This window comes from Pipistrellus kuhlii, unplaced genomic scaffold (genome assembly GCF_014108245.1).
Source record: "Pipistrellus kuhlii isolate mPipKuh1 unplaced genomic scaffold, mPipKuh1.p scaffold_m20_p_2, whole genome shotgun sequence".
Taxonomy (NCBI): Eukaryota; Metazoa; Chordata; class Mammalia; order Chiroptera; family Vespertilionidae; genus Pipistrellus; species Pipistrellus kuhlii.
In genome coordinates, this window is record NW_023425515.1 from 144,396,600 (window position 1) to 144,468,688 (window position 72,089).

The 72,089-nt window shown below is 38.8% G+C and overlaps 2 protein-coding genes across 6 annotated transcripts; one reads left to right on the top strand and one right to left on the bottom strand.

The window, feature by feature from the left end:
• Positions 1-20,224: 20,224 nt before the first annotated feature.
• Positions 20,225-37,480, bottom strand: TYW3 (tRNA-yW synthesizing protein 3 homolog). 2 transcript variants are annotated; one of them, XM_036445627.2, is made up of 6 exons: positions 37,222-37,479; positions 35,888-35,968; positions 34,334-34,432; positions 34,060-34,131; positions 31,276-31,409; positions 20,225-20,856 (listed from the first exon to the last, which is right to left on the bottom strand). In XM_036445627.2, the coding sequence occupies exons 1-6, from the start codon at positions 37,393-37,395 to the stop codon at positions 20,640-20,642; spliced, it is 777 nt and encodes a 258-aa protein (XP_036301520.1). In that variant the 5' UTR covers positions 37,396-37,479; the 3' UTR covers positions 20,225-20,639. The 2 variants fall into 2 exon arrangements, with proteins under 2 accessions (XP_036301520.1, XP_036301521.1); XM_036445628.2 differs by lacking the exon at positions 34,060-34,131 and having other exon boundaries at positions 37,222-37,480.
• Positions 37,481-37,498: 18 nt separating this feature from the next.
• On the top strand, positions 37,499-59,167 carry CRYZ (crystallin zeta). Of its 4 annotated transcripts, none has more exons than XM_036445624.2 (9): positions 37,499-37,603; positions 43,014-43,137; positions 44,711-44,863; positions 49,035-49,198; positions 51,683-51,734; positions 56,262-56,411; positions 57,413-57,514; positions 57,768-57,863; positions 58,309-59,167. In XM_036445624.2, exons 2-9 carry the CDS (start codon positions 43,027-43,029, stop codon positions 58,468-58,470), a joined length of 990 nt encoding a protein of 329 aa, XP_036301517.1. In that variant the 5' UTR covers positions 37,499-37,603; positions 43,014-43,026; the 3' UTR covers positions 58,471-59,167. The 4 variants fall into 4 exon arrangements, with proteins under 4 accessions (XP_036301517.1, XP_045440419.1, XP_045440418.1 ...); XM_045584463.1 differs by lacking the exon at positions 58,309-59,167 and adding an exon at positions 58,037-58,269; XM_045584462.1 differs by lacking the exon at positions 37,499-37,603 and adding an exon at positions 37,728-37,746.
• The last annotated feature ends 12,922 nt before the right edge of the window (positions 59,168-72,089 follow it).

A 72,089-nucleotide genomic window follows, 5' to 3' on the forward strand; every position in this document is an offset into this window, starting at 1 on the left:
TACAAGAGATTATGATGGTTTGGAGCAGGATGGCAGCTTTGGTAGACAGAAAGGTTATTAAATTCTGGGTATAATTTGAAGGTGGAGTCAAGTATAATCCCAAATTCTTTTGGTGTGAAGAACTAAAATTATGGAATTTTCATTAATTGAGTTAGGGTAAATTGTAGGAGAGTTTGTTTAGGTACGGTAGGTGGGAGAGATTAGGAGCCTAGTTTTGGACAGGTTTTGTTTAAAATATCTATTAGACATTTAGGTGGAGATGTCAAGTAGCAGTTGGATATATAAGTGTAAGAGTTTGAGAATTCTGAGCTAGAGACATAAATTTGAGAAGTATCAGAATATACGTATGTGTGTATATATACTTGAATATAATTTAATGTGTGTATCATGAGACTGAATTTCTTATGAATTCAAAGAAAATGGAAAAACAGAGGCACTGAATACTGTAGAAAACAAATTGATAATTAAAACATTATAAAACTAGGGGCCCCTTGCATGAAATTCATGCACTGGGGGGGGGGGGGGGGGGGGGTTGGCTCAGCCCAGCCTGCCTCCTCTCACAGACCAGGAGCCGTCAGGGCATGTCCTACTGACAGCTTATGGAGCGGGCCTAAGCCAAAGTCTGGCCTCCCTCTGCAGAAGGCAACTGGGCTGATTGGGGAAGGCACCAGCCCCATCACCCTGCCGTTGCTCACCAAGGTGTTTTCATCAACACAGACTCCAATTCCTTCATCACAAAAAGCAACAACTTTCTTTAGGCATTTTCAAGATGTGTCTTTCATAGGATGTGACATTTCTTTTTTTTTTTTTTTTTAATCCTCACCTGATGATATGTTTCCATTGATTTTTAGAGAGCATGGGAGAGAGAGGGAAAGACAGAGAGTAACATCAATGTGAGAGGGACACTTTGATTGATTACCTCCTGCATGTGTCCTGACCTGGGCCCCAGCAAGGGAGGAACATGCAACCTAGGTACATGTCCTTGATCAGAATCAAACCCTGACCCTATGGTCTGCAGGCTCTATCCACTGAGCCAAACTGGCTAGGGCAGGATATGACATTTCTTAATCCCTCCAGCAATGGACCTTCTATTTTTTTTTCTCTAGAAGTGAGGTGGAAAAAACCCTAGATCACCTTCTTGGATTCTTACTAGGCAAGTTACCAAGAACACTGCAAATGGTGTACAGGGAGCTTAGCCAATGAGCAGTCAGAAAAGGTGTTTCCTCTGCAGCTCATGCACAGACGCGGGATTGCTGGCAAGCCCCCACCCTCCACCCCTCATCTCTGGGCCTGCTCAGGCCTCTGCTGTGGCTTGGACCGGACCCCCCTGGCTCTGCTTCTGGCCTGCTCAAGCCTTCACTGAGACTTGGGCAGACCACCCCGCCCCCCGGCTCCACTCTGGGCCTACTCAAGACTCTCTCACGGTTTGGGCAGGGCCCCCCCAGCTCTGCTCAAGCCTCTGCCGTGGCTTGGGCAGGGCCTCCAAGCAAGCATTCCACCTGGCCACTCATACTGCCCACTCTTAGCAGCTGCCCCCCACCCCCCTTCTGGGGCTGGGGGATTCTGGCGGGGCTGAGAGAGGACTGGGAGCCACCATCTTGTGGCTATGGGCACTGCCCTCTTTGTGATGGAGTGACAGTTAATTCGCATATTACTCTTTTATTAGATAGGATTAGATGATAAATTATCAACAACAGTGAGCAGAATAGTCATTGCTGAAAAAGAATTGATCAAGTAATAGAACTGTTTAAGATTTTTAAAAAAGAGATTAAAGCAGTTAGCAGGTGCTAGTTAACAGGTATGCAAAACAGAGAAAGATAGTCCGACATATAGCTAATCAATGTCCTTACAGTAGAGAGTCCAAACAGAATGAGTCAGGAATATAGAAAGAATAAAATATTTGCTGAATAAACTGAATTTGAGTTGCATGAGCCAAGTGTTTATACCTGTTTGTTAGTTTGAGTTGTATACATAATTAGCACTCCTAATGGAGAGTTTTAATTTATTTAAAGTGCTACTTTTATGTCTGTGTTATACAGGATCTAATTTGTTACAGGGAACACAGAATATGTTGGGCCTTGTTTTCTTTGTTGTTGATGGTTTTTGTGTGTATGTGGTTTTTTTGTTTTTTTGTTTTTTTTTCATTGTTTGAGAGACTCCATAACCCAAAATATATTTACTGCCCCCCATGCCATAAATACTTGGGGTTAATAGTGCATTGGCTTTTTTTTTTTTTTCTATCAGTTAAGCACCATGTTTACCCAAATTCAATGTTGTTTGTCCCCAAGCTGATCATGACAGCGATAAGTTGAGCAATCACCTAAGTTAACGGAATATTATATAAGCCTATGAAATGTGAAAGTGAAAAAACACTCATTTAAAATCTGCTAACCAATTTGGGGATACTTCTGGTTAGGATGTAAAAAGTTTTAAGAAACCATTGCTCTCTACCTAATTACCAAAACAGACTGGATGAGTCCTTTGCAGGGAGGGCTCTGAGGTCTTACAGGACATGTACGAGCAGAAAACAATGAAGCCTGGGTGGATACTGTTACCCTTCCAGCTATAAAATAGGCTGATGAGGCCTGCTTACCCTCGGGTTTTGATAAATTATCACAAATCTATCTTCATTTCCCCAGAACTTTCATGATTTTTCCTATGTAAAGTTGCTTCTTGACCTAACACAGTCTCTTAAGAGATCAAAGAATATTCACCTTGTTTTATAATAAATCTTATTGATCTAAACCACAGGTGTGATTCTACTAAGGTTCCATTTGTTTCTAGGAGAAATCAAAAGTATTTCTCTTCTTTATTTGGTATTTTTTTTCTCTCCAGAGCACAGCTTATTGTGTGGGGCTATGCCTTTTGTATTTTCATTTTATGAATGGTACTGGGTACTGCTTTAGTGACTGACATTTATCTAGAGTCCTAGGGGTGTCGAACTCAATCAGAGAAGGGGCCAAAATCTAAAATCCAGCCTAAATCGCGGGCCGAATGGTTTACTGAACAGTCATAAACTGTCATTGTGATGGAAACGCAGCGGAGTGCAGTGATGACAGCGCGGTGTGGGCCACATTGCAAGGCCTGGCGGGACGGATTTGGCCCGCGGGCCTTGTGTTTGACACATGTGATTCTAGACAATGTCTTGTTCTCAACTCACCTATTTTTATTCCTGGTGAAACTTGACTATACTTAATAGGTCTTTCTATTTTTTTTTCTAATTAATTACTTAATAGCACTGCATTTCAACTTCACTAGGTTGATTGCAATCACTAGCCTTAACTTCACCATCCTTCAGTTCAGTTTCAGTGTTAATTTGAACAAACAGGAAACTCTGTAAAAAATAGATTACCTGCTCTTAGAACTCAGTTATATTTGTAGAGGAGATTCAACTGAAAGTCCCTTTTTAAACAAGAATTCCAGGTGACACATAGCACTAAATTAAGTGTAAAAATAATCCAGGTAATGACTTCTTACTTATGTGCAAGAGAATTTGATGAAAACGTTTAGGCCACACAACATTTACCATTGCTAACACTATATTTGCAACAACATTTGCATCTGTAAGATAAAATGTAACAAGGATTGTTACTGAATTATTAATTATATCCAGGTTTTTGTTTAAAAAACAAAAACAAACATCTGAAGTTTAATATAGAGTCAAATGGGAATACTCTTCAATATTTTTGCAATTAGATGTGCTTTTTGGATATTGATAGTTAAGTTCATAATGGTACACGGTGGGAAAGAAGAAAGATGCATTATGGGCATATCTTGTTTATGATGCTCAACAAATGCCAGATGAAAATCCGGACTTGCAGAGTAAACTTAACAGTTAATTATTTAATTTTCAGAAAGTTGCATTGCTGGGTGCTTTGAAATTATAGACTCAAATGCTTGCCATTTTATTGCTAAAAGCATGGTACATACACCGCTTGCTGCACAGAGCCTGAACCTTGGGCATTACAAACAAGTTCTAGGTCTGCCTCAAAGTAGGTTTCTTTTTTCTTCCTCTTTTCCCCTAGAGGAACTTCTAAACAGATGTCATTTATTGCTAGTAGTTTATCTATATCTCCACCAAATTTGTCCAGAAAACTTGGCATTCAGCAATGGTTGTAAAGTTGCTGCTGTTACTAATCACTTATGTGGGTGGACCTAAGGAAAAGGCATTTCACAAATAAGGTAAAGCTGTGGTCCAAGGAGGGCAAAGTTCTGGGATTGCTGTCTGAGAATAAGCCTCTTTGCATCCTGATTTTTTTCTTCAGCCATTTACCGTCACTCAGAGGTGGGTGCACAAGGATATTGTTTGTGGCTTTGGGTTCATTTAGATATGACCATTGTTCAAAACCATTTGTCACCTGGGCAAGGCTAAATTTTGAATTTCTCAACCCTAGTTAGGATAAGATCCAAACAACCCACATAAAGTTAGCAATATGAGTTGAAAAACCATACAAAACTTTTTCTCTTGGTGAAAGCTTTTAGATTATTTTAAAGGCAATTGGATTAGCAAGACAATTTATTCCTTTTCTCACACTGATCCAAATACAATTATTGATTTTTTATTTTTTTATTTATTTTTCTCTCTGAATCTTTAAAGAATTACAATCAGAATTAATGCAATGTTGTGCTCTATTAAGAGTTAAAAATTGGATTGCTTAAAATTAAAAATTTTCATGGTCCAAATACAGTAGCAAGAAAGTGAAAACTTAACACACAGACTTGAAGGAAAATATTTGAAAAATCATAAATCCAATAAGGCACTTGTATCCAGAATATATAAAGAGTTTCTTATGGGTCAATAATAAGAAAACAACCTGTTTTAAAATAGACAGAAGATTTGAATAGACATGTCTCAAAAGAAAAATATAAATAGCAAATAAGCCCATGAAAAGATTGGGAAATACAAGTAGCCACTAGGAAAATACAAATCAAAACCACAACGAGGTAAATTTTTCACCCACTAGAATCGTTATAATAAAAACGATGGACAGTAACAAGTGTTGGCAAGAACATGGTGAAATTGGAACTCTCATACCTGGCCGGTGGGAATAAAAAATGATGCAGTCATTTTGCAAAAACAGTTTGGCAGTTCTTAAGCTAAACATAAGTTTACCACATGACTCAGCAATACTATTCCTAGGTATCTTAAGACTCATTTATATCCTAATAGTGCTTAGAGACCTTAAGTTTGGTGTGAGACTTATGGAATGCCCTCCAAAACAGAAGCAAAGAAAAAAAGCCCTTGTTTTTGTATCCTTTCCCAGAGAACAAAGACTATGCTAGTGCAAAGCTAATGCATTGGTGTCAGCTTTGTTTCACATACATGTTTTGTTTGTTTGTTTGTTTTTGGTGGGATAAATAAGGAAATGGAAAATAAACTCTAACAAGCTTCAAGTCTCCATCCAAACTTATTTATTGAGTGTAGAAGTCGAAGTTCCAACATGATTGTTCTTGAGTGAAAAAGTTCTCTCTGAAAATATAAAATAGGTACATCAAGAAGTCAAATGTACATTAGTTACCTGCTCCCATCCCCCATCCTTTTTAAGGAATATATTCTGCATGATGGAGGCTAAAAGGTGGCAGCTGTGCCAAAGTAGTGGACCCTAAATCGCTAAGCAAAAAACGAGAGGAGGGAGGCTCTGATTGCTCACAGTACAGGAGTGAATGTTCGCTCTCAACCACAAATCAAGCCAGCTGAAAAAAAAAAAAAAAAAAAAAAAGGCCCAATCAAGGCAGTAATGGCCTCCACTTCACAATCAGACAAGTGCTTCTTACTTGAAAAATCCTACCATTTATAGCTGATTGCTAACCCTGGCCTCATTTCTAATCTAAAGGGCGAGTAATAATTTGGAAAAGGAATTATAACAACTTCCCAACAATTTAGCAAATTGTTATTATTTCGGGGGAGGGAGGAGGACGGAAAGGAGTTGCTCTGGTGATGTGTTTCTCGTGGGGGCTACCATTTTTATGAGACCAAATCTTGTTGCTGCCATTCAAGAATAGCAACTAATAGATATTGGAAATATGTTTGTTTTGTTTTTTAATGGTGATATTTCATGCCATGTCACCTGTTCCAATAAGGTCAGAGTTACCAGTCTCCAAAGAAAAAGGGAAAAAGAGGAATTGTCATTTAAAAAAAAAATACACATTTACAAATAAGTTTGAGTGAATATCCATGAGTATCACTGTTTTGGAAAGGACTGTGACCTTTTAGAGAATTTGACTTTTATAAAAAAATAATACTGTTAACGGCTCCATTGGGTTTTTCCTGCAGGGCTGCAGTGTTGATGGATTTGGCTCCAGTGAGGCTTCTGTTACTGGAAATATAGTAATGTACAGCTCTCTTCTGCGCTCTTATTTCAGAACTTCTACGTTAGAAGACTATATATGTGCTAATCCCTTCATTAACATGTTACGTCCCTAAATGTGAGGTACCTTTTACATAGGTACTGTTTTGAAGATTAATGAAGACACACATTGTGTATACACGGCATTCTCGTTACAAAGCAGCTGAGCATGTTTATCTAGTACTGTACAAAAGAGGGTAGGGCCAGGCTGCCTTCTAAGAAAGAAAATTAGTTGTTAAGAGTAAAGGCCAGGCATATATATATATACAATATATTGAATCATCTACACAGGAAACATAGTGGAGACCACAATTTTTGGCCTCTTCATTATTATGTAAGTGAAGGAAGGAACGCTGGGGAAGGATAGTATCTTCCTAAAGGTCACACCGCTGGCAAAAGACAGAGATGAAGTTAAAACCTAGCTAAGCTAAAACTCCCAGCACCAAACCTTTTGCATTATATCCTATTCTTTCAGCATCCTTCTTCCAAATGACTTTAAGTTATGGACTTGTTAGGAATGTGGCACGTCAGCCTCCTATAGAACAGACGTCCTTGAATTTTGCAATAGGATATGCTAACCATCAGCGTGCAACTGGAAGCCTGTAGTGTGAGCACTGACATTGTCTCTGCGTGTTCTGCCATTTTGCACGAAGCTTGTAATTAAACTTCCCTGCAATTTAGAACCCGTTAGTCCTTAGGTATGAGAACACGAAAACTTTATCTCCTAAAAATATACTTCAGTCCCTTTTATTTTCCCCAGGGAGGCCAGCTACTTGAAACAGAATGGACAATTAGGAGCGGAACCAAAACACAGTATTGCTCTTTCCTTTTCCTTTTCCTTTTCCTTTTCAGGTGGGCAGTTCTGTGAGCAGAACACAGGCCCGTGCAGCCGTAGCTCTGAACAGAGTCACTGGCATGTCTGGAAATTCAGGCCGTAATTCTGAGAAAAAGTGGAACTCCCTATCATATCCATGTAAGCTCAGTGGACATTTTTATTATACACTCATTTTTAGTAGAAAACATAACTTTCTCTTGGTATATTCCACAGGTCTAAAAAACACTAGAAATAGAGAAAATATCTAGTTTTTGAATCAAAGGAAATACTTTGATTTTCAATTGAAAATGTTAAACAGAATACACTAACGCTTTCTGAAGTACAACAGATTTTAAGCAGATTTTTAAAACTGGATTTAGAAAAACAAATACAACTATCTTTATTTATGTGTGTAACTGGAGTAGGAAGGCTGAATTTTTCAGATACCCAGAAATGATTTATAGCTTGCAATTACACACTCCATTCAATATAAACAAAATCATAATTCATATTATATAATCTATAGTGCATTCTAAAATACATAACGCTACTCTGAAAAAGAACACGACGTTTCCTCCGATCATCTTTCACATCCAGTACAATGGTCTTAAAGTGAATTTTTACACAAAAAAATAAGGGATTGCAATATTATTAAGTGCCAAAGAGAGAACACAAAGTACTTTCAGGAAGGAGCTTGAAACTCTAAAAACTTTTCAGAGTAGGGAAATCTGAGATATAGTAATGGAAAATATTCATTTTGTTATGTGTCGGGGGGGGGGGGGGGGGAACAATCTCCATTCTAATGGATGCTATTTGCTATCCTTCACAGCATTTTGAAAGTCAGTGAACAGTATGGAAGACTTTCACTGAGGCTCAGGAGGATGGGGATGTGGTTCTGAAGAAAAGGATCAAGCAAACCCAAAAGCTGACAAAATATTAAATAGCAAACAAAAACAGGATCTGAACCTCAAAGGCAGCCTGAACATTTTAGTAGAAGTAACAAAAATGAGCTTTAGATAAGGAACTCAAAGCACACTTTGTTTGACATTTTAAAAATTAGACCAAGTAACGGAATCTCTTCATAGTCCAACTAGGGGAAAATTTAGGGATCTGAGCCCAGGAAAATGTTTTTCCAGGACAGCACTTTTCTAGGAAATATCATATTCCTGACCTTCTCTTTCATTAAAACTAAATATCTTACAATATTACCACAAGCTAAAATGACCCCTAGTGTTAGGAAATAGATTTCTTAAAGTAAATCACAAGCTCCAAATATTGTTTATAAATATAGTAACATCAGTACACACGTTTTGTCACTGCTTGTAATGCAATGAACTGCTTTATCCAACACAAAAAGACACAAAGTGAATGATAAAAGCAATCTCTTTTATTTTTCCCATTCAATAAAATATCTAATCCTCACACCCACTCAAGCAATATTAGATTTTTGTCATTCGGAAAGGAATTTTCTCTCATTACAAAATACACATATCTATAGCTATGAGTTACAACAAATATTCCTACAAGGGGGAAAAGACAGGGTTTTTTAATAAAAATCCTGGTAGCATCATCAAGGGCAGTGTGTGTGGAACAATTTCAAGGCAGACTTCTTGAGTAGTAAAGTTACCTGCATATAGGAAATCCTAGCTTTTATGGACTAAATGGAAAAGCGCTCAAGTTGTTTTAACTGTGTAATTCATTAGGCACATTATAAGGAGACTTTAAAATTCATAAGTATTCAAAAAAGAATTTGTATCATTAAATCTGCACAAATGAATTTGGTAGCTATTGAACAGTTAAATTTTGGGGAGGAATGTAATACTAAGAAATACAGTCCCCACAGGTATCAAAGAAGTGCAACACATACCTTGTAAAGGAATCTCTTTACTAAGAATAAAGCTCCTGAAAGAGGGCTGCATGGAGACTCAAAAGTGAGTACCTAAACTCTGCTATACCTTTCTTGCGTTTGTGCCAAGTAAATAAAACGAGTAAGCACCAGTCGGTGTGGCTTACAGAAGCAAGGAGGGATTAGAGCAAAAAGCAAGTAAAAAACCGAACTCATTGTAATAAGTGCAAAATCAAACACTAAAATACCAAATCTTGGTGTCTGTTTAAGCTTTTTAGAAACTATTGATTGTAAACAATAGATAATTATATTAAGAGATTCAATTTGCACTGCATTATTATTAGTGAAAATTAGAAAGAAGTGAAAGAGTTAATAAAAATACAGATGTCTGATATAAGTTAAAAAATAAAAATTACTTATCTAATATCCAATCACAATGTAATATCAGAAAAAAATTACCACTATGTATTTTATGTGTGTGTGTGTGTGTGTGTGATAAAAATACACAACACCACTTTCAGATATGTATTCTGAATTCTACTCTGTGCTTAATCTAAAAGCTTTCCTGGGAGAAAAAAACAAAACAGCATGCTTATTTCTGTGTGCTTATTGCCACCAGAGTAATTATCTAAGAATATGCCATGATAATAAACTGCACTACTCAATAACATTAGTAAACATTAAAATAGTTAAAGAATACTGTGCTGCATTATGGTTTATTCTATTTAAGTATCACAATTATAACAGTCTTTTCTTCTTGCATTTCTCTAAGGAGGCATTGCTAGGATTTGATAATCTGCTGCTAATGCAAGCTGATATTACAGTCATATGACCTAATTAAACATCAGGATTCATATTTAAAATATATAATTACCAGAGTGTCATTTAAAAAATGTAATTACTAGTTTCTACTTTAATAGGAAAAAATAATGTTCATGTCAACAGATGACGGAAAGTTTTCTGAAAAACGTGTTTTTTTCCCCCCTCTGATTGTAAAGAAACAATGAAAAATCTCTGTATCAAACCCCGCTATTAATATTGTTTTCATGGAATAAATTCCCTTGTCTGTCACCATGTGGAAATGTCTCTTTCTAGAGGTATATTATGTGTCATTTCTTATTGTCACTTGTAATCTATTCATCTTTCTTTACAGGAGCATATTTTCATTTTTGGATATGAGATATCCATGCACAACACTAGTGTGAAAGGGAAGTAAAGCAACAAACTCCCATTATTTTAAAACAAAATAGACTCATAGAGTTGGGGCTTTGGGGAGGAATTTTTCACTTTTGAATTGCACAAAATCATTCATAATTACCTCTTAGTGATTTCAATATCACAAACCCCTCCTGATTAGCCCTCGTTAAAAAAAAAGACAAAGACAAACCTGCTTCAGAATTGTTTGCCCTGTTGGAAGCCCTGTCTAAGAGAACGGCAGATTGTGTAATTAAATCAAATCATGCATTTTCCATAGAAACAAGGCATGATACTGGAACTGATGCAAGCTGTATGCTCATTTCCGTGTTTAGATTGCTCAGCATCAACAGGGTAGCAGCCCGTTGACTGGCCAGCCAAGGGTTAAGGCATCAGAGGGAGCTTTCCAGCTTTAAAAATACGGAAAGAGAGAAAAGAAGGGACTATCAATACAGCTTGTGCAATGCAACCCTTTTAGAAAACCATTCTTCATTCCTTCAGGAGAAGAATGTCCCCACAAATAATATTTCCTCATTTAGAGGACGGATCCGCTTAGAGTGCATTATAGAGCAGTCTGGGGAGACAGTTAAGTTTAGGATCCAAAAAGGAGATCCAAGCAAGAAAGAAAAATGTAAGTTCATGGAGGAACACATGCCAAGTACCTCCAGAAGTTTGTAAGGGAAAATGCAAATGGGATAGTTAAGGAGAAAAAAAAAATGCCCCTTTGTTTTTCAATTGCAAAGTGCAAACTAGAGAATACAGGGATAAACCGGAAGTTACTGCCACTGCCTCTAACACACACAAGCAGTAGCAGGAAAAAAAATTGCTAAAATTTCTCAGCATTTGATTATCTTTATCTTTGTATTAAGGGACACTGTTTCCTACTCGCCTTCACTTCCAGATTCTCTTAAATTCACCTCTACTTTTTCACCGCCAAACCACAATTGTTGTGTTAAGTACACAGCTGTGCTGTATTTTGAAATCCTCAGCATGGCTCTCTAAATTGAAAGTGTACTATTTCCATTTTACATACATGATCCTAAAGAAAATTCACTGTCATAAAAGTCCCTCAAAATCAAGGGATTCAAAATAATCTGTCAACAGTTGCATAAAATGAAGAATACGTTGTCATCTGAATCAGTGAACATCAGTGTCAGAATGATTGTTTTAAGCCAACAGCAGTGAATTAAATATTACAGAATTGGTGATTGAATGTAGATATTTAAATTTTATAATGTCTTATCTAAATATTGAACATTATATTTAACATAAAGAACAAACATAACAGCATGAGGAATAGCAACATTCACAATTCTAAAAAAAAATATTTGATGGAACTCTATAATCCTGATCAATTTAACTACAATTGCTCACTCTTTTTCTAGGACACCTGTAGATTTCATACACATGTACAGAGTGAGGTAGCAATTTCCTTAGAGGCTTGTACACAATCAACGTATAGATTCATCTTTTGAATTTTTTTTTTTAAAAAGTGATGTTTGTTATGAATTCTGTATACATACATTTTATTTACGTTTGAAATACTTAGATATGACAATTATAATTACATATAGATTTTAAACTCAAACTTACTAAAATTTGAAGTAAAGCTTGTTCCAAATATTTCTTTTATTTTATACTGTAATTAGATAAACTATAATTTTTCTGGCATACTAGAACAACAAAGGTGAAAACTTCCGGATATGTGGGTTTTAGTAAAATGCCAAGTGAAAATATAATTTGACATAACATGACTTCATTTTTTAGAAGAATAAGTGAAAGAAATCTTTTTTTTTCTAAATAGCAATTTTTTCTAAAAATTGAAATGTTAAAGTATTCTGGAATTGGTTTTATAAAGAAAATAAATCAAACTAAAGCCTACACTTACCATCTCAATCTCAAATGAGGCTCTGGCTGCTCTGTCAGGTCCACTGTGTGTAGTGCTCTGCCACCTGGTGGGCGCTTGTGAGAAAGCTAGACCATGTGTTTAGGAATTCTCTTTCTTCACCCTTTATAGAACTAATAACTTAATCTTCAATTTGACTACATGCCTGTTGCCGTGGGAAACATTGGCTAGCTCACGTGACTTACTAATTTGCTTTTGCCTCATTTTAAACTATGAGCACAAATTAACTGCAACGATAACAGACCGTTGGAGTAAGTTATTGGCAATTGTTAAGTAAAATGAAATGAGCCAGAATTTTGTGCTTTTCTCCAAGGGTTTTTTAAGAAGAGTTTATTTAAGTCTCACCATATCCTGGAAAATAGGTAGTATGGAGTCCTGTAAAGCTGAGGAACAAAGGAATTCATTAATTACGAGACAGCATTTCTGTGGAATTACATGAACATTCCTGCTGATACATCACAGAGAGATGAACTTAGTAGACAATCTTAGATGTCATTTATGTCAACATATCTTATGGGTCATGTAAACTGCAAGATCCAACTTTTGAATAATTATCACGTACTGACTATTATACACTGATGAGTCATTTCATGATTATTTAGAAAAGAAACTTGCTGTCATAAACACACCTAGGGTTCAGAACATAGTTTCTCAATACAAGGAACGAAAGCTCTTCCCCTTTATCTATGGCTGGGCCAAACCTGGAACGTTTTGTATGAAATAATAAGGAAATGCTCCAAACCTGAAGGGGGCGTGAAAAGAGCACGGGAGCCATTTGGAAGTGACTCCCACTGACCCATCTGGGACGGTAGAAACATTCACATAAAAAATGCGAGCATGAACTAGAGCCCAATGAATGCAATAAGAGTCCATACTGATCACACACAGACATGGGAAGGGGAAGCTTTCTCCATGAAAATAGGGTGTCCGCAAAAATGTATACACACACTTTGAATAATTTTAAAAGCAGTGTTTATTAAAATGCATTTCATTTTCACAATGGAGCTCTCCGCTGTTAAGGTGTGCGTACATTTTTGGGACACCCTATCGACCCTGTAGAATGTCAATTAGTAAATGTAGAAGGAATAATGAAAATAGCAACTTACTACTTTGCCAGCAAAGTCATCACAGTGACAGCTGATTCAGACAAAAATTGTGGCTAGGGGGCAAAGCTGGAAGATCAAAGTTTCATGAGAAACGTGGCTGGCTGGCTTCATGGGTGTGTAACCTGTGCAGTTGCCCAGGGCTCCATACTTAGACATGCCACCCACTTGACTTAATGCTGCATTGTCATTTTGTAATTCTTGAGACAATTTTTTTTTAACAAGGGGTCCCACATTTTCACTTTGAACTGGCCTTTGCAAAGTATGTAGCCAGTCCTTCTCACACATTTATTGTATAATGTACCAAAGTCATGATATAGTTTCGTTCTCCCCAAAGTTCTAACCGGGAGCTGCTAACCACGGTGCCCACAAGAACGGGCTTTGAAGGTGGTGTGACTGCAGCAGGTAAGTCAGGGAGCTGGTGCGGGGTGCTGCGACTGTTCTGAGCAGGAAAATGAGCCTCATCCAAAGGGACATCCAGTACCTGGCTCTGCTCAGTGTTGTCATGTGGTTCTAGCATAGCCAGATCTTCCAATTTTTTAAGAAAAGCTAGAGATGTACTTAAAAACATGAAATCATCATATTTTAAAATAATTGGCTCAATTAGGAAAAATACCCTCTGTGTGGGCCAAACAAAACACATCTGCTCGGCCATCCCTTGGCCACTCATTTATGACCTTGGCTCAGAATTTCAAAAACAAAAGCATGTTTCTTAGTTTCCATCACCATTTCTCAGCAAATTTAACAACTTTTTTTTTTCCTCTCTTCTAGAACACAAAACTACATAACCCTTTGAAAAACATGGTTCCACTTATGTGTGGATTTCCCCCCTTCCCAATAAATAGTGTAAATGTATTTCCTCTTATTATTTTCTTAATAACATTTTCTTTTCTCTAGCATACTTTATTATCTATAACAATAAAAGCATAATATGCTAATTAGACCAGATAGCCAAAAGACCTTCTGGACATCATTCTGGACGATGCCGTGGTGGAGGGAGCTGAGGCAGAGGCAGTTAGAGGTGATCAGGCAGGCAATCAGTTAAGGGCGATCAGGCAGGCAGGCAGAGGCAGTTAGGGGTGATCAGGCAGGCAGGCAAGAGTTAGGGGTGATCAGACAAGCAGGCAGAGGGGTTAAGGTCGATCAGGCAGGCAGGTGAGCAATTAGGGAAGATCAGGCAGGCAGGTGAGTGGTTAGGGGCAACCAGGCAGGCTGGTGAGTGGTTAGGGAGGGGTCATCAAGCAGGCAGGCAGGCAGACAAACGGTTAGGAGTCAGTGGTCCTGGGTTGCAAGAGGGATGTCCAACATCAGGTCTAAACCGGCAGTCGGACATCACCCAAGAGGTCCCCGATTGTGAGAGGGTACAGGCTGGGCTGAGGGAACCCCTCCCATGCACAAACTTCATGCACCAGACCTCTCGTCCTATATAATAAAAGCTTAATATGCTAAGTGTCTGGTTGCCCGGTCAGCTGTTTAACCAATCAAAGCATAATATGTTGATGATATGTTAAGATCGCTCAAATGCTCGCTATGATGTGCACTGACCACCAGGGAGAAGACGCTCTGACCAGTAGGTTAGCTTACTGCTGGGGTCCAGCCCACCAGGACTGATCAAGATGGACTGGACATGCCCTGAGTCCTCCTGCAATCCCTCCCCAGCTGGCCAACTTCCCATGTCCCTCCCCGGCCCTGATCGTGCACCATAGGTCCCTTGGCCTGGCCTGTGCCTTCTCACAATCTAGGACCCCTCGGGGGATGTTGGAGGTCAGATTTTGGCCTGATGGCAGAACAACTGGTCGCAATGATGCACACTGACCACCAGGGTCAGATGCTCAATGCAGGAGCTGCCCCCTGGTGGTCAGTGTGCCCCCACAGGGGTAGTGTCACTCAGCCAAAAGCCGGCTCAAGGCTGGCAACAACAACGGTGGTGGCAGGAGCCTCTCCCACCTCCACAGCAGTGCTCTCCCACCACCATCAGTCAGACATCCTCTGAGGGCTCCTCCACTGCAAGAGAGTGCAGGCCTGGCTGAGGGATCTCCCACCCCCGAGTGCATGAATTTTGTGCACTCGGCCTCTAGTAAGTTATAATATATAATACATATAAAATACAAAATATGTGTTCATCAACATTTATGTTGTTGATAAGTTTCCAGTCATCTGTAGGCTTTTAGTATTTAAGTCAATAATTATATTCAAATTTTGACTGTGCAGAGGGTTGGAGCCCCTAAGTCCTGCATTGTTCACGATTTAACTGTAGTTAATTCACAGATAATATAGAGAAATGGAGAAACAAGGCCTTAGGAATAAAAATGCTTGCCTCCGTCCTAGGGGAAGAAAAAAAAAAATTAGTTTGGGGTAGATCAACAATGAAAATAAACCAGAAGATATCCTATCTAATAATAGAGCAATATGCAAATTAACCATCACTCTGCAACAAAATGACGACCCCCATAGCCACAAGATGGTGGCGCTCAGTCCCCTCAGCCTCGCTACTGGAGTGTCTGGCCTGTCCGAAGGAGCAGCGAGACTGGATCTGCCTCCAGCGGGGGCACATCCAGCCTTCCTATTCCACAGCTGCTGCAGTGTCTGGGTCTGTCAGTCCTGCTGGGATTCACGGGGATCAAGCAGCAAGGCTGGATCTGGCCCCATCCTGGCAGACAGAGCCCCAGTAGCAGGGATTGGGGGCTTCCTTAGCAAGGTGGAAGTGGGAACACCCTCAGGCCCTGTAGACAGAGCCCAAACAATAGGGCATGGGGACTTCCTTAGTGTGTCAGTGTCGGTGAAGCCCCCAGGCCTGGCAGACAGAGCACACTGCAGAGCATTGGGGTTTCCTTCACATGGTGCATGGTGGCAGCAGGCAGAGCAGACAGCAGGGCATGGGTGCTTTATCTCCATGGCTGCAGCGAAACTCCCAGACCCCACAGAGAGCAGAGAATCGTGGGAAGTGGACCTAAGCCATCAGTAGGACATCCCCTGAGAGTTCCTCGATTGTAGAGGGTGCAGAATTTCGTACACCAGGCCTCTGGTTTCTTAATAAGATCTTATATAGTAGATTTTTACTAAATTTCCCACTTGCAATTATTATTTTTGATAATACATGTGGATTGAACATATAAATAAACTATATTTAGGGATGCTAAGGAATGAATGGGATTCAATATCTTTTTGGTTTGATGACCAGCATGTGGTCTCCCTTCCTTACTAACCTAAGAGGTTACCCTAGGTAAAGGGATTAGGAGGCAGCTCCCCTCTTCCAGATTCTCAGGCATATACTCAGGCTATAGAACTTTGGGATACATAGGTCCTTCAGGGATCAGTTTAAATGAGTGAAGGTAAGTCACTGAATTATGAGCCCTTTAGACATATTTCTAAACAGAATACATAGTCATTCTACCACAGAACGCCCTTCCCCAACTCCACCCCAACACTTTTCCTATAATCCCTATGTAGGTAGGACTTATTTTTAAATTCTCTTCTTTTTCCATCTACCTGCAATGCAGGTTTTCCCATATTCTATTCATGAAATTAGAAGAAATGTTCCAGACATTCTAAGAATATAAAGACTATAAGATTTCTCTCCTGGCCCAATTCCCTCTGGCAGGACTGCTGAGTATGTTAATATATAGGAATGTGCCCTGCACAAGTTCATGGGGTGTCATTAATATTGTCATCAATGGAGAATGTCCCCTCCTGAAGTTGTGCAGAGTTCAACTTACACAGCATACAGGCTACCATTCCTCCTGACAGCTGCCTTCGACGTAAGGATAAGGACAGCCACTTAACTAATTAATACTTCGGAAGCTCCTGCTTAGCCTTCATAGATACATTGCAACTTCTAAACATGTTACCTTTTTTGTAATTAAAAAAATCTTGAAAGATTTTTTTCAGTATTTTCAGGATTAAGTCTGTTACTGGTGGATTCTAAGAGTGCTGGTCTAATTTTATCAAAATCGCTTAGATTAGTTGTTTAAAAAATAAAGGTTTCTCACACAGCTGCCATAGCTCAGTGGTTGAGCATTGACTTATGAACCAGGCAGTCATGATTTGATTCCTGTTCAGAGCACATGTCTGGGTTGTGGGCTCGATCTCTAATAGGGGGTGTGCAGGAGGCAGCTGATCATTGATGTTTCTAAATCTCTTCTTCTCCCTTCCTCTCTGAAATCAATAAAAATATGAAAGAAAAAGAGAGAGAGAGAGAGAGAGAGAGAGAGAGAGAGAGAGAGAGAGAGAGAGAGAAGGGAAGGAGGGAGGGAGGAAGGAAGGAAGGGAGGGAGGGAGGGAGGGAGGGAGGGAGGGAGGGAGGGAGAGAGAGAGAGAGAGAGAGAGAGAGAGAGAGAGAGAGAGAGAGAGAGAGAGAGAAGAAGGACGAACGAGACGAGAGGAGAGAGGAGAGAGAGGAGAGAGAGAAAAGAAAGAAAGAAAGAAAGAAAGAAAGAAAGAAAGAAAGAAAGAAAGAAAGAAAGAAAGAAAGAGGGGGGGGGAGGGAAGGAGGGAGGGAGGAAGGAAGGAAGAAAGGAAGGAAGCAAGCAAGCAAGCAAGCAAGCAAGCAAGCAAGCAGGCAGGCAAGAAATTCCTGGACTTTGAAGATTCTGGCTTGAGAGATACAGGATAGGACCTTGAAGTCAGTTTAAATTAGAACACAACCCCCCATGCTCCATCTTACCCTGGGTAATTCTAATGCACAGCCTTGTTTAGGAAACACTGGTCTACCTCCTGCCTAGATCTCAAGGCTTCACCATTGGGCTTCAAGCAACTTCACTGATTTCATACCACATGCTGTATTTCAGTTTTTCTGGAATCTTTAAGTCACTGAATATACATCATGCTATTAGGTGCATCAATTATGTTATACATTCCTCTGTCTGCAAGAGGGTTTTTTTTAATTTATTTAAAAATTATTTTTTTAATAAATAAATAATTTTTTTTAATTTTATTTCTCTGTCAATTGAACCTGTCTCTTGTTCTTTATTACCTAAATGATATGGGGTGTCATTCATATTGTCATCATTGGGGAATGTCCCCTCCTGGAGTTGTGCAGAGTTCAACTTACACAGCTATACAGGCTGCCAAATTTTAATAATTTTTATGGTATCTCCTTGATTGGACTTCTAGTACTCCTTCACCTAGAATCCATTATTCCCACATCTAGGTTCTTATAAGAGTACAAGAGGCCCAGTGCACCAATGTGGTCCCTCGGTCTGGCTTGTGGGATCAGGCTGAAACCAGCTCTCTGACATCCGTGAGGGGTCCTAGATTGCAAGAGGGCACAGGGCCAGGCCGAGGGACCCCAGTGGTGCACAATCAGAGCTGGGGAGCGACATGAGAGGTTGGCCAGCAGGGGAGAGACTGTGAAAGGGCTCCAGGGTACGTCTGGCCCGTCTTGCTTCATCCCGACTGGCTGGACCCCAGCAGCAAGCTAACTTAAAGGTTGACTACCTGCCCCCTGATGGTCAGTGCATGTCATAGCAAGTGGTTGAGTGGCCTTAGGATGTCATTAGCATATTACACTTTGATTGGTTGAATGGTCAACTGGACACAACTGGACAACCAGACACTTAGCATACTAGGCTTTTATTATATGGGATGTATTATAAAATTGATCCTCAATAGATACTGCCCAAAAAGAATTTTTAAAATCATGTGCTTAACACCATAAATTTGCATTATGTTTACAGTGTTAAGTCTAAATACCAAAAATATAATTTCTAGCATATTAAAACAGCAACTTTTTCAAATAAGTGTATGCCATCACTTTTTAAAATATATCAAACATAATCCCAACACCTGTCTTAGGTCATATTCTTTCAGAAAACACCATTGAAAGTGATGGATTAATCAGGAGCTCCCAGGAGAAATGGATCAGCGAGTAGAAAACATGTGATAGGATTCAGGAGAAGTCCCAGCCTCAGCCTGATGCTGCTCAGAGCTCAGATGGCAAGTGCACGTCCAAGTTCACCCCCTAGCTAGTCAATGAAGTTATCACGTGCAGCTCTGTGCTTGTAATTAAAAAAAAAAAAAAAAAGATATATATATATATATATATATATATATATATATATATATATATATATAAAATTGATTTTCTACAGTGAGGAAGAAGGATAGAGTTAGAAACATCGATGAGAGAGAAACATCAACCAGCTGCCTCCTGTACACCCATTGATGTGCCTGCAACCAATGTACATGCCCTTGACCGAAATCGAACCTGGAACCTTTCAGTCCACAGACCGAATGAAACTCTATCCACTGAGCCAAACCGGTTTCGGCTTGTGTTTGTCATTCTTGGCTGTGATGTGGTGGGTGTCAAGGCAGGGGGATAGCAAACAGACTTCTAGGCACTTCCTTCTGTTTTAGAGTGGAGGCTCCACAAGCCTAAAGCCAGAGCAGCCAAGCATGCCAGCTGGGAGATGGGCTATCTGGCTGGGGTCCTGCCCTCAACCATAACCTCACATGATATTAGTGGTAATTTAAAAATACATAGACTTCTGATTCTGAGAAGATGGCGTATATATATACTTTTTCCTGTTCCTTCCACTACGTGCCACTAAAAACTCAACATTTTATAAAGATGACACAAAAAGCTGGAGAAGGAAGTCCAGCTAGAGATCACAGGACCTAGGAAGCAACACAAAGCGAGTTCACTGGGTTTTCCTTTTGCCTTGCGTATCCCCGACACTGGAAAAGCCGGCAACCAGAAATGCCAATGGGCTCAGAAAAAAGGAGGAAAATTCAATAAAAGCCTACTCTCTCTAGCCAAAGAACCAGGAAAGAAACAAAACTTCCATCAAGTAACAGTTCTACTGATGAGGCTCAGCAGTTAGCTGGACATGAGTCCAGGCAGGGCAGGAGAGCTGGGAGTGTTTCAGAAGTGAAGGCTGCTGGAATGGAAGAGAGGGCTTAAAGAGAAAGCTGGGAATGCTCACAGCACAGGGTTATTTGCCTGTGGTTGACAATTAAAGCACTTGAGAGCTTCAAAAAAAAAATACATGTGCTAATTGTCCCTGTAGATTCTCAGGTCCTTTCTGTATATTTTCATAATCCACAGATGATTCTGAGGTGCAATAAATGTTAAAAATAAGTTAAATTATAACTTTATTCAAATATTTCTAAAGTTCAGGTTCTCTTGAAAGGCTATGATAGTTGTTTTGCAGTAGAAATTAAAACTTAAAAGGAGATGTATAGACAATAATTTTATTTTTGTAATGAATTTCTGTAATTTAAAAGATAGTACTTAATGAATATTACACACAGCTATTTTTAAAAGGTATCTATGTTTATAAGTTGGGTGTCTCTAAAATATAGAGAAAAATTAAATCTTGCTTTTCTGAATGTCTGATACACTCAATAAACTAAAATACTCTTATAAAGAGCAGCTTTGTAATAATTATTAGAAAACATTATTCTACCAAAGACACTGTAGAACCAAATCTCAGTAATCTTCAGGGAAGATAGTAACATTGACTCCAGGATCATCATCATTTTCAAGTTCTTTATCATTGTCTTCAGTAACACATTTGCCACATGCTTTTTCTCGATTTCTTTTTTTCTTATGAGAATATGAAGTATTTTTCTTGATGATTTTCTTTTTGGGATGTAAGTCAGTAATTCTTTCTCTTTCCAAAGCATCTTGTAGGCAGTTGTAAAACCTATAAAGACATAAGTACTACTGTTACATCAGGGTGTTTTAAAACTGGACAACTGAAATTAATCTAGAATTTAAATTATACAAATTTGATCTCATATTAACCTTAATATAAAACAAATAAAAAAATAATATGATTTTTGCTTTTATTATTGTTTAATTAGGGAACAAAATGTGTTTTCTACTAAGAACAGTCTTGAAAATTGAGTTGGAATCACATCTTTTTATTTATTTATTTATTTATTTATTTTTAAAATATATTTTATTGATTTTTTACAGAGAGGAAGGGAGAGAGATAGAGATCCAGAAACATCAATGAGAGAGAAACATTGACCAGCCGCCCTCTGCACCGCCCCCACCGGGGATGTGCCCGCAACCAACATACATGCCCTTGACCGGAATTGAACCCAGGACCTTTCAGTCTGCAGACCGACGCTCTACCACTGAGCTAAACCACTTTCAGCGGCATCACATCTTTTTAAAAATATATATTTTTTTATTGATTTCAGAGAGGAAGGGAGAGAGGCGTGAAACATCAATGATGAGAGAGAAACACTCTTGGGTTACCTCTTGCATGCTCCCTACTGGGGATTGATCCTGCAACCTGGGCATGTGCCCTTGACAGGAATTGAACCTGAGACCCTTAAGTCCACAGGCCAATGCTTATCCACTGAGCTAAATGAGGTAGGGCTAAAATCACTTTTTGACAATTTCTATTCTACCTCAAGTTCTATTCCACACATACATATCAAACAAAGAAGGTAAAAAAAAAATTTTCTTTATAAAAAAATTATACATGTAATAGCTCATTTTAAAGAATTTGGAAATAGTGTGCAATTACAAATACAGATAGCCACTCTTAATATTTTTATTCTTTCTAGTTTATTAATGTATTCTGAATTAATATATTTATACATGTACACATATACCTACTGTCACACAATTGTGGTATTGCATATAGTTTTACAATGTTTTTTTTTAATTTAATGTTTCTTGAAAACATTTTCTATATCAATCAAATGAGCTACAAAATAATGCTTTTTAATGATAGTACAACATTGTCAACAACAATGGTTGTATAATTTATTTAAAAATTTTCCCTAATTCAAACAACAATGTGAAAAACATGTTTGAAAATAATGTGCTCTAAATTTCTAGCTCTTTCTTGAGGACAGACACCTAGAAATGTAATTACATAGTTAAAGGTATAAACATTTTAAGATTCTTGAAAAATACTGTTTTTCTAGAATGGATATTTAGTATGCTTCTAATCTCAATACCTGAGAGACCATGTCACTCGTATACAGAATATTGCCATAAAAATACATGCTTTACTTGAATAGGTGATAATATTATAGTATCTCATTATTTATTTTTTAATACATTTTTATTTATTTCAGAGAGGAAGAGAGGGAGAAAGATAGAAACATCAATGATGAGAGAATCATCGATTAGCTGCCTCCTGTACACTCCACACTGGAGATTGAGCTTACAATCAGGGCATGTACCCTTGACTGGAATAGAACCCAGGACCTGTCAGTCTGCAGGGTGACACTATCCATTGAGCCAAACCACTGCAATTTTCATTTATTTGTTGGCAACTGAAATGGAATGTTTTGCATTAGCTATTTGAATTATTATTATTTTTTTTATGTGAATTGTTCTTTTCCTCATTTTTCTACTGGAGTTTGTGTTAATTTTGTGATCCGATGTACTGTTTTCTCCCTGAAAATTGGGTTTTGTTTTTTTTTCTGCTCCCACAGCAATACCTGACAAGACACAGGCAGTGGCCTTCAGCATATGTGGGAGGCATTGAGGTGGCAGGTGTGCTGCATGTGCTTCACACCAGCTTGTCCTGGGAATGCTGAGTTTGGCTAATTCCAACCTTTCTGGTCCCGATTTCTTCATTTATAAAATTGGACAATATCCTGTATCTAGAAGGATTGTCAGAGGTTATAGAGGATACATGTAAGTGCCTGGCACAGAATAAGTTCTCTATAATGACTATAAACTCCATGAGACCAAGACACACACACACACACACACCCCCCCCCCATCTATCTTGTTTCCTGTTATATTCTTAGCATACAGTACAATGCTGACACACTCGGCAAAAATATGCTAAATAAGTGAATGAATAACTACTGACCAAAAAAGGTCACTATTAAAAAATTATTAGTCTAGGTCCCAAATTAGAATGCCTGGGAGGTTGAGAACTCCCTTGATCTCTCATCACAAACGAGAAACCTATTGCAGGGATCTTGTCATGCTTATGTGTCCTATTATAATGGGAGAGTACGGCAGGAAGTTTTGATAGCTATAGAATAGATTGCTATTTGGACCAATTTTCTTCTTTTTTTAATTCAAAGAACAGTCTTAGTTCTACTTGCAAAGGCTCTAAAGCTTCCTTAAAAAAACTAAGATATTCATCTATTCCCAAATACGCCACACAATTCTAATTCATACCTAACATGATTGCTACACATCCTGTCCATATTTCAAGAACTTAACATACTCACCATTCTACACTTTGATATCTAGCACTAAGCCTGGCATAATAGGTGTTCATAGATAGTACATCAATGAGTAAATCAATCTCAATGGTGATGGTATAATAAAAGGATAAACTGTACAGTAAGAGGTACAAGCAAAAGGCTTTGAAAAATATTAACTGACATACAATCCTGTAGACTGTTCCATGGTAACCTCTTCATTAAATGCATCCTGTTCATCCTCACTAAACTGAAATTTGGCTCTCCCACAAAGCCACCACACTTGCCCTGCATTCCTCTCAAGTGGAGACTGCTGATTCTTTCATATTCCACCTACCACAGAGTTGTCAGAATTCATATGGCTCACCAAAACTTTGCCAGACTAAACTCCTGCATCTGTCCCTTATGTCATCTACCAAAATTCTGTCTAGTCCCTTATGTTTATGAAAATTTCTACACTTGTTTTGATCTCTCTCTAGGTGTGACTATCATCTTGGGTGACTTCAATGACTGGTTTTTGTCTCATCTTCCAAACTGCCTATTTAGAATGGCTTAATAAAATGACCCAACAAAATGACTCATTTATTCTAAAACATCAATCCAAGCCTGCCACAAAATGGTGAGAACTGTCCTTGCTGATCGTAAGAGGCTATTCATGATATGCAACTTAATCTTCTATCATTCTCCACCCAACCCTGTACCTGTTAGACTCAGGTAACCACATTTATGTTGTTGTTTTTTATTGATTATATTCTATTCCTAGAAAAGTACAGATAAGATTAAATTGCTCTTTTTTTAAAAATATATATTTTATTGATTTTTTTCTTTTTTTTACAGAGAGGAAGAGAGATAGAGAGTTAGAAACATCGATGAGAGAGAGACATCGATCAGCTGCCTCTTGCACACCCCCTACCAGGGATGTGCTCGCAACCAAGGTACATGCCCTTGACCGGAATCGAACCCAGGACCCTACAGTCCACAGGCCAACGCTCTATCCACTGAGTCAAACCAGTTTCGGCTAAATTGCTCTTTTATGACCACAGAGAATTAACGGCTTGTGTAAAATATCTCGTCTACCACACATAAAAAAGAAAAAAAAAAGAAAAAAGAAAAAAAGAAAAGAAAAAGAAAAAGGAGCCGAAACCGGTTTGGCTCAGTGGATAGAGCGTCGGTCTGCGGACTAAAGGGTCCTGGGTTTGATTCCGGTCAAGGGCATGTACATTGGTTGCGGGCACATCCCCGGTAGGGGGTGTGCAGGAGGCAGCTGGTCGATGTTTCTCTCTCATTGATGTTTCTAGCTCTCTATCCCTCTCCCTTCCTCTCTGTGGAAATAAATAAAATATATTAAAAACAAACAAACAAACAAACAAACAAACATTAAAAAAAGGAATTAAAGAGGAACAAGTACCTTACTTTAATCTTCCACTAAAGAACCTAAGAACTCAAAGCTACATCCTTGAGGTACCACAATAAAACTGGTAAATGGAACAAATACACTTTTATGCAAAAAGCCAAGAATAAAAACTTCAAATACTTCCTCCTTTTCTTTTTTTAAGGGAACTTTCAAAAAGTCTTTTGGGAAGCTATTTTACTCATTAAGTCAGAAATTTGTTTTTCAATTGCATGTTCTCCAAAGTATTCTAAAGTTCAATTCTCAAAGTGTAATTTCCTCAGCACTCACAGGCAACCAAAAGAGCCTGGAGTGTAAAAAGAAATGTATACTCAGACAACTGTTTCTTTTCTCCCCTCAAAAGAAAGTCAAATTGTCCTGTTTTTCTACCTCTGCAGTCAAGATTAACATACTGTAGGGCAACTTGTACTCAGTTCTCTTCATTGGAGAACTTTTCAGGCCAATGCTGTGAAAATGAATCCTTGTCTTCCAGATCAATTACAGGTCTACTTGCAATAAAAAGCTGATATTTCTTTGATTTATGAAATAGGAATGAAAAATTGATAAAATCTAGGCACAATTTCATACCCTTCTAGGCTTCCATTATTCATAAGTAACAAAGGCTATTTTCCTATAGTATGCATTTAGATTTTAACTAAGCTCTAGCATTTTAATTTAAAAACATGTGTGCAAAGGCCTGTCTTGGGTGCTGGAAACAGAGGTAAGGAGCTCAGGGTCTAACGGGAGCTGCAAGAGCTGTTAGGACACATTCAACACCCCATGAGAAAGATAAATTAAAGTGGGAGCACACTGGGGGCACTTTGCTCCAAGTGAGATCATGACAAGCTCTTTGGGAAAAACCCAATGCCTGGTCAGAATTGCAAGGGGCAAATGCAAACCTGGCTAGGTGATGGGAGTGGAATTATGGGAGGAATACAGGAAGGGAGGGGATATTGAGAGGAAAATTATCAGAATAGAAAATATAAATTTTTTCACTTTACCTTATTTACCTTTTTGATCTTAAGTATACAGGGAAATGTACAAGTTGTTTATTTATCTGCTTTAGTTCCACTTTTAAAAATAAGTCTAGTGCCCTAGCCGGTTTGGCTCAGTGGACTGAAGGGTACTAGGTTCGATTCTGGTCAAGAGCAGATGCCTGGGTTGCGGGCTCGAACCCCAGTGGGGGCGGGGGGGGAGGTGCAGGAGGCAGTCAATCAATGATTGTCTCTCATCATCGACGTTTCTCTCTCTCTCCCTTTCCCTTCCTCTCTGAAATAAACTTTTTTAAAAAAAATTAAAAAAGAAGACTAGCAACTCTGAGGAGTCTGAGACATCTGCTATCCTGACTCCTTCTCTTCTGCCATTTCTAATCTTTATTTATTTATTTATTTTTTTTATTTTATATTCTGCAGTACCATGCCCATTCAGCTTGTCACTCAGGGTCCTGTTCATTTACCTGAACCATGTAGCCAGAGCCTGCTCACCCCATGTCCCAGCCATCTTTCATGTGTTCCAGAATGGTCATTCTAAGGCTTTGAAGCCTTAAAAGTAGCACATGGATAGAAAAAGTCACTTAACTAAATTGAGAAACATTTATTAACCATTATTTTTATGAATCTGTCCTTGCTTTGGGGGAACACTATATGTATTAACATTTAAATTCCTTTGTTGCTTATAATGAATTCTATAAAAATGCTTATTGAGTTTCAAAAATAAGCCAGGCACTATGTAAGGTTTTAGGATAAGATATAGAGATATTTTGTGCATGTGCATGTATGTGCATGCGCGTGCAGTTGGTTGTAGGGGAGAAGTCAGTCCTATCTTAATGTAGTGGGAAAAAAAAGATACACATGTAATTAAATAATTGCAAGTCAATATGATTCATATTTCTGTTTTCCACTGAGGCATGAGCTATAATGATGCTGGTAAATGATAATATGAATCTGAACCAAAGAAATCGCTTTGGGGTTGAGACTAGCCTAAGAAAGGTATTAAGGTGCCGAAACCGGTTTGGCTCAGTGGTAGAGCATCGGTCTGCGGACTGAAAGGTCCCAAGTTCAATTCTGGTCAAGGGCATATACCTTGGCTGCGGGCACATCCCCGGTAGGGGGTGTGCAAGAGGCAGCTGGTCGATGTTTCTCTCTCGTCGACATTTCTAGCTCTCTATCACTCTCTCCTACTCTCCGTAAAAAATCAATAAAATATATTTAAAAAAAAGAAAAAAGAAAAAGAAAGAAAGGTATTAAGGAAAGACTGATAGGATATTTTAGTTACATATCTTCAAAAGATTATTGGGTATATGGGCCTATGACTTGGGGAAGATTTGGAAGACCCATCAGTATACGGGGAAGCAGCTGAGGCCATGGGCCAAGGGAGAGAATCCTACAACAATATTTTACCAATAGGTAGAATAGTAAGAAAAATCCAGAAGGAAGAAAAGAAGGAAGAGATGCAGAAAAGGAAGGATATAACAGAAATTCTTATCAACTGGTATATGAAAAAAAGCTCAATATTACTAGTCACCAGAAAAATACAAATCAAAACCAAAGTGAGATATCAACTCACCTGTCAGAATGGTCATTATTAAACAGACACACACACATAACAACAACAACAACAGCAACAACAACAACACACACATACAAAAAGACAACATTGTTGGTAAGGATGTTGAGAAAAAGGAACCCTTGCTCATTGCTGGTGGGAATGTAAAATGGTACAGTTCCTGTGGGAAACAGTATGGTGGTTCTTAAAAAAAATTTTAATGTAAAATTACCATTTGATCCAGCAATTCCACTTGTGGGTATATACCAAAAGATTCAAGAAGAGGGACTCAAACAGATATTTATACACCCATATTCATAGCAGTGTTATTCACAATAGCGAATAGGAAAAAGAAAAATCTAAATGTCCATAGACAGATGAATCAATAAACAAAATATGGTATATAAATACAGTGAAGTATTATTCAGCCTAAAAAAGAAATGCAATTCTGACATATGCTACAACATGGATGAACCTTGAAGACATTTTGCAAAGTGTCAGACACAAAAGGAAAAAATGTTTAATTCCACCTATATGAAGTACTTAAAAATCAGAGAGTAAAACTAGAATAGTGATTAATAGGGGCTGGGAGCTTGGAGAATGGGGAATTATTGTTTAACTAGAGGCCTGCTGCATGGATTGGTGCACTGGTGGGGTCCCTTGGCCTGGCCTACACGGATTGGGTTGGCCAACACTTCTGTATGACATCCCCCAAGGGTCCCCCAGGATTGTGAGAGGGTGCAGGCCAGGCCGAGGGATCCCAGTGGTGTACAATGGGAGCCGGGAAGGGACCGCTGGAGGGCTCCAGGGTGTGTCTGGCCTTTCTCGCCCAGTCCCTATCCTCCGGACCCTAGCAGCAAGATAACTTACTGGTCGGAGCATCTTACCCCTGCAGGTCAGTGTGCATCATACCGACTGGTCAAACAAACTGTTGGACACTTAGCATATTAGGCTTTTATTATATAGGATGGGTACAGAGTTTCAATTTGGGATGATGTAAAGTTTTGGAGATGGATAGTGGTGATAGGTGGTTACATAACAATGGCACTGAACTATACACTTAAAATGGTTAATATGGTAAATTTTGTTATGTATATTTAACCATAATAAACAACACCCAGCCACTGAAATAGACTCATTTACTTTTCTCTCCAATTTACTTCATTTTTATCAATTATATGCTAATATATTCAGCCCTTTTATTCTATACTTTATTTAACATTTATTTTTCTTATTACATAGCTAGTAAAAAGAACATGGCTATTTTCACTGTACTTATAGCCAAATGGTAGTTTCATCTGACTCACATCAGTCCAATCTCTTATAAACTGAATTAAAGACATCTTCCTCTAGTAATTGGTAAGTAGATCTCCAAACTTTACATTTTTCACCTAGAAATCATTATGTACAAAATTATCTTACTTTTCCCAATAAAAGGGGCTTGGAAATTAGTTTTCACAAACAAGACCTTTCATCTATTAAAAGTATTTTTAAGCCTCTGGCTTTGATTTTTCACATTGGCAGAAAATTCCTTATTGATGAAATATTACTTATTTGGATCTTGACTTTTTAAAAAATTCTCTTATTATAGCTATTTTAATTGTGAAACTTTGGTCCTATGACAAACCAATTTTAGTACTCAGGGTCTGATTGCAGAACTCATCACATCCAGTATTTATTATTTTTTTTCTCTTTCCAACATCAGAAGAGTAACTTTTTCTCTGCATCTAGCTGAAGTACAGCTGCTCCCAAAGGAGCTTCCTAATTTGTACAGCCTTTCTGAATTCACATGTAATCTTCTAATCAGTGTCTTAAGACACTTTTTACCCTTCTCTAATTTTTCACTGATTTTACGTGATGAGCATGGCTCTCTTGATAGCAGAATGCACACTATAATCTCAAAACATATCTTTGAGTCAATGGATTTAAAGCATAATTTGATTTTATAGCTCGTGAACAGGGCTCAATTAACTTCACCAGGTGTATAGTTACTTGATCTTGGGTTATATTTATAATCTTGTTGAAATTCAAGTAAGGAAACAGAAAAACTGATTTTCTACCTCCTATGCTTTAGCAACAACTTCACCGGAATGGACAGAATGGATGTGATAAGTTTTTGAAATGGTGCCAATAAGTACCTACGTAGAGTTCAAACACTACAGTGTGGTGGGATGACTGGGTGGTCTTCAGTTGCTTACATGAAATTATTACTTTATTTAGAATGTTTGTTCAAAGTGTTTTATGGCCAGGTAACCTCTAGCCTTTTTTCAACCACAGTTATTCTAGAAAATTAAGCTTAATGCCTTAAGACATCCACTGTTTAGGGTCGGCCAACACTAGCTGTATGACATCCCCCGAGGGTCCCGGATTGTGAGAGGGTGCAGGCCAGGCCGAGGGATCCCAGCGGTGTACAATAATTAATTTATCTCCAATGTATCACTAATGGGACAAGTACCATTGCTGGGAGAACTGAGAAATAGTCACTTGAATAATTTTGTGAATCCTCTTGTTCAGATAAGGAGCCCTGGTTGAGAAAGCCTGGATGGTGATACTGATGTGATTATTGGTTTACTCTCTGTATCATGAATAAGAAGGGCTATTGGATCCTGAGAATCCATGACACAACAGAGCCAGGACTAATCATTACTGAATATGAATTCAACAGTATATTGAATATATACTAAAATTGTTCTTTAAGGTAACTATTTCCCCTTAGTTAGATATAAGAAAAACAAAGATCTGGCACTGGTAGTGGGTGCGAGTGGTGGCTCTGGTGCTGGCAGTGGGTATAAGTGGGGCCAGTGCAGGCAGCAGGTGCAAGTGCCAGATGGGACTGTGGTGCGCGGAACAAAAACTTTTCAGTAACCACCAAAGGCTTGCCCCGATGACAGCCACTGATACCCTGCCTTGGTCTGGCACCCCCACTCACCTGCTCTACCATCCCACCATGGCTGACGTCCGCCATGATCCACATGTGCTCCCTGGTGATCAGCATGTCATAACGACTAGTTGTTCCCTTGTTATGCTGTTTAGTCTATTTGCATAGTAGGGTTTTGTATATATAGATAATAAAAGACTAATATGTAAATCAACTGACCTGTGGAATGACTGGTGCTATGACGCCCACTGACCACCAGGGGGCAGACACTCAATGCCAGAGCTGTCTCCTGGTGATCAGTGTGCTCCCACAGGGGGACAGCTGCCCAGCCAGAAGTGAGACTAAGCCATCAGTCAGACATTCCCTGAGGTCTCTGGGACTGTGAGAGGGCGGAGGCCAGGCTGAGGGAAACCCCTCCCTCCCCCAGTACACAAATTCCATACACCGGGCCTCTAGTCCTTATATAAGAAAGGCAACCTAATAGTCACTTCTGTATATAAAAAACTATTCTTAGGAAAAAATTGAAAAAAGAAAGCACCGTAAGAGTTTTATTCATCCTGAGTGAAATTTAAGAACAGGGGAAATATAAAGATGTGAAATAATAGCTATATAGCCATAATCCTTACTACTAGGATAATTCTGGCAATGCTAGATCTAACCCATGATAAGAGGTGGGTAGTAAACTCACCAGAGGTGTAAAATATTTATCAGGTTAAAAATTAACCAGTCTACCGTCTTCTAAAAAGGAGATTCTGGGTTAGGTCATCTCCAGGGGACCACACCAAGGGGCAGTGTGCACCTCTTCCGTGGATGCCTTTAACTTGATCAGTTATGGTCCTTATGGCTACTGGGCTTTCCTACCTGAGTGATTACATTTTGCTCCTTTATGTCCATTGTTGGCAGTCAGTCCTCCCATTCTCCTCCATGTAGCTTATTCCATTTAGTACCCATTACAGTATGGGCTACTTTCATCTATTACTTTAATAATCTTTTTATTATTCATGATAAGGCTATAAATAGAAAAGCAGTTGGGAGTCTAAACTGAAGACAGTGTATATTAATATTTTTGAAGATGATCTAGGCATAGAAAAATAACATGAAAATATCTAATTAATGTACCTTTCAATTCTCTTCTTGTTTTCCTCCATTTTTTGATTTGCTGTCTCTAATAGGAAGTCGATATATTCCTCTGTCACCATCAGTTTTCCCTTATGGCTTAATGGAACTTCTAAGCCATGTGTGCTCCGAACAGCCTACAAGGAACAAGCAAGTCAGACATGATGACTCATGCGCTAGAGATACTGAAGACAGCTAAAGAAAACTCCAAGTTAGGGTTGTGTTTAAACATAGTTTAGCTCCATTACAGCATTTAGGCTTGTGCTTTGATATAAGTTAGCTAATCACAGTTGGATCACAGGAGATTAAATAGATTTTCCCTTCATGTAAAGTCATTTCTAAAGAAATTCATTCTATACATTGTTTTTCAGAGAAGCAGATACTATCAAAGAATCCAATAACTTTAACAGTTTCAATTTCACTATAGCTTAGAAAGCTATAATAGACTATTTAAAGAAAAGAAATAAATGAAATCTCAACAGAAGCTTCAAGGGAAAATCAAAATGGACTGGATTTGAAAGAGCCTCTTAGTGCTGCCTGAGCGGAGTGTGGTTATAAGAATAAGCCATGCCTGTTCTATCTCACAAAGTGGCTGCTTTCTCGATACTTTAGGGTCAACCTTAGTAACCCTGTTGATGAAATAGTTAGCATGGTACAGGCAAATCCAAACACTGGATATAGATTAAGAACTACAACCACGCCGGGACCGGTTTGGCTCAATGGATAGAGCGTCGGCTTGGGGACTGAAGGGACCCTGGTTCGATTCCGGTCAAGGGCATGTACCTTGGTTGTGGGCATATCCCCAGTAGGGGGTGTGCAAGAGGCAGCTGATCGATGACTCTCTCTCATCGATGTTTCTAACTCTCTATCTCCCTCCCTTCCTCTCTGTATAAAATCAATAAAAAATATATTTAAAAAAAAAAAAAAAACTACAACCAAAACTATCATGAGGAATAAAAATTAATTCAATGAAACTTTACTGAGCATTTGCAATGTAGGCCCTATTTAAGATGTGAAGATACAGGATGAATATAACATGGTTCTTTTAAGAGCTTACACTTTAGAATAGAACATAAACAAGTGAACAAAAAATTATAACACGAAATAGGCGCTATGACAGGAGAAACACAAACCTGTCCGGCCATGTGCACTTGAGCGCGCACACGAACAAACATTACAGAAATGTGGAAGAGATACAACTGAGACAGGCCTCAGTTTCATGGGAAGGTGGCATTTGAGTTGGGATTTTTAAATGTAAGTTCAATTTCACCACACGTAAAATGGGGAGGAACAACTTATCTGCAGTTATGGAGACATGACAGAGCACGATACATTTTTTTATTTGGCTGGAATGTAAGTATGCTAGCAGAAGAGCATAAACAAGGCAGATGGAAAGTGGTTTGGGTAAGGCCTTGAAGATCAGGGAAAATATCTGGAAACCCTCATTTTTTCAAAAGGGGGGATTCTGACAGTACTGGTTGGAAAGACTGAAGAAGATGGACAGCAGGAAGATTAGTCAGGAGCCCACTGTATAGACAGGTGAGGGGCACTGAGGACTTAAGTAGAAGCAATGACAGAGGGCTTGGAGAGGTGGACTCAGGTGTGAGAAATAAGAGGCAGATGTGACAGGACTTGTAACTAACTGAATATGAAAGACAAAAGAGAGGAAGGTAGAAGAACGGCTGTTCTTGCTAGGTCACCAGATGCAACAGGGAATGAGATGGGGACACAAACCCATACTATGGGCTTTTCAAGTTAGTCATGCTTTAGAGGGGTTTTCTTTTTCCTCTAAATTAAATATATATATATATATATATATATATATATACACACACACACACACACACACACACACACACACATATAGAAAGAGAGGAAGAGAAAGGGAGAAATAAATATTGATGTGAGCACGCACATGGATTGCCTGCTCCCCACTCTCCCGCCACCGGGGACCAAATTCACATGATAGAAAATAGAAAAGTCTAGGGAGCTAGAATGGAGGACAATCTGAAACCAGTTCAACAGCAAATAACACATGTCCTGCCAAACAATAAATACAATCAGTAAATATTGTACCAGATCAGAATAAGGCAAAATCACCAGGGGCTAACTTGGCCAGGAAAAGACTGAGAGAGGATGTGGAGCTTAGAAGGCACCTTAAAGATTATCCAGTCCACGGGTTAGCAAACTTTTTCTGAGAAAGGACAGATAGTAAACATTTTCAACTTTGTGGACCATATAGTATCTGGCATAACTACTCAATTTCACCACTGTAACACAAAAGCAATCTTAGACAGTAATTAATCAAATTGGTGCAGTGGGATCTGACATTTCTATGGGCTGGACTTGGCCCGAAGGCAGTATTTTCGGGACCCCTGGTATGGCTGAGAAAATTCAGGCCCCAAGGGAGCTAACCCAAGTCCGTATAGCATAGCCCGGGCCCAGCCAGTATTAGTGCAGAAGACTTTAGATCTCCTGTCTGTGATTCTCTCCATGATATTATGGTGCTTATTAAACTGGGGCTATTTAAGACGAGGAAGGCACAGAGAATCGGGATAAAAGTAGAGGAGTATACAGTACTATGAAATAAGACCGCAAATGTACATGTAATATCGACTTTGCCCTGTAGGAGTAATTAAGTCACTGAGGGTTTCTGACCAAGGGAATGGCAAGAAGATCTGGGTGAGGAGATACTAAAGGCAGGAGTCTAAGTAGAAGTCTAAGTTATTTCAATAACCTGGATCACTTCATGCTCAAAGAATTGCTTTTTGCCAAAAGGTATCTTACCAACATAGTCTTTCCTCTCTTTCCGACTGTTATGCCAGAGTTCCTGAAACCAGAATCTATCGCCACTGAATGCTGTAAGAAAAGAAATTAGATTCTGATAACCTGACTAATCAGACAAACTGTTAAGCTCTACAAACTTCAGAAACATAACCCCAAATGTATAATTAAAAACTACTTGATTAAACTACTGCATTAAATTTTGGTAGGAGTTGCAAGGCTATGGATTAAATCTGCCCACATACCAATAAATTCAAGTATAATTACAAAGTTTTACCAGAATCTGTGCATCCTGCAACTCTCGACACTGCACATGAAGAATAAGGGGTTCAAATTTCAAAATGGCATCACCATTCGCTTTTTTCAGAGCTACAATCTAAATAAGTAAATAAGTAAATGTTAGTACCAGACACATATATATGATCCTCTTCTTTTGAACCCGGGGACTTTTAGATTCCTTCAGCATCCTGTTCCAGAAATAACTTTTCACTCTGCTTTCTTGGTCCTTTCTCCAAAAACTTATTAATCTGCTTATTCTTTTAAAAGACTTGATTTCTAATTCTCCCATATACTTCCTGTGTTATTCTTTCCAAAAATGTTTTACAAAAGTCAACTATTACTGTATTTAATTCCATAATAGATTTTTTCATTAAGGTCTGTTTAAATACTTGTTAGACAGAAGTTGGACTGTTATGTCTGAGCTACAATTTATATAAGGTGGTTACGTATTTCTGTTTGCCTAGTATTCCTACGCAACATCCTCCCTCTTTCACACGGGACTGTTAATAATGGCACTGTCACTCAGCACTCCCACTATCACATCAGAGATGCCAAGTGCCTAGGTCTGATCAAGGATAGCACTCCATTCTGTTGGCAAAAATAACTGATTTTAGGAATGGCTCGGAGTTCTTTGGGAATGAATCTTCTGAAGTCTTTTTCTGCTGGGGTTGCTAGTAGCTAACTTTCCTGACACAAAGATAATCTGTAGCAGAAGATAATAAGGACAAATATGCACAAAGAATTAGTACCCAAGGAAGGAGATGGACCTTGAATGAGTACCCACAAGACAACATTTGAGCACCTGAACCAGTAATGTATGTGCTTAATACAAACTTATATGAACTCATCTAAACATTTCAATTTAGGCAACTAGATAATCCAGCTTGATACAAAAATTTTCAAGAAGCAATTCAGATAATGTATATTTTATTTATATAAGAATAATGGTAATCTATATATATACAAGCCTAAGCGACTGAATGACGCGCACTGACCACCAGAGGATAGACGCTCAATGCACAGGGTCGGGCACCCTCCTGTCTGAATAGGACCTGGGGGATTGGGCCAAAACCGGCTCTCTGACATCCCCTGTGGGGTCCTGGATTGCAAGAGGGCACAGGCCAGGACGAGGGACCCCACTGGTAAACAAATTCATGCTCCAGTGCTCTCATACATAGATAATGCTAATGACTTATTCCTGGTTCCCTTCTTCCCTTTTCCTTCCATGATTCATACGAGTTACTGAATCATAAAATACTGAAATGAAATTTAATCTTTGGATCCAATATGTGTCCAATGTCCATGAACTCTCTGCTATTTCCCAGAGGATTTGTTGTGTTGAACGGCCATAGTAATGCTTGGATACATATTTTTACTTTTATCTCCCACAACTCAGAGAAGCCATCATAAGGAATTCTCTTTAGGTTTTATGAGTAATATTGTCATTATAATTATGCACAAAAATCACCTTTAATTTTCTATTTTTATCTGTATTTAAAGTGACTGCGAATTAAAAGGTGTGATTTCTTTAAATTTCCATCTAAACACTTACCACATCATCTTTGACACAAGGCTTGTGTGTAACCAGGAGCCAGCAACAGTTTTGTTTCTGAACCTCAAAGCCATTTATATTCTAAAATTAAAAATAACATAATTTAACATAATCATACATTTATAAAAATAGTAAGTACAGTGACTACATAACATACTGTAGGCTTTCTTAAATTAATAATCCCAAGTGGTGATTTTTAAATTAATTATCTCACTTTCTCTACACCAGTGATTTTCAACCTTTTTCATCTCATGGCTCACATAAACTACTAAAATTCTGCAGCACACACACAGAAAAAATAATTGTATTTTTTGTCAATCAGAAAGAACAACAACCAGGTGTAATTTTGATTCATTCACACCAATGGCTATTGTTGTGTTGGCTGTTGTCACTTTTGTACTTAACAACCTAAGGCTGTGGTTGGCAAACTGCAGCTCGAGAGCCACATGCGGCTCTTTGGCCCCTTGAGTGTGGCTCTTCCACAAAATACCATGGCCTGGGCGAGTCTATTTTGAAGAAGTGGCGTTAGAAGAAGTTTGTTTAAAAAATTTGGCTCTCAAAAGAAATTTCAATCGTCGTGCTGTTGATAGTTGGCTCTGTTGACTCATGAGTTTGCCGACCACTGACCTAAAGGAAAAGAGGTCAGTACCCCTGACTAGTCAGGGCTTGCATGTTTTTAAAAATCATTGCGGTACACCAGTGTGCCTGTCGCTGAAAATCGCTGCTCTGCACAAAATCCCTGCGGAGCCCATGCTCTTTATTATCCTCACTTCATGACACAGGGAAGGGTGAGCTTAGATGACTGTCCTAAAGTCTCGCAGCCAGGAATCCCCATAATCGGGTTAGAAGCTACCCAGTACCATGCCAAGCCTGTCTGACAATTCACCACCTTCTCACTCTCTATAGTACCCTGCTTCCTTGGGTGTGATGACGGGGCGGCCGCTAGGGGGCAGTGAACACCTGAACCCTGGCCGCTCTCCTTCCGGTCCGCAGGCCTCGGTGGAGCAGGCGCCTGGGCCGGGCGGGAGTCTTTCCGTTCCCTTAGATCTCAGAAAGTCACACGGGGTCATTTGGGGGTTTGTTAGAATGGCAGACTATCAGGGCCCGCGCTACACCTGCAGAATCTGACAGTGGACTTTTAAAAGATCTCCAGGTGACTCACACACAGACACATCCACGTCTTAGAGGCCCCGGTCTAATTCAGCCTCTAAATGTCATCGACAAAGAAACCGAGACCGCCCACTAGGACACACACACACACACACAGGCTGCCCTGGGGTGTCGCACGGGGTGGGCACAGGGCTCCCGGCGCTCCCACCACCAGGCAGGCTCACCCCATCCAGGAGGAGGATGCGCCCAGCGCAGGAGCTGGTGGTAAAGAACTGCTCCTGCCCGTTCAGGAGCTGCACGAGCTCAGCCACGTCCTCGTCCACACTGCCCTTCCGGCTGAGGTCCGCTTTGCTCAGGCACTGCGCCTTCCATCTCCGGAACTCCGCGCCGCGATCCATGCGCGGAGGGACCTGGGGGCTGCACTTCCCCGGCGGCCTCCGCTTTCCCTGGGGGCAGCCATATTGAAGGCGGGTGCCGGGAAGGGCCAAACTTCCTCGGCGCCGCGCGTTCGGGAGTCGGGGGAAATCGCAGAAGCCGGCCAGGCCCGCCTCCTCTTCTGCAGAGTCTGGCGAGCCCTGGCGGGTTTAGTCCCCCCCGTTAGAACCGGTAAGTGGTTTCAAACAGCGCCCGAGAGGCTCGGGCTGTGCGCCTCCCGGGCGCTCGTTGGGAGCTGGCTTGTCTCCGGTCCCTGCAAATGCAAGTTCCCGAGCTCCTCTGTCTTCCCGCCCTTCCTCCTGCTTTCCCAGCGGGTTTGCCATCTTAACTTTTGGAGAGGAGTGTGTGGTTTCATTTTTGTTCGTTTGTTTGTTTGTTTGTTTTCACCTTTTTCCTCTGATCGCGCTCACCTAAAATAATCCTCAAAGGAAAAAAAAAAAAAAGTACAAAACACCCTTTGCTCTTGCTTTGTAAATTAACACAAGGTTGTTTGTTTACCGAGTCCCCCCAGGAGCCTTGACCAGGGAGGGGTGTTAATGATTGAACCATTGAGGGGCTGAAGTTTGGACTGTCTGTCCGAAGCTAGTGGAGTGGCTGGGGGAAGGCCTGGTCAGCAGCAGCAGCAAACCCCACCCGGAGCTGAGCTCCCTGAGGCTGCAGGGGAGGTATTCCGCCTTCTCACCTTCCCACGGAGAGCCTGGGGGTGGGGAAAGTGGAGGAGGGGTTAGAATTGTCCCTCAGTAATTCCTCCCCCCCCCTCTCCTGCCCCAAAGTGAGCTCCCAGGTCCTGGCCTGAGCCCACCCGCCAAGGTCACAGCCAGGAAGGGACTTATCCTTGTCCACTTATAACTTTTTAAAATTTCTTCTGGGTTAGGAATAAAAAATAATAGGCTTACATGAGTCATTCTTTTTTAAATTTTATTTGTATGTATTTGTATTGAAGGGAGGGAGAGATAAAAACATCAATGATGAGAGTAAATAATTGATTGGCTCCCTCCTGTAATCCCCTCCATGGGGATGAAGCAGTAAATTGGGCACATACCCTAACACCCTGTCCTATATCCTATATAATAAAAGCCTAATGTGCAAATTGATCTAAGGGCCAAAGTACTGGTTGCTATGATGCACACTGACCACCAGGGAGCAGACACTCAAAGCAGGGGCTGCCCTCTGGTGGTCAGTGGGCTCAGGGGAGTGCCCCTCAGCCAGCAGTAAGGAGCAAGGGGGTAAGGAAACAGGCAGTAAAGAGCGAGGTGGTCCAGGGCTGTGAGAGGGATGTCTGCTGCTTTAGGCCCAACCCTCCCTTGACACTCAACCCTGGGAGTTTCAGGCCTAAGCCGGTAGGCGGACATAACCTGAGGGGTCCCGGACTGTTAAGAGATTGCAGGCTGAACTGTGGGGCTGGGCCCACTCCCCAACTCCCCCCCTCCCCAGTTCACAAATCTCTTGCACTGGGTCTCTAGTTATATAATGATTATATTCCCAAGATTTTGTTTTGTTTTTTATTTCTTGCCTAAAATTTTTAATTAATATTACTTCTGTTTTTCTCTCATAATGTGCCTTTGCTCTGGCTTTGTAAATTGACCATGTTAAAATACCGTGTTTTTCGGACCATAAGTCGCTCCGGACCATAAGATGCACCAGTTTTTAGAGAAGGGAAATGAAGAAAAAAAGATTCTGAAACAAATAGTGTCCTAAAATATTTTATGTGCATTAAAACCCAACATCACAGTCATAAACACATGTAATCAACCCTGTAAAGTAAACAGCAGCATTTAGAACCATTTTAGAGCCGGGCAAGCACACAGAGACCACACAGAGCCGGGCAAGTAAAAAAACTATATTTGGACCATAAGACACAGGGACTTTTTCCCCCCACTTCTGGGGGGAAAAAAAGTGCGTCTTATGGTCCGAAAAATACGGTAGATTTCTAACATTTTCTCTGCCCCGTTACTTTTCATTTAAACCTAATGGATTCAAGTGTTGCATGGAGAAGATCACTGCCTCTGGAGTCTCCCAGTCCTATCAGTCCCCCAGCCCCCCAACCCCCAGGGCTGCCCTAGGCACAGGCAAGCATTGGATGGCAGCTACATGGCCACCCAGGGCCACCCAAGGCTCAGGTAACCAGGGCTGGCTGAGCTTGTGCTGCCAGCAGTGGCAGCAGCAGAATGTGATGTGGGTATCACCTTCACCTGATTGCCTGGGTCGCCTCCCACCCCTGAGGGCTCCTGGATTGTAAGAGGGGGCAGGCTGGGCAGAGGGACTTTGTAAATTGGAGGGAGCAGACACTCAAAGCAGGGGCTGCCCTCTGGTGCATGAATTTTCATGCACCGGGCCATATATATATATATATATATATATATTAACTTCAGAGAGATAGGAAGCAGAAGAGAGATTGAAAAATCAATTATGAGAGCGAATCATTGATTGGCTGCCTCCTGCACACTTACACTTAAGATTGAGCCTGCAACCTGGGCATGTGTCCTGACTGGGAATCAAACCATGACCTTCTGGTTCAAAGATTGTCATTCAACCACTAAACCACGTCGGTTGGGCCAAATTTCATATTTCTCTCATAGTCTGTCTCACTATCATCATAATACAGTACATTCCTAAGAAATTAAGGGTCCTCTCTGCAAACATTTTAAAAAGTGAGAGGAAAAGGATTGTATAGTAAGAAAATAAAAGCATCCAACAAAATTTAGGACATATTACTTGAGTTCTACCTTTATCTCTGTGTGTGCCTCTTGGAGTAGTTTCTCATCCATAATATGGATGGTGGTTTTATTTCCACCTTTTCATACAATTAAGTGCTGGTTTTAGTAACCATTGCTTCTCTTCCTATTGTAGAAATAATTATATCAATGGACACGAAAGATGTGCTTTTGAGAAGAAGAAAGGTATTGCGGGGGCTTAAGAATTATAACAATTTCTATTTGTGCCTTGTGTTATTGCATTCTTTTTATTATACCTTCTGACATAGCACTGTATTATGAAGTAGATCATCATCCTTTGGGTAGCTGAGGGTGTTCAAAGGCAAGGAGTACAGACTAGAGCCTGATCAATCATAGTGGCAAAAGCTCAGCGGGAAATAAGATGGCCAGAAGCAAAGTGGAAAACAGAACTGTCAAGGTCATGCCTGTCTCCTTACCGGCACCACAGGATAATGTGATAGTTTTGGACGAAGCAGGGTATCTTCTAAATCCAGTATTAAGGATGAGTCTCCTCCTTACTTTGTTCTTTTCTCCCAATTTAGAAAATGTCAAAATGTGGAGGGGAAAAATGTACGTGCTAGATATTTTTGACAGATTCTATTTCAGGGTAATTTTGCTTTTATTATTGCTACAGTTTTTTGAGGATAATAGTGATGTCTGTTGGTGAAAAGATAAATGCGAGTGCATGAAAGAAATGAATAGGTAGAAGTGAGTAGATACTGGAAGTGGAAAAAGCGCTACAAATCTTAGCCAGTGTGTGTGAACATGGGAGGGAGTGGGAGTGAGCAGGAATGGGGAGGGGCCAAGGCATTTTCTCTCAGTCCTTTGTTTTCTGAGTTTAGTACAGAGCCTCCCTAACGGTTGATGCTAAAAACAAACAAACAAAAAAACATGTTGCATGAATAATGACCAATATTTGGTATTAATGTTTAGCTTAAACCATTCTCTAGACTCTCTGAACTCTGGGGCTAAGGACTTGGTTTTACAACCAGAATCCATGTAAATATTATTATAGTAAATCAATGGTGATTATAGAATTAATAGAATCAAGAATGTTTTCATTAATAAGAAATTAGAAAGGAGGAAATAGATGGGAAAGGAATAATGGTGTCTTCTATACATAGGAGTAAACCTCCGCCAGATTCCGTACTTGGTGCTTGCCATGTCTCTAGCACAGTAAAAGTTTTCAGATTAAGAGGCTCAAAACACTTGGCTGCCCTGCCCAAGACTCCATGGCTAGTGGATGATAGAGCTGGGGTTCATGCTAAGAACTGTCAGATTTCAAAACCCACACTTTCCCTAACACCTTGCTGAAGGCAGAAAGGAAGAAAGAAAGTGGTATTCTTATTTTGAGAATGGTAAACTCTGATCTAGGCGATCTTTTTTTTCCTGTTTTGTTTTGTTTTTTTAATAATTATTTTTGTCTAAGAAATACTCAGCTTAAGTGAAGATGGAAATACAGTAGTGAGGCTGTGGAGTAAGTAGTCTATGCTCAGGTCTTCTCACCTTCAGGGACTGCTTAGCTACCCCACCAGGCTCTTAAATTTGTGCCTTTTGCCTGCTTCTGCCCCCTTTTATTTGAGGGTTGTCCTTCGGGATATATCATTGCTAAACAACCTTTCAGCAATGGAAGTGTTCCTTTCTTCTCTGTGCTGGGTACTATGTTAAATCATTTTAAATATAAAGGTTTTTCAATGATGCAACTTTTGACTAATTATACTTAGAGCTTTCCATTAAGAACACTAAAAGAATGTTGTTGTTGTTTTTAATTTAAATTCTTTACTGTTTAATGTATTACGTAAGTCTCCTCTTTTTTTCCCATTGACCTCTCCATTCCTGCCCTCCCTCCATACATGGGATGACATTTTGTAGTCAGCATGGACTCTGTTCTGAGTAGCCCTGTGTTGAACTTCCATTCAAGGAAAGTCTGAATTCTTTCATCTCAAGTTCTAGTTTCTGCAACTCTGTTTTAAAACTTTAAGTTTTCTTTTCATCTTAATGTTAGCAGGGGTAGGCCAGAAAGGTTAACTGTAAATTTCCCTTGTAATTTATAAAAGATGGCAGTGTTTTTAGTTTTTAATGTTTTTCCTCCTTTGTTAAATTGACTGAACTTCATAAAGCAAAGTGTTTTAGCATTCATAAATACCAAAAACGTAATGCTAAGAGCAGAAAGCAGGTTGCAGAATGAAGTACAGTGCAATCTAACCTAAACAAAGTTTGAAAACATGCAAAAACAATAGCATATATTGCTTGGCAATGCATTCGCAAGTAGTAATGAGATAACATCATGCCTGGGGAAGATGAGCACTGAGTTTGTGGTAATAGTTACCTCATTACCTTGTGGAAGGGTGGGACAGAAGTGGGTTTGGGGATGGGTACTGGAGGCTTCAGTGATATCTATAATGTTTTAGGTTTTTAAAATGTTAAGACTTGTTAAAGGTGGGTGGCAGGTGATTGTGCTTATTGTATCTTTTGTATTTCTTTATGTATTTGAAATAATAATCTAATAAGAGAAGATCTATCTAATATTAAAAAATTGCATGAACTTCTAAAATGCCCAAGATGTTGCAGCCCACGCTTACACACAAGGACGCTTATGATATTCATGATGATATACCTATCCAGATGTTTTTGTGTGCATGTTGATTCCCTTGTTGAAGGCATTGAATCTCTACAGGAAGTAACATTTTGCTTTGTAGCTGAGATTTGTGAGATGAAAGTTGTTTAAACATGAAATGAGATCAGTAGTAATCTTGTGATTTAAATTGTTATGAAAAATTGTTTGATCTAACCCCCGGGTGGTGGTGGGGGGACATAGTGATAGCTTAGATACAATAGAAAAATACATTAATATTTTTTTTTCTTAGTCTCTAGATCACCATGGCAACTGGACAGAAGTTGATGAGAGCTATTAGAGTTTTTGAATTTGGTGGACCAGACGTGCTGAAATTCCAGTCGGATATTGCAGTACCAATTCCAAAAGACCACCAGGTGGAAATAATAACTTTTAAAAAGTCAAAAATTACAGAGTATGAGTCTCTAGCACATTAAGTTAATATTCAAAAGAAGCAGACTCACAATGATTATGAAGACATTGAATTAGGACAAAGTTTACATTGTTTACATCTATGATCTCTGACAAAGATAATGTAATTCTGATAATTAGTGTAGCAGATATATGAAAAGGAATAACATCTTGTTATAAGTGTTTTTAGAGGATCACAATCATCTATGCAGTGCAATAGTTGGATTTTTCTGAATGGAGTCATAAGTAGTTTTAAATAGCTATTCTTTTACAAACTTTCCCAATTTTTATTTTGTGTACAATAGGAAACCCATTTTCTCCTGCATGTTTGCTTTTCACATATGCTTCAAGAGAATTTAAAAGTAGTGCTTAATCATTTCCAATAACTTTAACAATATACCTTTTTGATAAAGATTATGTATTTTTATTACTGTACCTTCCATGGTTCCTGAGTTTAATTTCCTTAGCAGGTCTTCTGAGAGTTTTTACAATTTGGCCAAAACCCATTTTTTATAGGTTTATCTCTTATCGCTCCTTTTCAATAGCTTGTGCTGTAACAACATCAAGCTTTACCCGGTTTCTCCCGTAGGCCTTTTCATTCCTTCTGTCTTTGCACATAATAGTCCTTTAACTTGAAATATCAGTTTTCTCCAAATCCCAGAGAATTTCTAGTGATTCTTTAATGCCTAGTGCAAGTACAACATCCTTTCAAATGCCTTCCCTTACTCTGACAGCAAAAGTAATTTTGTACTAGTTAAGATAAAGTAAGTTTCTATTGTATAATAGCAGTAAACTCAAAATCTCAATGAGTCAACAGTATAAAATTATTTATTATTCACTAAATTCCAGAATTCTAAAATATTGGTGAGTCACTCTCCTCCAACAGTGATTCAAGGACCCAGGCTTCCTCCATCATGTTCTTCTGCCACTTTCAGCACTTGTCTTCGGAGTCACATGAAAGGGCAGAAGCACATGGATTGTCTTTATGGGTCAGTGGAAGTGGCTCTCATCTCTTTGGTTCACATTCCCTTGGCTAGAACTCAGTCATGTGGCTACTCATCACTATAAATGAACCAGGAAACAATATTCTTCCTATGAACCCAGGAGGAGGAAATAGATTTGATGAGCACATAGATGTCTCTGCCACACATCCCTCAAATATTTCCATCACTATTTTCTCAGAATGTTTTTAATGTGTCTTAATAGAATTTTATTTAACATGGTCTTGCAAAGCTGGAATGTGAGCTCATGGAAGCCAAGGTTTTCCCCTCCGGTGTTATAGCTCCCATAATCATGACAGCCCTAGCATAGTGCCCAAACACTCTGTGTAAACAGTCTGTGTAAGCTACACTGTGTTCTAGTAAAAAGCCTGCTCATATTGGCCAGAGTCAGAGAGGCGGTCTATTAAAAAAAGAACTGGTGTTGCCTCAGAAGTGGGAGGTAGTCTTATACAGCGAATATAGGCCTAAACCTATGTTTTAACTGTAAAATTAGGGGGTCGTCTTATACGCCGGAAAATACGGTACATTGTCTTTGCAGGTTCTCATCAAAGTCCATGCATGTGGTGTCAACCCGGTGGACACATACATTCGCTCTGGTTCTTATAGTAGGAAACCACTCTTACCTTATACTCCTGGTTCAGATGTGTCTGGGGTCATAGAAGCTGTTGGAGAAAATGTATCTGCTTTCAAGGTATTACATTTTTTGTTATTTCCATTTTAATATTTTTCCTTAAAATATTTTAACATACTTTTTAAATGTGTCTGTATTTAAGTCTTTAAAAGGCCCCATTACACCATTTTTGCCACTTGGGGGACTCCTCTAGTAACAAAAGAAATTATCTTTTAGCCAGCAGCCCAGTTTATTTGTATTGTTGGGAATAAGTGCAAGGTCATTTCTATATCTTCACATCCCCACAGAAATAAACGGTGAAACTTTTAATTTAACAGGAATATGAAAGGGGGAAAATTATACTATTTCCTAACTCTTGATAATACACAAACCAACATATTTTAAATACTTTCTCTAAATGTAGCTTAATAAAGTAAAGAGACTGCTAATAATAAGTAAAAATGAAAAACTGCAAGGTCACTATACATTTTCTGAGCTCTGACTCAGAAAAAGGTGATGGAGTCAATGAAAATGTTATGATCAGGGCTTTGTTATTTATTTTCTAAAAGACTTTTAAAGCAGAGAGCACATATTCATGTTCTAGCATCTTTCCTCATAACTCTTTGACCTATCTAAAATTGGACTGAAAGAGAGAAGATTAACGTGGCCCCTGAACGGAAGGCAGGCAGATGCCTACAGCTTTCCACTCCTCAGCCCTGGCAATCTGGCTTCTGCCCCCATCGCTCCACTAAAACGATTCTTGCTCATGTCACTAATAGCATCTATATGGCTGGAGTTAATGGGCCCTTTTATGTCATTATCTCTCTTGACTTTTCTGTGACATTTGACACTCTCAGTCACTAACTGTTTCTTAAAAAAAAAACTTTTTCTACAGCTTCTATGACATCATCACTCCTGTTCTTCCCCCGCACTTCCTTTCGGAGCATCCTTTTTCAAGCTTCACTTTCTCTGGATGCTCCTCAAATCTTGGTTTGCCCAGTGCTCCCCTGTCCATACTTACACCTCCGCCGTTTGGGTTTTACACCTTCAAGATGATCTCATGTACACCCACATTTTCTATATCACATGGATATCTCTTGCTTGGAATTTTCTTTTTTAATATAAAATTTTTTTTAATTTTTAAAATATATTTTATTGATATTTTACAGAGAGGAAGAGAGAGGGATGGAGAGTTAGAAACATCGATGAGAGAGAATCATCGATCAGCTGCCTCTTGCACACCCCCTACTGGGGATGTGCCCACAACCAAGGTACATGCCCTTGACCAGAATCAAACCCAGGACCTTTCAGTCCGCAGGCCGAGGTGCTATCCACTGAGTCAAACCGGTTTCGGCATAATTTTTCTAAAATTTTTTATTGAGGCAGTCTTTTAAACTCAATCAAATACTAATCAAATAAAAGAACTATTTCCTATCCATAATAATAAAAGTGTATATGCTAATTAGGCTAGATGGCTGAACAGCTGAACAACCATCTGGACAACCTTCCAGATGACCTTCTGACAAAGCCAAGGTTGTGAGGGCCGAGCCCCTTGCACATTTCTTGCAATGGGCCTCTAGGTTTTACATAAAGAGGCATGTCCAATCTCTTAGGTAATGAACATTTTCCTAATATTTAGTCTCCTTTTTTAAAAAAAAAAATTATTTTGTATTAAACAAATGCTTTTCTTTTTCAATTACAGTTCACATTCAATATTTCATATTAAGTTAGGTTCAGCTATATAGCATAGTGGTTAGACATTATATAATTTTAAAAATGATGCCCCCATAGGGCTAGCTACTAAGCTCCGGACCAGTGGTGTCCAATGTGGTAGCCACATTTAAATGGCTATGGCTACTGAAAATTCAAATGTAACTTAAAATAAAATAATCCGTTCCTCAGTTACACTGGACCAGTGCGCTCTGAAAGCCTGTTCAGAGCGCACTGGTCCAGTGTGTCTGGCTTTCCTGTTGGGCATGTAGGGCACCACTTGGTCCTCCTCCAGAACTGCTTACTCCAGGTGTCTAAATCTGAGCTTGTCTTCTCACTTCATCTCTGCTCCTCTCTCTCGGATGACTGTCTTGGTGACTTCTCAGGTTTTAGGCTTATTGCCTCCTTTCCCTCACTCAGTGCTCCCTTATTAGAACTGTTTTCTCTCTCTTTCTGCTCTTCCTCTCTGTAGTTTAGTTTAGGTTGTCTTATGTAGGCACTTACCTGGATTTCGATAACAGACACATACCTTACCACTCTCCCTCCTTCCTCTTTGAATCTGTCCTTGCTCTGTAAGGGGTGTATTCTAAAATGTAATTCTGATTGTTTCACAATTAATTATTGTATTTGTTTAGTGTAGATTTTAGGGTATTGTTGAAACAGCTTAGGTTATTTTATGCTCTCTCTCCCACCTCTCTTTTCATTCAGATTATCTCCATTCCTTCTCTCCCTGAGTAAATAATTTTTTGTTGTTGTTGTTGTTGTTCTCCCCTACATAGCCCATGATCTTTCATCTCCGTGTCTTTATTCATATTGAATCTTCTGTTTGGCAGAACTAAACTGAAACTTATAAACATGGGTTCAAGGGATTTCACACTCCAGCTTTTATTTCGTTTTATCTAACTATTGCAGTCCATACGTTAGACTATTTGTTTATTAGGAATGAATACTGGCTTTATTTTTCCTGCCACTATTCCTTTACTTACTTTGTTTCCTTCACCCGTAATGACTCTTCCCAATACTAGTTTCAATTATTTTCCTTTCCTTCAAAAACTACCTCAAATATTAACTTCTTAATAAAGGTACTCTTGGTTCTCTCAACTTAGAAATAATTCCTTTCTTTTTCTTATATATGTCTTTGATGGCTCAGCATGTTTACCTTACTTTGTAATTATTTCCATGCTATTTATTTTTCTTTCTTCCTAGGGTGTAAGATGTTTGAGATTAAAGAGAGTGTCTTGCTGCTAAGATCTTTTGCAGAAATCAAAGTACTGCTTTCTATATAGTGGATTCTTAGTAAATGTTTGAATTTTGTTAAAATTAATGCAACATGTTTTTAAGCAATAAAAACAAGATTAATCTTAACCTAGTCATACTTGACCATTTACAGGCAACACTACTAAGCAGCAATACTTGTCTTTGACTCCTAGGTGCTTTTTGAATCTTTCTTGTTTATACCCCACTGCACATTGCTGTTCTCTTTTCAGACTTCTTAATTGGAGGGCAAATTTAAGTATGTTGAGAGTTACTGCTTTAAGGTTTTGCTTATTTCTTTTTTCAAGAAAGAGAAGTTAGGGCAGGTGTTTGTAGTGGCAGTCTCATTCCCTACGTGCAGGTCATACTGGACAGTCCTATGATGCTTATCTAGTGCCTTATCTCACCCTCCTTGGTGCATCTGCTCTTCAATAGTAAGGGCCACACGGACACTTACGGTATTTAGAGTTTGTTGTTTCTGGGCTGTGGCAAGTGAAGAAGCCTGTCCTGGCTCATCCTCTGTCAGGATCCAGGCATACTGGCCTGCTTTTGGTTGTAAGCATGACAAGTGGAGGAAATGCAGGGGTGAAGAAATCTATGGAAAGGATTTAGCACAGGTAGTTGGCGTGTGGAAGAAACCTTTATATTTGTTTCTTCTCCATAGTATTTTGGAGAAAATTGTTTTATTAACTGCCATTTACTACCTGTTTAGACTGAGCAAATTACTGAATTTTTTTTTCTTAATTTCCTTATCTACACAGTAGGATTAATCTAAAGTGGAAATAAAAAATATCCCATAAACTGTTGTGGGATCAAATCTGATAATATTTGATCAAATTTGATAATATTCATAAGACAATACAGTACCTAGCACAGTTCACTTTCAATAAAGGTTAATTGTCATTATTATCATTATGCTGTTCTGGAGGTTCACTTTCCTCTTTTTTTTTTCTCTCTCTCTTTCTCATAATTTTTTCTTCTCACTGATTCCCATTAATAAAATATTTTTAAATGTTCAGTATTTTAAAATGATTTTTATGAGACCCGATGTAGAAAACAATATATAGATACTTATTTCTTGTTATAAAGTTGCATTTAAAGGATTGTAGTTTGGGATATTCACTCCATAAGTTACATAAATATTTAATCCCTATGTTGTACAACTAATATTATATTTTATTACACTGTAATTAAAAAAAAGTTCGAAGGGATCATTAAAAAAGAGGCTGTACCCATTTCGATATCATTTTTAATCCATGATGCATGTATTAATTTATTGCTTCCCCAGAAAGGTGACAGAGTTTTCACCACCGGCACGATCTCGGGGGGCTATGCAGAGTTCGCTGTTGCGGCTGATGACACAGTTTACACACTGCCGGAGAAGCTGGACTTTAGACAAGGAGCTGCCCTCGGCGTCCCCTATTTCACTGCGTACCGAGCTCTGCTTCACAGGTACTAACACTGTCAACTATACAACCAACGACAATACAGCAACAACAAAGGAGGGCAGTATTAATTGCTTTTCTTCTTACCATCTGTGTACTATTTAGTTACCATTAAGCTTTTATGAAGTGGAAACTGCTAATTCAGGAGATTGCTACTAATTACTGGGGATAAGAAGAACAAACACTGTATTTGTGTTCAAGATGCTCACAGTCTAGTAAGGGAGGCAGACATAGAGAAATAACAGTTATATGCAATGTCAAAAGTACATGATGAAGATGTGCATAGGAATTTATGGGATCGCAAGGGATTGCCTATGGTGATGTCATAGGTCTTCCTGGCAAGGTATAAGGCGTGGTTTATTTTAAAGCCATGGTTCGAAAATCTGGTTATCCAACCATGAAAACTAATTGCTGCAGTTTAAAAGTACAGTATAGGGCAGTACCCTAGACACTGGTCAATTTCCATAGCTGAGACCTGAGAATCTATATTTTAATTAAATGCCCTGGGTATTTGAAGAAGATCAGAGGGAATTCGCATGGTGAAGGAACTGGGAAGGGAGAGGGCTTTCTAGACAATGGGATAGTTGGTGTGTGAGAAAACATGGTATTTAGGGAGAGCTATAGCAGTGTGGTTTTGTTGGATAGAGGATTTTAAGGTAAGACTGGGAAAGAATAAGTAATCTCTCAATAAATGTTAGCTGTCATCACCACATCTGTAGGTTTCAGATTGTAAAAGCTGGATTATAAAGCTCACATAATGTTTTGTAAAGGATTGAGGATTCATGAAACATATTATTTAGGAGAGTGATATTGTCATCTTCTTATATTATTGGTATCGCTTATCAGCGGTATGGAGAATGGATTTGACCATAGGAAAGGCGGAGATGGGAGGGTCTTCTAGGAATATCTTCCAGGCCAGCGCAAGGGTCATGGAAGAAGAGGTGAAGAGAAAAGGATAACTATTTATAGGTAAAATTGGGAATATTTGGTTGACTGCAGATGGAGAATGAGACAAAGAAAAAGCTTAAGAATACTTCTAACTTTCTAGCTTGAGTAATGTTTAACTGTGACAAAAAAAAAAAAAAAAAAAAAAAAAGAAAAGAAAAAGTTTCAAAGGGAAGCTGAGTTCAGTTTTGGTCCTGAAACTAAGACAGACATCCTAATGGAGAAGTTCAGCAGGCTGTTGGATGAAAGAGTCAGAAGCTTGAAGGCTGGAGGTATACATTTGGGGATATCAGCATGTGGGTGAGAGCTGACAAGATGAAAGTGATTGAAATTCCTCAGGGAGTGAGAACAGTGGAGTTAGAATGGAGCCTTAGTGAACATCAACATTTAAGGGTATTGTCAGAGGTAGGAGACAGAGTCCCAAGAGAACCAAAAGGAGTTATTCTTAGACAAAGCAAGCCCAGAAGCTATGGTGTCCATTAAACATTTGTTAAGTTCATGGGCTTTGAAAAAAGGAAGACCTGGGTTGGAGTCCTCTCTTTACCCGCTACTAGGGGTAGTAGTTGATTTTGCTTCCGAGGAGGGAAGCTAGCTGTCAAAAGCAGCAGTGAGATGTGTTTGGAAAATAGCAGTTGGCTTAGCAATTAAGAGTCACTGGTAACTTTAGTCAGATTCTTTTCAGTAGAGTTGTGAAACAGAAGCTGATTGTGTTGAGGAAGGAAGAGGAAATCTGTTCCTTGAATGGACACTATTTTTTTTTAAAGGGTGTGTATATATACTAGAATTCTGGTGCATGAAATTCTTGCACAAGAGGGGTGGTCCCTCAGCCTGGCCTGTGCGCTCTCACAGCCTGGGAGCCCTTGGGGGTTGTCTAACTGAAGGACATCCTTAGTTGCCACAGAGGTGGAAGAGACTCCCCGCAATGCCACTGCGCTCACCAGCCATGAGCCTGGCTTCTGGCTGAGAAGCTCTCCCGCTGTGGGAAAGCACAGACAACAAGGGGCCAGCTCCTGCATTGAGTGTCTGATCCCTGGTGGTCAGTGCACATCATAGCAACAGGTCATTCCACCATTTGGTCAATTTGCATATTAGACTTGTATTATATAGGATTTAAAAAGAAAGAGAGAGAGAGAGAGAGAATAAAGATTGGCTATCGTGGACCTGTTTTGGGGTGCTTCCTGTGGGAACCAGGGAGAAACTCCAGTTCCTCTAGCTTCAGCAGTTTCACTGGCATGCCTCCAAGGGCTGCAGCCTCTCAGAACAGGACCACAGGGTGCTCCAGCATCCAGCACGGGGCCTGGCACACAATAGACTCCCATAAATGCGTGTTGAATGAATAAATGAACTGAGGTTTTTCTCTTATCTGTGGCTCTGAAGAGTCATTGTCTGATCCTCTGGAGCCTGGAGAATATCTCACAATGAGTTTCTTCTTTGGGTAAGTGGTAGCTGGTCTGAGGGTAGGAGTTCCTTGAGAATAATTATATAATAAGTACCTGAGCTTAATTAGCTTTAAGGTGAGGTGATGAACCTGTGCTTTCTTTTGCAGTGCCCGTGCGAAAGCTGGAGAGAGTGTTCTGGTTCATGGGGCTAGTGGAGGAGTAAGTATTTTTTTTTAAGTTTATTTTTAAATGAGCTTTTGTTTGTGGGTTGTACACTTATGTTCATTTTAAAAGCCAAATTTATAAAAATAGTCAGGGGAGCTTTTTTTCCTTTATGTGGTAAAGCTTCTATAAGTTTTGTCTTCTGAAGGTGATTCCTTGTCATTAGTTTAGCATTTCTTGGTTATTAAATTCACCAGATTACCCCATCGAAACTATATCTATCATATTAGGTTTTTCACCTGTGTTGAGTGTGGACCAAGATAAACTGGCTTTGTTTTTGCCTTCAGGTGGCATATGTTGTAAGAATGCTTATGTAGAATTTTAAACAGTTCTTTAAAGTTTTACATATGTTGCCCCAGACAGCACGGAAAAGCCACACTAAATTCTTTGTCCTCTCTGTCTTCCTTCGGCTGCCTGCCTGCTGCGCTTTGATGACATTCACCACGCAAAGTATACAGCTGTGTCCTTAACACCGCAACCCCTGGCTTACAATGCTAGTGGCGGGTGGGGGAAGTGGGGACTCAGGATGTATGAAATAAGCTCTTTAGGGAAGTCACGGACGAAGGGCTGTCAGAAGCCTCTTCAAGAAACCTGCTGCCAATCTGTCTTTGAGGAGCTTAGAGGAAGAGTTAGAGCTCTGAGGTCGGAACTGAACAAGAAATCCATACGACCTCTATCTTGCGAGTAGAGGTTTAGAAATTTTGGAGACAGGATTTTGCAGTTTTAACAGAAAGGGGCTAGGACGAGAAGGCTCACCTTGGAAAACTGGTTAACCCTTTCAGAGCACTAGGTATTCTGGACAAGAGGTTAGAAGTAGTAACCTATTAAACGGTACATTGTCTCCAGAATAATGAGTGGGATCCTGAAAATGTGAATTTACCTTTGAAGGGGCCAGGTAATGCAGATAATTCAGCCCATTGTGTCTCTGTTACTTTAGATAGATGAATTGCAAGGTTTCCCACCCAGCATCCTGTGTACCTCAAATAGATCAATTCTGAAGGATTTCACAGATCAGACTGTTTGCTAAAAAGCACCAAGATTCTCCTTATGGTGCTTGAGAAAACATGACAAATATATCTTGTCAAGAACTCTCATTGTTTAGTTTCACTGAAGAGGCTATTTTTGGGTTAAATTAAATTTAACCCTAAATAATGAAAGGCTCTGTGAAACATACATTTATTTAAATCACTTTAGCTTTCAGAGAGCGCACCTTGTGCTCTGGAGAGAAGGGAGAAATTTTAATAGGGGAGAGAAAATCTCTTTTATTCCCTTTACCCTCTTGTAAAAAGCCCAGTCGCTTCACCATGATTTTTTTTTAAAGGCAAAATCCATGCTGTTCTCTGTGCTGGCTGAGTTTGTTCATCCTTCGCTGGCAGGGATAGGCCAGCGACCTGGTGTGTGAAGCGCTTTTGATCCCCCTGCTCCGTTAGAAGGAAGCAGCACAGGGCTTTTCTTGCTTCTGTTTGTACTTTCTGTCCTCGTTTAATTCAAATTCCTTTGGGATTATGTTGTGTATTTAAGCTGATGTGGAGCTTATGAGTCTAGCTATTATCCAGATATTTTGGTGGGGTGTGCCCTATTATAATGTCAGCAGAGTAAATAGAAGAAAAGTGTAGGTACATAATGCTGTATAACCTCCTGGGGGAATATGGCTAGTATAATTGTTGACAAGAATAGAATAAACAAATAGCAGTTGAGTGCCCCTTTAAAGTAGTTAGAGGCTAAGGAGAAACAGTTACATTAGCTCTGTTTTTATTTAAAGGCTGTTTTTAATTTTCAGTTAAAAACTTAAATAGTGAAAATTGATCATGCTAATAATCCCATAGTTTACTTCATGGAATTGAACGTCTGTCTCAGACAGTGAGTTCCATATGTTTGTTTTGGTTAAATCAAATTCCTGTTGAAACCCAGCTGAGTTCAGGCTTATCGTGCCTGTATGCCTTATAGGTCTACCTCAGGCCTGCGAGCTTGTGATGCTGTGACAGGTTTTATTAAGTTCCATTATCATTTCACTTGTTTTCTACCCTGCCCAATCCATAATGATTTTGCCTTCCTCTAAGCCAGTTGTTATCAATAAAGGGTGATGTTGCATCATCCCGCCCCTCATTCAGGGACATTTGGCAGTGTCTGGGGACATTTTTGGTTGTTGTATCTGGGTAGAGGGTTCTGGCATCTGGTTGGTAGCAGACAGAAATTATGCTAAACATCCTTCAATTCACAGGATAGCCCCACCGGGAAGAATTTTCTGGCCTAAAATGTCAATAATGTTAAGTTTGAGAAATGCTGCTGTAAATGTTTGTGACACTCATCTGTACCATTTATTTAGCATATAATCAAACATATATGGCCTAGTATTGTAATTTGAATAATTGCTGATGTCTATATATGTTTATTTCTTCTTTATCTTAAGCACATTTTTTTTTTTTTTTTTTGGCGACCTAATGATTTCATCCAATCCTATGGCTTTAAATACCATTTGTAAACTGATAAATCTCAGGTTTATTATTTCCAGCTCAAAACTCTTTCCAGTCCATACCCATATTGAGCTGATTACTGAATGTCACCAGTTAGGTGAGCAATATACAACTCAGCATGTTCAAAGTGAATTATTGACGCTTTCACAAACTTGATCCTCTCTAATCTTCCTTATCCCATTAATCTACCCAGTTAATCTGGCCAAATACCTAGGAAACATCCTTGATTTTTCTCCTTCCTCCCATCCCAAAATCTATGAGGAAGGCCCTTGTGCTACCTTTAAATTGTCTCTGAACTTGTTATTCTTTCCAGTGTGGCCACATTAGTGCAAGCTAGCTTCACCTCTTAATCTTGACCACTATATCAGCTGCTAACTGGTCTTCCTACTCTTGTTTCCCGGAAGCCTTCTTTTTTCTTTTTATATAATTTGAGTGATTTTTTAAAAATAAATCTTTATTGTTCAGATAATTACAGTTGTTTTTCCTTCCCCACCCATAGCTCCCCTCCACCTGGTCCCCACTTCACTCTCTGCTCTTAGCTCTCCCCCCTCTCCGCTGTCCTCATCCATAGGTATATGACTTTTGTCCAATCTCTTTCCATACCCCCCACACAGACACCCCTTTCCCCCTGAGAATTATCAATCCCCTCCCATTCTATTTTAAGGCCTAAATCTGATCACACCCGATTTAAGCTCTCTGGTAGTTCTGCATAGTTCTTTAATATAATCCCAGCCTCTACCCCCAGGGCCCTGTGTGCCTGGCCTCTCTGTGCCCCTTTGGCCTCTTTCACTATCTCCCATTTGCTCCTCAGGCCACATTGTCCCTCTTTCTTTTGAGACCCCCACACTTCACCGAGTTAGCCGTGACCATTCTGCCTGTAGCATTCTCCATGTGGCTTCCCCGATCTTCAGCTTGGCTTGTCTCTCACTTCATTCAGGTGTCATCTCTTCACAGCACTTTTTCCTAATGACTGAACTGCCTCCTTTTCCTATCTCTTTCTAATCCAGTAGGCTATTTTATTTTTTTCATACTTTCTATTTTCTGAATTTATGTTGTTCATGTAGCATGTTTTTATGTGTTTATCATCTTCCCCCTTCTTTAGAATGTTAGTTTCTTGGGTCAAGTGCCATGCCAAGCACATAGAAGACATTCAATAAGAGTTTATCATATAGATGAGTAAATTAATTTGACCATGTATCTGTCTCTTCCACTTAAATGGTACAGCCTTTACATTTATTATAGAGTATTTTTATATGTGTAATTAAAGTATGAAGTTTGTGAACATATTTTGATTATCTCTAAACCCTGTACCTTTGCACAAAACTAAGTAAACATTTTAATGCATTGGTTAAAAACTCAAGCTTTGCAGTCTGATTTGGTCCAGCTCTTGTTTCTATCCCTGTGACCTGGGCAAGTTACTTACATCTTATAATTTTAGTTTTCTTATCTGTAGACTGGGGATAATAATCAGTCTGTATGATGGGCTTCTTGTGAGGATGAAAGCAAAATGATACACATATATTTAGTGTGGAACCTGGCATATTATAAATGCTCAATAAAAGTTACCTATTGTTCTTATTTCTTCATTTATATTTGAACTTTTTAAATAATAGAATAGGACTTAGAAAAACCTTACCTTCATTATCGATACTTAACAAATGTTTGCAAGGATGCAAAGAATCTAAAAATACTGGGTTAAGAGTATAAACTGATGGTAGCCATATGGGAGGGATTTAGGAGGCTGGATGAAAAAGCTAAAGGGATTAAGAAGTACAAATTGGTATTTACAAAATAGTCTTGAGGATGAAAAGTATAGTATAGGGAATACAATCAATAATACAGTATTTGTAATAACTATGTATAGTGCCAGGTGCATATTGGACTTATTGGGGGATCACTACATAAATTGTCATATATCTCACCACTAGGCTATACACCTGAAACCAATATAAAATAATATTGAATGTGAGCTGTAATTGACAAATAAAAAATGTGCACCCTCCCTCTAAAAAGAATAAATAAAACCACTGTGTTGTATTTCGTTTTTCAGGTAGGACTAGCAGCATGCCAAATTGCTCGAGCTTATGGCTTAAAGGTTTTGGGCACAGCTGGTACTGAGGAAGGAAAAAACATCGTTTTGCGAAATGGAGCCCATGAAGTGTTTAATCACAGAGAGGTTAATTATATTGATAAAATTAAGGTAAAATTGTTCTAGAGTTTTATAAAAGTAAAATTTTGTTTTTTGGGAGACTTATACATTTTTATAAGTTATTTTTAACTATCTCTTAAAGTTTTTTACCTCTTTTTTTAAATGCCTGTTTTTGTTTTCCCCCCTCTGTATGTTTTAATGTTTTAATTTATTATAAAAAGCAGAGATGTCCAGTTTTTAAACTTTCTCTTATTTCTGTCTTATGTTTGCCAAATAAAATTTAGCCTCTCAAGTCTTCCACCTATCAGAGTTTAATGCCAGTCACAGTTTAAGTAAATACACAGTTCTATATTTGCACCTGTGAGGTTTTATTAATATAATTTCTATTGGTATAAATTTTTCATGGAAGGTGAAGTATCCTAAGATTACAAACTTGATCTCTCTGGCCTAGGAAAGAACATTTATTTGTTAACTGGATGCTTTGGGCTCCAAAATTTGGAGGACTAATCACTGCTTCCTCCAAAGCAGTGAGGTAGCATTTAATGAGTTCTTGCATATGTTCCTTTGCTACAATAGAATTCAAGCAGATTCTGAAGTTCTCCATTTGTGCTCTAGTAGCAGTTTACCAAACACTGATTACTTTGCTAACCCTCAAATTACTTGCTCATATTGAGAAAGAATTAGAGTTTTCTAGGTGCTGATTACTTGTAAACTAGGCCATTACAAACTAAGGAAATGATGAGTGAGAGTTTATTACCATTAAATTAACTTACCACAAAAATGAGTAAAGGCACTCCTTTGTTATATGTCTAGGAAACCTACAATTAATGAAATATTTACTCCTGGAATCAATTTCCAAGAGTGTTTACAAAGTTGAAAAACAGCCATTTATTTTAAGAAGATATTTTGTTTTGCAGTAATCTAGTTTTAGGACCATGAGGTCTTGTAGCTTATATCGTTTAAAACACATTTTTGCAATGCATGGGAGAATTATAACTTTTATAGATTTTTTTTACTTGCTTTCTTAACTTATTTTGCATTCTTTTATATAGAAATCTGTTGGCGAAAAAGGAATTAATATTATTCTTGAAATGTTAGCTAACGTAAATCTTAGTAATGATTTGAATCTTCTTTCATATGGAGGACGAGTAATAGTAAGTATTTCTCTTTTTTTAACCACTTTGAAGTTTTGTCATAATTTAACAATATCCTATATAATAAAAGGCTAATATGAAAATTGTCCCTTTGGGAGTTTGACGGGGAGTTTGACCAGGGGTCGGGGCTAGCTGGCCAAATTCCTGTTGCCCCTCCTTTTTCTAGCTGGACCCTACCTGTACACAAATTTGTGCACCGGGCCTCTAGTTTTGCAATTATCTTTAACTGTAAGTATGTTGTTCTTCATAATAGATTGTTGGCAGCAGAGGTCCTATCGAAATAAACCCCCGGGACACCATGGCAAAGGAATCTAGTATAATTGGAGTTGCTATGTATTCATCAACCCAGGTAGGAAAAGAAGTCATTTTGATTTTGGTAACTTAAACACTGGTCAGTTTGCCTAGTCAGGCAGGCTGAAAGTTTAAGTAGATGTTAAATTTAATTTTTTTTTTTAACATATGTGTGCATTAAGGCTTAGTCATCAGTAGATAACTAGGTTGGCAATATCATTTTTTTCCAAGTCAGGACACTTTTGCGGAGAAAGAAGATACTATTCGTAATCACTTCAGAACTGTATTTTGTAATATGATATTGACTCAAACAAATTGGACTTATAGCTACCCTATTATAAGGCTCTTTTTCTGTAATTCTGGATAAGTTGACAAAAGCCACACATTTGTAAGAAACTCTCAATGCTTTTTTAGATTCTGAAAATATTTAACGCTTTTGAAAATCAATTCATATGTTATTCTACCAAAAAAACAAAAACAAAAAACCTTTTCTTTCACTTTAGGAAGAATTTCGGCAATTTGCAGCAGCTCTTCAAGCTGGAATGGAAGTTGGTTGGTTGAAACCTGTAATAGGTTCTCAGTATCCATTGGAGAAGGCGGTCCAGGCTCATGAAAACATCATCCATAGCAGTGGGGCTACTGGAAAAATGATTCTTGTCATGTAATAATTAATTCCCTCATGTATTTCCTATGTAATTAGAGGTCTCTTATCCCAGTTTTACTTACACTATTGCTGCTTTAATTGGCATTCATTTAATTCATTGAATTTCTTATATTCAAAAGGTTTGTCCTTAGATATACTGGGCACTGGAGCACAGTATATGTTATAGCTGACAATATTCTTTATGCTGTAATCAAGCAATCATAGTAGGAAGTAGAATGTTGTGGTCATTGACATTGGGGTGCGTTATAGATATTCCTGTTACCTTATCATTAATTTCATATTTTTTATTAAAACATGCTAATTGGAAATAAGACTGCTTGATTTCCAAGCCTACTTCTTCTTAGGATGTTTCTTTCATCTCTGATTAGCCCAGAACTGTATTGAATGCTGCAGATTTTGGGGACTAAACAAGACCCCTTGTCCAAGCTAATTTTATCTGGAAGGGACAGATAAACAATATTTATTAATTTTCCAATATTTATCAAAATACTAGAACATCTACTATGTTATGATTGATTACCGGTACTCTGTACATTCTGGGACAGTAGCCTTTTTTTGGTGTAATATGATCCTAGGTGCATAGTCTCCAGATAGATATTTCTTGGCTGACTTGTTTTCAAATTAAATTTAGAATTATCTGTTTGTGTGACAGGGGTCATATATATTTTTTAAATAAATAAACAAATTTGACATATTAAGAATGATCTGCTTTTGTTTTCATAACATGGTAACCTGCATTGATTCTGTGGGAAATTAAAAACTGTGCTTATTTAGTTTGTGTATTTTACTTGCCTTACTTCATTTTTACATAGCTTCTAATGGTCCCACTCTAACAGAGTTCTGTGCTGGAAGTCTTTATCTAAACTAAAGAAGTGATTGCTTAGAAATCTTGCCATCAACATTATGTCCAAGGAAATGAATGAGGTTTGGTTGTTAATTCTGTCTTGGTTTTTCTTCCTGTGAACACAACCTCTTATCTGTTGTAGCATTATGTGGTTGGTCCTCTTGACCTGATTTGTTCTGTTGAATGACAGTCATGTTCCTAGTATGAACATGGAATTCTGCTTTAATAGTGAACAGAAAGCCCTGCTAATTTCTGTAATTGAGGGCTGTCATTGGCTTCTGGCTGTATGTGCCATGGCTGAAGTGTTTTGCTATTAGCATTTTTCAAGTTCATTCACTATTTCTTTTATAAATTAGTGCCTTATGAAATAATATGTTTAAAAAAGTGTTAAAAAACCAATGTTGCCCTGGCAGTGTGGCTCAGTTGATTGGAGCATTTTTCCATACACCAAAATGTTTCAGGTTTGATTCCTAGTCAGGGCACATACCTAGATTGCAAATTCAATTCACAGATAATCCATTAATATCTCCCTCCCTCCCTCTCTCCCTCTCTCCCTCCCTCCCTCCCTCCTTCTCTTCCTTTTCCCTCTTCTCTTCCTCTCTCTCCAAAATCAATTAAAACAAAAGCATATCCTTAGGTGAGGAGTAAAAACAAACAATACCATGATTCTAGAAACTAGTATGTTATATACATCCTAAAATGAAAGATTCCTTCCCATACGAAAAAGATAAAGGAGTCATTATTCTGTAAAAGTGAGAATCTTTTAGGTGCCCCAGTTGGAGGGCCCAACTCTCAGCTCCTTTCGGTTCTTCTTTGGGGCCCTCCCTGGCCCAGTCTCCCCCTTCCCTGACAGGCCAAATCTATGATGGCTACAGCCTTGTGGGAAGCTTAGAATACAAAGACCTTCAGGCACCAAAAAACTCACCTACAAACCCATGGATCCTCTGGACTACAGGGATCAGAGTGCCCGGCAGTTTCAGATCTTAAAGTGATTTTTCTCCATCTTCCTCTGTCTCTTTTCTAAACCTGCCTTTTACAGAATAATTACCCCTCATCTATATAAAGAGCTGAAGCATACTGTTCACTTCACACTTCACAATCCCTTGATACACTTCAGTTAACTAGCCAAACTCTCTGTATTAACTACCACATTCATGATTTTATATCATTGGACCTGTGCCCTATATGAATCTCCTTCTAGTTCTAGTTCTATACTAGTCTCAGTTTTCAGCCAACATATTTACTGCACTGTTGGTGCCTGCAGCCTCAGGGACCAGTGCTGTCCCTGATGCAAAGAGGAGAATAACCTCTGGACTCTATAAGGATTATGTCATGTCTCAATCATCTGAATTTCTGTTCCTATTTGCTTTGACCTTAGAATCATTTAATGTGTTAGAGATGAATAGGTCAGTCACCCTGAGCTTAAGAAAGTGAAAGAACATGCTAAAGGTCACATGATTAGTAAATTCAAACTCAGCCAACATTGTTTAGTAGGCTTTTGATATAAAATCCTGAATTTAAATTTCCAGGCTTGCTGTAACTCAGGAGACTGCCTGCTTTTGAGCCTCATTTTGTCTGAGATTCCTAGTTTCTGATCATATTATAGTTATGCTTGCTTCCATTTGTCACTTATCTCTTAATTTGACTCCTATGAAGGGATTATTCTGTTCATCCATTAGTTCAAAATATTTATTGAATTCATAAGAGTGAGAAGGCACAGTGCTAGAATTTTCAGATACAAAGATATATAAAACTTAGTCTATATCCTTGAGCTTACGGTTGTGTAGGGACAAGAGCCAAGCAAAACATTTTTTTGGAGTATTGCATACACAAATTACACATGTATGCAATGTTTAAAAAATATTTTTAAAATTTTCTTATGCAGTTATGGGTGCTGAAAAGCCTAAATCTATAGGACAGGACAGCAGGGTTTCTGTGTTTCAGTTTTAAGGCAGAATTCTTTCTCTAGGAAAATTCAATTTTTGTTCTTAAGACTATTGACTGATTGAATGAGACCCACCTGCATTATTGAGGGTTAGCTACTTAAAAGCAGCTGGTGACTTTCTAAACAAAACTAACCATCAAGGAGTGACCTGGGGACACAGGCGTGAGACACTTATTGTAGCTTGGGATTTCCAATTACACATTTGGTATCTTTGAATGCATTAGTTAGCTCCCTCTATCCATAGGAGCTTTGGCCTTAGAACTAAAAAGTAACTTGGATGCTTCTGAGAAATAAAAACCCAATCAGGTAGCATTTTATAAAATCCTCTGGTCAGCTTTATCGAGGCAAGACATTCTATGTGTGCCAGGGTGTTTCCACAATCCACAAAAAGTGTAAAGAGCTTTTTTTCCAATCAAGATAATTCTCAAGAACAGCAAAACCTATCAGGTCACTTTGGCCTGGTTCTCTGTGCCCTCAACTGCATCTTACAGAAAACACCCCGCTCTGTCTTTAACTCTCTCTCCACTGTGTTTTACAGCACGGTGATTTTCTAAAATGTCATTTGAAAATTGTCAGGAGACTATTTTATTAATCCATAGGGCTTTAGGAATAGCTCATATTGAGGTAACTTATTAGTACATGAAAGAGTATAGGAAATTTGATATCATCAAAAGAAATCTAAAGTCACTTTGGTCTATGTCAGTGACCACTGACACAGGTATGTATCGGTAGGGACACTCCATGTGCTTTAAAAGTGCTTCTAAGCCAATTATGTGATACAGATGCTCATTAAAGTGTGTTAAAAATGGCCACAAATTAGCAGTCCTTCATATATCCTTACATACCAAGACTGCAACTGTACAAGAAACTAAAGAGGAAACCCTTTGCCAAAATCCATTAGGAATTTACACTAATTCCAGTGTCAACCATTTTGTACATTGACCCAAATTGGCTGCAAGGTAAGTAGGAAAAAAGCCTCAACTCAGCCACTGCTTCTTACTCAGGACCCAGGAGCCACACTGCCTAGAAAACCAAACCCTTATTGCTCAGAAATATTTGAGCTAGCTGGAGATTATGTTTTTCCTCAGCATCTTGCTTTCCTTTGCATTTTATGGATTATAAGCTTCAATTTTTGGTACAACTGAAGATTCAGGAGGCAGGGGCACTTTGCACCCTTGGACGTACAGTCACACAGAGAAAGCCTTGCAAATGGGTGGAGAGGGAAGGCCCCTGGATTGCAGTGAATACTGCAGTCTATACAGCATTTGTACTAAGAACATTTGCCTGACTCCTGCGAAGCAGGAGATGCTCACAGCTTAGTCCAGTGGGCATGAGGAGAGACATAAGGTGCTTATGAGGCCACCTCACTTCAGCTATAGATTTTATAGGAACTGAACTCCCTTGTACACAGGGAGGTGAGCCAAGGGACTATGCAACCCTGTGTTGGAGCTGTGAGAACATAGATTGTAGAGGTAGACAGCCTGGCTTTAAATCCTGGCTCACTGGAGTGTCCTGGGCAAATTACCTGGAGTCTCAATGTCCTCACATGTAACATGGAAGTAATTTTTACATGGAGTGTAAGAAGCAAACAAGATAATGTCTCTAAAATACTTGGCACTCTGTCTTGAACAAAGAAGTGTTTAGACAAAAGTTATTTACATGAGCTGTGAGATAAAAGGGAGGAATGAAAAGGGAATATCCTGAAATACGAGAAAAATTAAAGGAAACCCAAATGCAGATTTCTATAGAACGTATGAATCAACATAACTGCCATTATGGAAGACATCATTGGTCATAATGGGTAATTTGGTCACTTGCCAAAAATATGGAGAAAAGAGATGGAAAAAAAAATAGAGCAAATGAAAAAAGAAAATGCAACCTTTGAAGTGTAAATGTGCCTCTTTAAAACCCAGAAAAGTAAAAGCAATAATAATTAAAAGTTTCTGGAGCTTACCAAAATAACTAAGTTTATTGATTGACAGCATTTATTATGTCTATACAAAATTAATGAAAATTAGTAATAAGGCATATCTTAATTTAAAAAAATTTATATAGTTAGATATTGGAAGGGAGCATGCAGAAGAATAATTATTTGTAGTTATGTTATTCAAAACCTAGGAATGTAAGAGAACAAATGGAAAAACTATTAATGAATACAGAAAGGTGGCTAATTGTCTAATATATAAAAATTAATATAAACCAGACGATCAATTAAAAAATATAATGGAAAAAAAAGAGCACATTAACTATAGCAGTACTACTATCTCTCTATATAAGACTAAGGGACCGTTACAATGGAATGACTAGAACAACTGGTCAACCAGTCACTTTTCAGAGGGGGAATACCTACTCGGTAAGAGAAGTAAATGCCTGCTTATTTGGGAGGTAAAAAGGCTCTTACACTGTTACTCAAAATCCAAAACTATGAAAGAAAGAGCTAAGTAGGAAAAGTAGAAAAAATTCCAATATCAGATAAAGATTAATAATCTTTTAAAAAGAATTCTTCAAATTAATTAGTAAATGATGAACACCCATCGGAGAGATGGACATCAGTGGGTAATTCATATAAGAATAAGTACAGGTAGGAGCACTTATGTAAAGAGCTGTTCAACCTCATTAGTAATGTAATAAATGGACACACATGGCCTATTTTGATGGGAGTATAATATTGTTTCTGTCCTAGAGAGCAGATGGCAATGTCTTTAAGTTTAAAACCTGAATCCTCTTTGACCCATTAATCTCACTATAGGAATTCATCCTAAACAGGTAGACATGTCTGTAGTGACATATGTCAAGATTGTTTTTACTGCAGCATTGCTTACCATAGTAAAATATTGGAAACAACCTAAATTTCCATCAACTGACTGATTAAAAAGCCAGTATATTCATACAGTGTAATACAGTGTAGCTATTGTAATGACCATGCAGATCTATAGTTACCAATATGGAAAGATGCTCAAGACATAGTATTAAGAATATTAAGTTTAAAAAGCAGATACAGATTATGTATCATTTTTGCTTGTATATAATTGTCTGCCTTTACTTAGGAATTTTAAGAGATACCTGCTAGATATTCATCAAAATAATTTGTCTTAGTAGAGTTATAAATATTTCCTCCCATCACTTTTATTTTTCCAATATTTTCACATATTTTAACAAAAAGTCATTTCGGACAAATCAATAGCTAAATACTATTTAAGAGAAATGCTTTCATATATATAAATGCTTACATATACATATACATATACATATGCATATGCATATGCATATGCATATGCATATACATGGTATATAATTGTTAATAGTATTACAGATTTCCCTCATTTTTGCCCTCTTTACACCCCTCCATCCACCCCCTTCCCCACTCCAAGCCTTCACTACACTATTATCTGTGCCCATGGGCTATGCATAAATTCTTTGGTTAATCTCTCCCAATCTCACTACTCCCCTCCCTTGAGAAATGCTTTCTTAAATAATAAATATTAGGCTCTAAAGAATTTAATATAAAAATGGCATTAAATTTCAGAATATACATATCTTACTTTGAATCTTCTATAATTGAATATTCTTATGAATGCTCTGTAAAAAAAAACTTGTGTATTTATTGTATATTAAATTTGCACTAAGTAGATCATAATTTATTTTATTCTTCTTTTTAAAATAATAAATTATCCTTAGAAAATATTTCATTTTGTTTTTAAAAGCTAAAATATTCTTCGGGTGATGAGAATTATCTGATCTTGGGAAAACTTGGTATTTACACCTCTAGTAATAAACTCTCAGTTTAACTCATGATTAATAAAAAACCCAAGATGAACTTGGACTTATCAATTTGTTTTGGATGTTTATTTTGATTATAGCATCCATCTAAAATCCGATTGTAAGCATCACTTCTAATCAAAGCATTTTTAGTAGGTGTGACAAATGCATTTGAATGGAATTGTGCCCATGTATTATTTGGTGAGATATTATTTTGCTTAGGAATTAACACTACATAATTCTGTTTCACAGTTTGTTCATGTAATTTGAGTTTTTACATCTTGCAGGTTTTTTTTTTTTTTTCTGGAGTAAGTTTTGAGTTTATTAGCTGGTTTCGCGTAGTCTTGTTTATAGACCTATCATTATAGCTTCTTAGTGCTTCACAGATTATGTTCCCTTTTATGTCTATCCAACTTCATTTCCACATAAATGAAAACTTAAATTGCTGGAATTCCTTGCCTTTTTATTGTCAACTTGCTGGTTAACCAAATAAGGAGCACAGTTTTTCAGAGTTTTGTTCCACCCAATGGTAGGCAATTTATCTTGAATTTTTTTTTTTTTTTCACAATGAAGAAAATACTAACCCTATTCCCACTTACAAATTTGTTTGCATCCTTTTGTCTTTATCTTCTGTTTCATTTGAAGTGATGAACCTCCTTCTTATTAAGCATAATTTCTCTATCTTTTTTTCTGAATTGCCTTGCCCTAGCCTCTTTATGAATTTTGCTCTATGAATTTCCCCCTGAATCATCTATCGGGTCTAGTAATAATTAATGTCGTTTTTTAACATTCGTTTAAAATCTTGCTTGGCGTTGACTTGTATTGACATAACCTTCAAACACGTGGTATCTACAGAACGTGTGAAGTGCAATTAACAAGTTCTGCTTGAAAAAGTTTGTGTTTGGTTTGGTTTTTGTTGCAAAACTAGGGCTAAGAAGATGGCGGATGAAGAGCATATTCGGCACTGCATGCTTTACGAGTTCCCATTAGGAAGAAAAGCAAGTGAGGCTGCAAAAAACATCTGTAGTGCTCTTGGTCAAGATGCAGTTAGCGCCAGAAAATGCCAGCGTTGGTTTGAGAAATTTCGCGAGGGAAATTTTTCGTTAGATGACAAGAGTGGTTGAGGCCGTGTGTCCAATTTTGATCAAGAAGCTCTTCAAGCTCTTTTGGTGCAAAATCCTCAAATTACCCAACAAGAGCTTACGACAACTTTAAATTGTTCACAAAAAACAATTTCCAATCAATTGCGTGCACTTGGCAAAGTCCAAAAGTTTGGAAAATGGGTTCCTCATGAGTTGACCGACAACAACTGTAATCAAAGAGTCACAATTTGCAGTTCGCTCCTCTCTCGTCAAAACCGTTTGCCGTTTTTAGAGCAAATTGTTACCGGAGATGAGGAATGGGTGCTGTATGTTAATCTGAAAAGGCAGCCTCAATGGTTGGACAAAAATGAGGCTCCGCAGCCCACGCCAAAACCTGACTTGCATGCGAAAAAAGTGATGTTGTGTGTTTGGTGGAATTTTAAAGGAATTCTTCATTATGAACTTTTACCATCTAACCAAACCATTACAAGTGCAGTGTATAGTGCCCAATTGGAAAGGTTAGCCCAAGCTTTAAGAGAAAAAGAACCCGCGCTGATTAATCAGAAGGGCGTAATTCTTCACCACGATAATGCACGACCGCATACTGCAAGAATCACTGCTGAAAAACTGCGCCAGTTGGAATGGGAAGTTCTCCCTCAACCTGCATATTCTCCTGATATTGCCCCTTCCGATTACCATTTGTTTCGTTCTTTGCAAAACTTTCTTCTTGGAAAAAAATTTAATAATGAAGAATGCCTCAAAAATGCATTGACTGAATTTTTAGCATCAAAATCACAAGAATTTTACAACAGAGGGATTAAAATGCTTCCTGAGCGTTGGGCACAAGTAGTAGAAAACAACGGCAACTATATTGTTGATTAAATTTTGTTGTATTGTTTAAATAAATTTGATTTTAAAAAGTATTAGAAAACGACATTAATTATTACTAGACCTAATATATAAAAGTATAAACATCTCAACTTCTTTCCCATCCTGCCTTTCAGAACATCATTCTGCTGATACTCCTGGTTTCTCAGTTTGCTTTACAGACATCTCTTCTCACCGTCACCTCTTAAATGTTGGTGTGCCTTCCTTTCTTTTCCCTCTTTTCATCCCCCTTAGCTGGTGTCAGAACCCAGGCATTGCTGTCACCTTTGTGCTCTCAAACCTTTGTCTCCAATGTGTTTAAAGAACCATATGGACTGCCAACTGGAAGCTGGTTCAGGGAGGCACCAGAGAGGTCACGGAGGCCTCATATCAATCTAAGTTCTTGTCACAGAACAAGAAAGGATTCAAGAGAGTGAAAGAAGGAATTAGCGAGCACAGTGAATTTATTAAATAGTATTCACTTGAGAAGTGAGAGCAGGCGACCTCAAAGAACTAGAAGCTGTGATGGGGTCTGAGTAGAAAGTTTTTATAAATGTGGCCAAGCGGGGTGGGGGTGGTGGTGAATAGAGTGGTCTTTTGCTTTTGACACTGGTGGGGTGACAGCTTGTCCAGCTTGTCCTTGTGTCCTCTCCAGATTGTGATTTTGGTCTTCATGATGACAGAAAATTGTAGAGGAGAAAGCAGGGGAACAGGTGGTCAGTGAAGTTTGTCTCTGTGATGTTCCAGCCAAGATGGAGAAGAGGATGGGTAGAGCTTGAGGCCTTTGTTAGTTATTCTAACCTTCTTGCCTCAAAATCCCTTGGAGGTTTCACAAACTTCTCAAAGTCAGTATGTCCAGAATTGAATTCTTCCCAATCACAAACCTGTTTCTCTTCATGTGTTTCCTATCTCAGTGATTGAAGACAATGTACCTGGTTACCCAAGTCCAGCTGTCACTTTCAGTACTTCCTTTGCTCAGTCCCAGCCCTGCATCCAGTTGGCCACTAAGTTGAATGGCTTCCATTGCCTTTGTACCTATAGAACCTGGCTCACCTCCAGTGCCTTAGGCTGAGCCCTTGCTGCTTCCTGCGTGGCTCTCTGAGGTGGCATTCCTATGGACTGCTTGGCCTTTATAATTGCCCTACTTTGAATCCACCAGTCACACGCTGCCAGAGTGGTCATTGTAAAATGTCTTATTAAAATCCCCTAAAGTGTTTTAGAAAAAAAATTGATAAACTCCTTAGCTTTGCACAAATGCCTTGCCTCTTTAGCCCCACTCTTCACTATACGCACATCTTCTCAACCTGCTTATCTTCCTTAAATACATCATATTGTTTTATAACTCAGTTCTAACATGATTTTCTTCACTTCACCTATCTATATCTCATTCATCCTTCACAACTCAACTAACATGACTGTTCTGATCAACTCCTGCAGTGAAAGAGGGTCATCGCCCCCTCACCCCCAATAGTGTGAAATGGCCAAACACACAGTACCCAACACTGGTTGAATGAGGTTGGCAGCAATTATTAGTTATATATACTTACAGTTGGGGAAAGGCACTTAATGCCAGGAGGCAGGCCACATGGAGGCTGCAATGGGGAGCAGGATGAGCCAGAAGGGGTTGTAGGAGGCAGGCTTTTAGTACCAAGAGAGTAAGGTTCACATCCTCCCTCCTGGTTCCCATGGAACAGGTAAACATATGCATTGGTTTGTTGGAAGAGTCTCACAAGCTGGCAGAGGGGTAAGACTCACTAAGTGGAGGCAGAATGGGTTGTAGTCAGTCCAGCCTTAGAGGAACTTAGTGAGTGAAGAGCCTTTCTCACTGAGTGGGGGCATATTTGGCAAGAGTAGGGAAATGCATAACTCAGCCTTTATTTTGATTGATTGATGATTGATTGATTGATTTTCTTTCTTTTTTCTGGTCAACTGCTCAGTAAAGGCTAGCTATCATGATTATTGGTCTATCTTCTCTTGTTATTTTCTTGGCTTTGCATAAAAAAGAACTGCCCATGTTTGAGATTATTCCCAGAAGCACCATCTCCCTGGGTTTGTATTATCTTAAAACATTACTCCCCTTTGTTGCTTGGGTAAAACTGGGAGCTTGGAAAATGATTGTGTTAAATTAGATAGCATCCCTGGGATTAGCACCCAGCACATTGAAAGCCAATACTTTTCAAATGGCTTATAACACATAAAACTCACCTGGGGAGCTTGTTTAGAATGCAAAGTCCTAAGCATCTCTCCTTTCATTCTGGGACCAGAGGGGGCCTAGGAATTTGCAAACTTTAAAAAATATCCTTGGAGGTCACAAGAACACTGTGAAAGGTCTTTAGTGTTGGCTCCTACCCTACTGCTGCTGCTGCTCCTTGTCCCCCTCCTCCTCCCGCTTCTGCTCCTCCTCTAGGAGCCAAGCCTGTGAGGCAGCAATGAGAATGCAGGCCTTAGGACAGGCTAAGGCAATATGATGACCTCCTGGAGAAAACCCTCTTTAACCACCTCCAGCCAGAGGGAGGCAGCCTTCTTCTCAGCTCCCAGAGTAACTCTGAACGCTGACCCCTCCTGCCAACGGCATTAAAGTCTTTTTGGAAGACAATGGGACTGCACACACACATACTCTCCAAACAGAAACCAGTAAACACACTTTACACTGTTGCAATTTGCTATTTATTTGCCTGTTTCCCTGACTAGAATCATGTGAATTTCTTAAGTGCAGGGACTGTGTCTTTCATTTCCTAAACCCACTTCTGTGCCTCATACACAGAAGTCGCTTAGGAAATGTTTATCGAATACATTAAGCAATATTTATTATGCACTGAATTATGGAATGTGCCTTCATTTCTGCATGAAAATGTACTCACAATGCCTTTTAAAATTAAAATTCCGGAACACTATGAGTGGGAAATTTGCAATCCGGTGGACCTAGTACTGCTCGGGGAGTCTTCAGAGGCAGACTGGGGAATGGAGTTCACTCCAGGAAAGCCTCAGCACTCCTATGGTTAGACCACAGGACCACGGGAAGTGGACTTGGTCTAGATAGCCTGGGGGAAGCTTCTTCAGGGAGCCGGATGCTCTGGCCCACACACTGTACTCTCTGGAATCATACAATTTATGTTAATCCTACTGCATTGCAGTGATCTCATCTGCCTCTCTTCCAGCTCCCAGGTGGTGAGGACTGGGAAATATACAGAGGTAGTTTAAACTCCTTTTTCCTTATTTTAATTACACCTGCTCTTGGACTTGATTTAGTCCTCCCATTCATTGGATTCATTGTTGCTTCTCAGCCCACCAGTCCTGACCAGCCCTACATCCCACCAAGCCTCAGCGGTCACTAGAAAACTCTCAATTACCTTGAACTGTCATCCTTCCACAAAATGACTCAATGAAACCTAACGATGTATCAAACCCATAATCAACTTCCAATTTCCAGCTTTATTTTCATCACTTTACTTGACCTACTCAAGCTCTAGCCAATCAAAGGTAGTGGGTGCTGCTCAGCTTTCTCCTCTCATTTGCCCTTCAGACCCAGAAGTTTCCTGCCTGTACTCCTGTCCATGCCATTTATTCCCCAATCATTCTCCTTTCTCCAAATACATTTGGACACGAATCATCGATTAATTCTAAGATAAGTACATATCTGTGTGCACAGTATTTAGAAAGTGAGCATGGCATTTCTCCTCTGGAAGGTGGGTAGAATGTGGGAGCAGCTATTCACCAGATGTCACTCAGACCATTTCTGAAAGCAAATGGTTATATATCACATAATGGGGAAGAAGAGAGAATGACTGACGCTTATAAGCAGTATTATAAGCAGTTGGTATTCAGAAGTAAATATTTTCCTCTCTTGATTTAACTATTTTTTTTATTTTTATTTTTTGCCCTAGAATTTAAGCTCCTAGCCCAATGCTAGCAGAGGGTAGATACTCAAGTGTTTGAGGAGCAAAGAGATATAATGGTTGGTTTGGTTTTCCTACCTGTTTTCTATCTCAAGATTTATAAGTAAACATACACATATACAATGTATTTTTTATATAGATATATAAATATACCTATGCATATATAATTTAAAGTTTAAGGTATCATATCACAGAGTAACACAGAAATATATGTACATGTGTACACTAACTGTAAATTGGAAGTTTGACATGTGTATCAAGCATGAGAAAGTTAGTTTTCTGTGCTTTTGAAATTTAACTCTGAATACCTGACATCTTGTTTAAAAAAAAAAAAAATTCACTTTGGGTGGTTAAGAGAGAAAAAAAAAAAAGAATCCCTAAAACCATAAAAGAAAAACCAATCTATTAAAATATTCTGTCTAAATTTTAAAAAGCATTGAATCTTCTTAACCTTACTTAATTTTTACCTTGAAAACTTTTAACATCCTGACTCTTTTTTTTAAATTTTTATTATTATTTTTTAAATAAATTTTTATTGTTCATATTATTGCAAATGTTCCTTTCTCCCCTTCCCCCACCATTGCTCTCCTCCACCAGGTTCCCACCCCACCCTCTGCCCTTTCCCCTCTCCCCATTGTCCTCATCCATAGGTGCACAGTTTATGTTCAGACTCTTCCCACATCCCCCTCTCCCCTTTTCCCCAAGAATCATCAGTTCACTCCCCTTCCATACCTCTTATTCTATTATATTCAACAGTTAATATTGTTCATCAGGTGTTTGTTTGTTTTTTAATTTCCTTGGTTTTTAGATTCACTTGTTGATAGTTACGTATTTGTTGTTCATAATTTTTATCTTTATTTACTTTCTCTTCTGAAAGAACCCCCTTCAGCAATTCATATAATTCTGGTTTGGTGGTGATGAACTCCTTTGGCTTTTTTTTATTAGTGAAGCTCTTTATCTGACCTTCAATTCTGAGTGATAGCTTTGCTGGATAGATTATCTTTGGATGTAGGTTCTTACTATTCATCACCTTGAATATTTCTTGCCATTCCCATCTGGCCTGCATGGTTTCTGTTGAGAAATCAGCTGACAATAGTATAGGTGCTCCTTTTTAGGTAACTACCTTCTTTGCTCTTGCTGCTTTTAATATTCTCTCTTTGTCTTTTGCTCTTGGAATTTTAAGTATGATTTGTCTTGGTGTGGTCCTCTTTGGGTTCCTTTTGTTTG

Bases quoted from the DNA above. Each gene is read 5' to 3' on its own strand.
- CRYZ (XM_036445624.2), top strand. From the start codon at position 43,027: ATGGCAACTGGACAGAAGTTGATGAGAGCTATTAGAGTTTTTGAATTT. The intron at 51,735-56,261 runs GTAAGTATTTTT...TTCGTTTTTCAG, and splicing joins TTCATGGGGCTAGTGGAGGA to GTAGGACTAGCAGCATGCCA. The intron at 57,515-57,767 runs GTAAGTATTTCT...TCTTCATAATAG, and splicing joins CATATGGAGGACGAGTAATA to ATTGTTGGCAGCAGAGGTCC.
- TYW3 (XM_036445627.2), bottom strand. From the start codon at position 37,395: ATGGATCGCGGCGCGGAGTTCCGGAGATGGAAGGCGCAGTGCCTGAGC. The intron at 34,433-35,887 runs GTAAGTGTTTAG...TTACTTATTTAG, and splicing joins CTTGTGTCAAAGATGATGTG to ATTGTAGCTCTGAAAAAAGC. The intron at 20,857-31,275 runs GTACATTAATTA...ATGTCTTTATAG, and splicing joins AACAAGAAGAGAATTGAAAG to GTTTTACAACTGCCTACAAG.